The following is a 72,089-nucleotide window of genomic DNA, read 5'->3' on the forward strand; positions in this document are numbered from 1 at the left end:
TCCCGCATCTGTTTGAAACCTTCGTTAGGCCCAAGTACAATGAAGAAGAAGAAGATGAGGCCTTCATGACCGATGAAATAGAAGAAATATGTGAAGCTATAAGGCAGATGCTTTATGAAACCCACATGGTCCAACCAGGAGAAAGCTCGAGCACCACTGAGGTGCTGTATATGGGGAACGATGCCAAGTTGCAAAACTGGAAGGCTACTCTGTTCCCAATCAAGCGGAAATCCCGGTAGTCCAGTCTTGCCACCTTTTCTACGTCACGAGTTATTTCAGGGTATAACTCAGATGTTTCTTTTAGTTTATTGTCTTTAGTTTCCAATATAAACCTTGTTATCTTCAAAATTCAATAAAATTAAATCAATATTTCGTCATTCATATCTCTTTATTCTTTCTGATTTTTGTCACTTTTTCTTATTTCTCCTTTCAGTTCTAATAATGCGACTTTAAATAACATGACATGCTTACGAACTTCATGCCCAGATCCAAACATGCTCTCTAATTGTGAAATAATAAACCAAGAATTGGAATATGATGAAGAAGAGGCTTTTAGGGAAATAAATCTAGAATTGGAACAATTTGAGAATAAGCCTAAGCCAAATCTAAATGAAACTGAGCCGGTAAATTTGGGTAATTCAGAAGAGGTCCAAGAGACCATGATAAGCATTCACACAGATGAAAGAACTAGGGATGCCTTGATCCAACTTTTGTTTGAATTTAAAGAATTGTTTGCTTGGTACTACGATGACATGCCAGGATTAAGTGACGATTTGGTGGTCCATAAGTTGCCGACTTACCCCGATTATCCCACTGTCCAGCAAAAGCAAAGAAAGTTCAAAACTGATATTAGTGACAAGACAAAAGAAGAAGTCACCAAACAGTTGAAAGTGGGGGTGATCCGAGTGGTTCGATACACCACATAGCTGGCTAATGTAGTTCCCGTACCAAATAAAGATGGGAAAACTAGGGTGTGCGTTGACTACAGGGACCTGAACAAAGCAAGTCCCAAAGAAAATTTCCCTTTGCCAAACATTCACATGCTTTTGATAACTGTGTCAAACATGAGATACAGTCTTTTGTCGATTGTTATGCAGGATATCATCAGGTGTTGATGGATGAAGAGGATGCGGAAAAGACAGCATTTACAACACCTTGGGGGACCTATTGCTACAGGGTCATGCCTTTTGGTCTGAAGAATGTCGGGGCAACATATATAAGGGTTGTGACTACCATATTTCATAACATGATGCACCAAGAAATTGAGGTGTACGTGGACGATGTGATCATCAAATCTAGGACACAAGACGACCATGTTTGGGACCTGAGAAAGTTCTTTGAGCGGCTGCGCAAGTATGACCTGAAGCTAAATCCGGCTAAATGTGCATTTGGGGTTCTGTCTGGCAAACTCTTAGGATTTATAGTCAGTCGAAGGGGCATCGATCTAGATCCAATAAAGATAAAGTATATTTGGGATTTGCCTCCTCCGAGAACCAAGAAAGGGGTGATGAGCTTGTTGGGCAGGTTGAACTACATCAGTCAGTTCATTGCCCAGTGACATCCACATGTGAACCCATATTCAAGCTGTTGAAGAAAGATGCGGCAATTAAATGGACAGACGAGTGTCAATAAGCCTTTGACAAAATCAAAGAATATCTGTCGAACCCACCAGTCTTGGTCCCACCTGAACCGGGGAGGCTTTTGTTCTTGTACCTGACAGTCTTGGAGAATTCCTTCGGTTGTGTCCTTGGGCAACACGATATGACCGGCAAGAAAGAACAGGCAATCTACTATTTGAGCAAAAAGTTCACAAGTTATGAAGCCAAATATACCCTGTTGGAAAGGACTTGTTGCGCCCTAACTTGGGTCGCTCAGAAGCTTAGGCATTACCTGTTGGCCTATACCACTTACCTCATCACTAGGATGGATCATTTAAAGTACATATTCCAAAAGCCGATGCCCACATGGAGGTTAACAAAATGGCAAATCCTGCTCATTACATTTGATATAGTCTATGTCATCCGCACGACAATGAAAGCACAAGCTTTAGCAGATTACCTAGCTGAAAACCCTATTGATGATGAATACCAGCCCTTGAGTACCTACTTCCCGGATGAAGAGGTAAATTCAGTTGAGATAACATCAGAAGACACCAATGCTTGGAAAATGTTCTTCAATGGAGCTATAAACACAAAAGGCATTAGAATTGGGGCGATCTTGATCTCACCCACGGGTCAGCACTATCTAGCCACAGCCCGGCTTCAGTTTTTCTGCACGAACAACACTGCCGAGTATGAATCTTGCATTATGGGTATGAATATGGCAATCGACCAAGATGTCGAAGAACTTTTGATAATGGGAGAGTCAGACTTGATTATCCTACAAGCTCAGGGTGAATGGGAAACCCGGGATGTCAAGCTTATTCCCTATAGGCAACATGTGGAAGACCTTACCAAGCGGTTCAAATCAGTTGAGTTCAGATACATTCCTCATTTTCACAATGAGTTAGCCGATGCACTGACTACTTTGGCCTCGATGCTGCCATACACAGGCAATGCCCACATTAACCCGTTGGAAATCCAAATTCGAGAAAGACATGGTTAATGCAATATGGTTGAGGCAGAACCGGATGTTCGGCCATGGTACCATGATATCAAGAGGTTTCTGAAAACTAAAGAATATCCTAATCAAGCCAGTGGAGACCAAAGGAGAACTATTAGACGACTTGCAAGCAGTTTCTTCTTGAGCGGCGAGGTCTTGTACAAAAGGACTCCAGATCTCAACTTGTTAAGATGTGTTGACGCCAAAGAGGCCGGAAGAATCATGTATGAAGTACACACAGGAGTGTGCGGACCCCACATGAATGGGTATGTTTTGGCAAAGAAGATCCTTCGAGCAGGCTATTATTGGATGACTATGGAAAAAGATTGCTTCAGTTTTGTCCGAAAATGTCATCAGTGTCAGGTGCATGGTTATCTGATCCATGCACCACCTACAGAACTGCATCCTATGTCATCACCTTGGCCATTTGTTACATGGGGTATGGAAGTCATTGGGCCGATCGAGCCCAAAGCTTCAAATCGACATAGATTCATACTGGTCGCCATCGACTATTTCACGAAGTGGGTTGAAGTAATCACTCTCAAATCTGTCACCAAGAAAGCTGTGGTAGACTTCATGCACTCCAATCTCATCTGTCATTTCGGTATTCCTGCAACTATCATTACAGATAATGCTGCAAACTTGAATAGTCACTTGGTGAGGGAGATATGTGAGCAGTTTAAGATCACGCATCGAAATTCTACTCCTTATCAGCCCAAAGCCAATGGCATTGTCGAAGCAGCAAACAAAAACATCAAGAAGATTCTGAGAAAGATGATCCAAAGTTCCAAGCAATGGCATGAAAAGTTGTCGTTTGCATTGTTGGGATATCGCACTACTGTGCACACATCAGTCGGAGCAACCCCGTATCTTTTGGTTTATGGAACTGAAGCTGTAATACCCACAGAAATTGAAATCCTCTCTCTTTGGATCATTGTTGAAGCTGAGATTGAAGACAACAAGTGGGTCAAAACCTGTCTGGAACATTTAACCTTGATTGATGAAAAGCGAATGGCTGCAGTCTGCCATGGGCAGTTGTATCAATAGAGAATGGCCCGTGCCTACAACAAGAAAGTGCAGCCTAGAAACTTTGAAGTGGGCCAACTCGTTTTAAGGCGCATTCTCCCCCAACATCAGGAAGCGAAAGGAAAGTTTGCTCTTAACTGGAAAGGCCCATACATTATCAGAAAATTGTTGCCAAAAGGGGCATTATACCTAGGAGACATCGAAGGAAATGACCCCGAAACAGCTGTAAATGCAGATGCAGTCAAAATGTACTATGTCTAGCCCTTCTACAACAACAACATTATTCGATTGGGATGACGAAGGCTTTCATTCTCGCTACCCCAAATAGTCCAACCCTTTGCTAACCCTTTGAGCTGGCTACCCTTCTTTCATTGCCCTCTTTGGAACCTGAAGACGTTTTAAAAAAATCATCATTAAAACAAAATAAAAGAAAAGAAAAACAACAAAACAACAAAAAAAAAATATTTCCTGAACTATGTTTGACTTGATTCTGAAAGGATACGTAGGTAATCTCTCTCTGGGGTTCAGTCACACCAAAACAAAAATCCAATTTCCCCCAAAAGTGAAACTGGGGCAGATATTATAATGGTTTGGCGACGATACCGCCTGAACGGTTCCAAAGTTGTAGTTCAACCCATGTTCTTTTACCCAAACCTTGTTCAAGTCCTTCCGATCAACCATTGAAAGGTGGTCAAAATCGGAGAACACAGTTGTTTGGATCCGATGCAATCAAGTTGAGAGAAATAAAATGAAAGAGTCTTATTGGTGAAAACCTACGAGCACCATAAGACGACGAAAAGTAGAGAAATTGAAAATGAGAGAGTCTTGTTAGTGAAAACTCGTAAAGAGCACTATAAAGCGATGGTGAGAAGAGAAATGAGAGAGGTCAATTGGCGAAAACCCGATAAGGGCGTCGTTGATCGAAAAGAAGAAATCCCTTACCACCATTGGCATTGGAAGAATCCTAGCAAGGTTTCCCGGTTTTGAAACACGGTTCGTCATCGGTTTATGAGAAGATAGATGGTTGTATGGATTGGGTATGCAGTCCAAGAAGCATGTCATGTCTATTAAGGTCTGCATGTACCCCAGCCAAGTCCTTCTTTCTTCCCCAAAAGGGACATTTCTCTTTAAATTCACTTTCTTATCCTTCGTTCGCTTTTCTTTGAATCCCTTTCGGTTTAACTCTGTTCCGAAAACTAATACAAAGAAAAAGTGTCAAGATTGGTTTTATAGGGTTCTGCTTAATAAAAGCCAAATCCAAAGAGAAGCACCCAGCCTCGGCGGGTGCATCAAGTCAATCCCGACTGGCCGTGATGGTCGATGTTCCTAAATCAAAATCATGGAAAATGAAAGAAATCCAAAGTCAGGTGCCCATAAAGGTTGAATAATATGAAAGGGCCAAGGCCCCACATGGGTGAACCATCATGTGAAATGCTAGCAGAAGTCAAGATACCCGGTTTTAGAAGAAAAATCAATCTCCAGAAAGCCAACAAGCAGTAAAAGATTTCAGCGAAAGGGTTGGGCCAGGATCAAGTGACCAAAACAATCAAGGCCACAAAACAACCACCGTTTCAAACTGACAAATTGTTCTTTGATTTGAAAACAGGTGCAATCCAAGATAACCTCGCAAGGAGCAGGTGCAATAAAAGCAAGGCACACAGAGACCAGAATGGTCCTGTAGCAGAAATTAACCCAAAAAGGGAAGTCCCTTGCAAAACTCTCCATGCTTTCTCTTGAATAAAGCATTAAAAACCATGGTAGCATAGAGCCTCCAATCTCTAGCTATATCTCCCCAATATAGGGTCCCATTCCCTAGTTGCGTCTAGCATAACCTGTTAGTCTTTTTCAGTATAGGGTTCCAATCCCTAGTCAATCCCCGACATAACCCGAGGACCTTTTTTCATTTCCGTCATAACCCGAAGACCTTTTTTTTTCGGAATAACCCGATGACCTCCCCCGCATAACCCGATGACCTCCCCAGCATAACCCGAGAACCCTCTCTTTTCCGGCATAATCTAATGACTTCTCGGCATAACCCGAGGGCCCTTTCTTTTCCGGCATAACCCGATGACTTTTCTGGCATAACCTGAGGATATTTCTTTTTCGGCATAACCCGATGACCTCCCCGGCATAACTCGAGGACCCTTTTTTTCGGCATAACCCGATGACCTTCCCCAGCATAACCCATGGACCTCTTCGGCATAACCCGAGGACCTTTTTCTTTTCCGGCATAACTCGATGACCTCCCCGGCATAACCTGAGGACCTTTACCTTTCCGGCATAACCCGAGGACCCTCTCTTTTTCGGCATAACCCGATGACCTCCTCGGCATTACCCGAGAGCCTTTATTTTCCAGCATAACCCGATGTTTTTTCCGGCATAACCCGAGGACCTTTTCTTTTTCCGGCATAATCCGAGGACCTTTTCTTTTTCCAGTATAACACGATGATCTCCCCAGGTTAACTCGAGGACCTTTTTCTTTTCCGGCATAACCCGGTCATCTTTCCAGCACAAATTGGCAATCTTTCTAATTTAGGGCCCCAATCCCTAGTTGATTTCATTATAAAAATATATGGCTCTACTCCCTAATCTCTTTTCCAAAGTATACACAATCCTGATTTTAGTTACTTTCAATAAAAAAAATAGCTTAGATTGTTTTTACAATAACTCACGAAATTTTTCTAGTGAAAACTGGGGCAGAAAATTTCGTTCATTTGTTTGCTTTGGTGCATGAACAAGTTATCTACTGTGAGGCGCAAGGTTTGAGATTACCAAAAGATAAAATCTCAGCCCAAATAAAAGAAAATAAAGAACAAGAAAAGAAGTGGATTTCAAGTGTAGAAGCAGAGAAAAGATGCAGATTGTTTAAGGTAGGACTAACATCGCAAGTTTTGCATGTCCCGCTTCGATCCAGAAAGCTGAAGAAGAATAAACCAGCGGTTGCAGCTAACGAGCATCAAGATTCAGATCAAAGTCCGCAGGAAGAACCACCCAAGACTCAAGATCAAGCTTAGAAGGTTTATAGATAGGAATCCTGTAACTTGTAGTTGACAGGCTTAGCTAATTTAGCTTTTTATCTTGCATTTAGGTGTAATAAGGAGCTCGGCAAGCAGAAACAGTAGCAACAACAATGAAATCACAGTTTCTTGATAGTCCCAGCTACCAAAACTTCCAGAACAACACTGACCTGATTCCTTTATAGCTAAGGATATGTAGGCAACCTCTGAAGCAAGGTTCGGTCAGGCTCTTTTGAAAATGTTTCTCATGGAGTTTCAAATGGGCAAAAATTCCTCGTAACTGCTCATTTTGTCTTTGCCCGAAAACCCTTCGTATTTTCGAGCAAAGAGGGCAGCTGTGAGCATGTGATTTTTTCCCCATATGAAACACTCCTATAAAATCCCAAGAAAAATAGATTTTTTATTAATTATTGGCCATTTTAGGAATTTCTGTAGAATTTTCTGAATTATTTGCATTTTTCTGTACATGTTCAATTTATTTAAATCATGAAAAATACCAAAAAGGTCATGCATTGCATTTAGGATTTGTTTTTACATTTTTTAGAATTAATCAGTATTTATTTGCTTTATAAAAATTCGAAAATCCCAAAAAATAGCCCATTTTTACATTTTTTGTCTTTTAATTTTAGTTTTCTAATTAGCTTAATTTCACATTTTAGGTAATTTAAGATTTTTAATTATTAGGATTTTTAAATAAAAAAAAGAAAAAAAAGGGAAAAAGAAAGAAAAGAAAAGAATTTGAAAATGAAAAGAGGGTATTAATTATCGGAATTGGGTATTCAAACCAACCCAAATTTTGTCCCGAACCTGGCCAAATCCACCCTAAAACCCAAGGCCAACACCATTTAACCCGGTCCACCCCGTATAACTCCTAAACAACCCCGTTTTATTTCAACTTGATCTCAGTCGTTGGATCTCATCAATCTAACAGCCCAGAGCTGAAGGGTCTCTTACTATATAACTATCTGAACCAAGTCACACCCCCCCCCAAAACTAAAGACCCGTCTCATTTCTTTCTCTGTATCACCCTCACCTGTATAACCCTAGCCGCCCTCCTTTTCCACGCCGCCTCCACCGTGAACCACTACCGAAAATCGCCTCACGGCAGTTCTGGTGGTCAAATCAGTCCCAAAATGATACCACAAACTCCTCTGCATCTCCCCATTCCAAATCTTCACTCCCCTTCCTTCGAATCAAACCTGTTTTATTTGAATCCTAAATCAAAAAATCTAGCCAAAACTTGAACAGTTCCAAATCGTTTCAAATTCACACCCTATTATGCTTACCCCTATCTGAACCCCAAACCACCATTAGCCCCTTTCAAATTAGCCCCGAGTTACTCGAATTTCAAATCTCGTGACTCCGGAAGAACCCTAATTTTCTTTCTTCTCTTTTTTGAGTTGTATTTAGTCGAATGGACTTAAAACATCCATTAATTGATTGTTCTTGTTAAGAACAGTCGATTAATGTTAGTCAAAGTCCATATTATACTTCAAGAGGTTAGGACATGTTCGTGTTTTGATTCAATTTTGATTTCAATCGGGTAAATCCTTTTCTTTTTCTTTCTGATTGTTTAAATTTTGGTTTTGTCCTTCTATGCATGTTTGATTTTTCCTTTATTTTTAGCAGCATGTTTAGCTTTCTTCTGTTGTTTTCCCTCTTGTGACAGTTAGTTATTTTCTGACATCCGTTTTAATTAAACGCATGCTTATTTCGTTTAAGTTTAGGTTTGTTTAGGTTTTTGTTGAATTGATTGTTCATAGCTGCATTATTTTAGGCTAATAGTTATCCTTTTATGATTTCTTCTCCTGGCCACATGTTCATCTGATTGTATTTTTAGATCGATTGTTTACTTAGTAACTGTTCAAATTTCTATGCCAGAATTGCATTGATTCTATCTTGATTAAATGTTCTATTTTTCCAGCTTTAAGTTTAGATTTTTGTGCTTGAATGATATGCTGGATTAGTTTAGATTTTAGGTGTTCCTTACGATTGTTGTAGTTCATTAGGAAGAACAATTTTAGAAAATATAGACTGATTAAATTCAATTGACAGTAGTTTTTTCTAAAGTTCCACTGTTCTATTCATATTTGCTGCATCTTTTGATTTGTTTCAAGTTGTTGGCCATGATGTGAAAATCAGTAAAACTTTAGGGGCTCATTTGGACTAGAAAATTTTAGGTAAAACATGAAATAAGTGATAACCTAAAGGATAAAAAGGGGTTTTTACTTGTGCTAAAATCAAATATTTTTAGGAAAGTGTACAACTGTCCTAGCTGTTTAAAAATATGCTGAAAATTGGACAGTTGTACCAAGGGCTGTTAAAAAGGACTTACTATTATTCCTTAGGATAAGGAATATGCTAAAAGATGCTCCCCCTTAGGCAACCTATATATAGTCTCTATCCTTTTGAAAAAGACAGATTCTGATAGATATTTTAATAAGCAATATTTCTGAAAAAGATATATCTTCTTCTCAGAAATGTTCATACTAAAAACAGCCTGAAAACTCAAAAACATTTCTCAGTCCTCACAAGTTTTGAAACCTGGTTTGAAGATAGAAGGTCCTTGGTCCATTAGCTGGTCTCTCTGTTTTCAGCTGTTCATTTTTGGGGTCTGAAGTTCTGCTTTTCTGGGGTTTGTTGTGCTGTATCTACTACTGTTGTTCTGCTGTTCTCTTTTGGATCCTCATATATTTGCTCTTCTATTTTTCTTTGCTAAATCCTCACTATTCCAGGTACTACTTAGATCTCTATGTAGTTTCCTTGTACATGAGTTTATGAAAAAATATCAAAATTTTGCAAATGGACGTGCAATGAATAAGTGTTCTTTGGATACTGTTTGGATTAGTCTTTGACTTTGGATAGTATAATGGCAAGTATGTTAACATGAGCAATGTGTGCGTATTAAATGTCAAGCTTGTTTGGTATTTTGAATAGTATGAAAAAATGATATTAAAACTGAATATCAATAGCCTTGATTCATAGTAAAACACTCAGTCGAGAATGTTGTTCATGCTTCTTTAAGTAACATTTTTCTTTTCCTTCATCTGATTTCCTCCCTTAAAGACCTTTCTTTTTCTTTTTTTTATTTGGTCATGAGCTATAACATGTTGGTTCAGCCACCAGTTGGTTGGATCAATTAGCTTAGAAGCTTTAAGGTGGAATTTACATGTTAGCAAAAGAAGATGAGGCTGCTATGGACAAAGTCATGTTCAAAAAGGGGCAAGGATCTTCTACTAACATACAAGTTTGTAATAGTTTATTCCAAGATTTGGTTAGTGGATTAGAATTAGATTAGTTTATAATTTAGCATACTTGTTTCAAGAAAATAGTGGCATGAATTAACAACAATGCAAAGCTCGTTATTTTGTCGCTCAATACTAAGAGTTGTATAATAATATGACTGTCTAAGTGTCTGAATCTAAACTTACGTTTCACAGGCTGGGCTGCAATAAATGCGCCTAAGTGTGTGTTCTTGGTATGTTTAAGGTATATTCTGTGAACAACCTTCATTGAATTAAGATGTTTCTTGCTGTAATTTTAGAGATTTGAGTGTTTGGTTTGGACTTGGTTAAGGTTTAATCCAAAGCAGCCTGTTGAAAGTCGCGTTTGGGCTGCCCTTTTGTTTGAGTTCACTCTTTGCCTTTAGGGCCCAATTTCAGGCCCAAATGGCTTTTGAGTTCATGTCCCATTTCCTCAAGCTTGATAAATGTTCTTTTGTTTAGAGTTGGGCTGGATTTGGCCCTATTAAGCCGTGCCTTTGATTTCTTACTGTATGCTCTCATAAACAAGTAGTTATACATTTTGAGTCTAGCCATGAATAGTTTATGCTTGCAAACAGTTGTATCGTGACTAGCCTTCAATTTTGTGATTGTAAATTCGAATCTCTTAATCCGGAAAAGAAACTTTGTTGTAATTCATGATTTATGTATACCATGGCTAAAAAAATGCAAAGAGGTGGATAGGCCCAGCCGGTGCCAATGCACTGGGTCCGCCTAGAATTTAATCCCAACATGGGCTGTTTGTCTCAGAATCCGTGATTGCATCTTAGGCTTTTGATTTCTGGACCCTTCGTGAGCCCAATTTTCAGCTCTTAAAGCTAATTCGTAGCTGGATGTTTCTGGCCCATTCCCCTTGCCCCAAAAAATAATTTTAAAACCTTTCTCGTGATTAGTTAGCCTTTGTTAATTTAAGTCCTAAATAAGAATATCCTAGGTGCCTTTTTAAAAAAAAAAGTTTCTTCTAAAAAGAAAATCATTTGAGGTGTGCCATGTTTTAAAACCCATAGCATATGGCCCTCATTAACTTAATTAAAATTTGTGAATTTGAGGTGTGCCACGATAAATAAAATCCCCTAAGTCCATGGCCCTCGTATAATTAGTAATAACTCTTTAAGATCGAGGTGTGCCATTATTAAATTTTCCATGGCCCTCGCGAACCTCTTATTAATTTAAACAATAATAGTTTGCTTTAGGCCCGGTTTAGATTAGTGTTGCGATTATGTATACGTGGGCAGGGGAAACATGCTGCGGGGAGTAACACGTAACAATAGAATAACAGTAGAGAAATGTAAGGAATACCATAAATCAAATACCAGCAAAAGATAAAGAAATAAGAAACAAGTACACATGTAATACTGTTGCAGGCATGCAACCCGATACCATTTCATTTAGTACCGTTGCAGGCGTACAACCCGCTACCATTTCGATCATATAGTACTGTTGCAGGCGTGCAACCCGCTACCATTCATATATTACCGTTGCAGGCGTGCAACCCGCTCCCATTTCATGTATTACCGTTGCAGGCGTGCAACCCGCTCTCATTTTATTTATTACCGTTGCAGGCGTGCAACCCACTCCCATTTCATTTATCAACACCAATCATAAAAAAATTCCAGCAAGGGAACAATAGCATAATAATAACATCCCGGCAAGGGAACAATAATATTACAACAACATCCTGGCAAGGGAACAATAATATCACAACAACATCCCGGCAAGGGAACAATAATATAATTCTCATATGAAGCACGAATAAACCACAACGGAGTCATAAAAATTACAATACAAGACTCACAGGCATGCTTGACACCAACGTATAGATACTTGTTACCATGCCTATACGTCGTACCCCACATTTAACACGTAGAAAATAGGACACAACTCCTAATCCCTAAAGCTAAGGTTAAACCAAACACTTACCTCAAACCTCCACGGCCAACTCAAGCCTCAAACACCGCTTTTTTCCTTTAGAATTCGCCTCCAAATAACTCGTATCTAGTCCAAATTAATTTAATAATATCAATAAATGCTAAAGAATTCATACCTAGTGCTTAATTATAGGTTTTCTATCATTTTTCCCAAAAAGTCAAAAATCAACCCCGGGCCCGCTTGGTTAAAACTCGAGGTTCGGAATAAAACCCGATCACTCATTCACCCACGAGCCCGAATATGCAATTAGCTTCAAAATCTGACCCCAAAACGAGGTCTAAATCCCAATTATTCAAAAAGCTCTAACTCTACCCAAATTCCTAGTTTCTACCATGAAAACTCTTGATTTTTGATTAGAAAGTGATGAAAAACATGGGTAATTGAAAGAGTAAAGTTTAAAATTGATTACCAACACTTTGGAGATGAATTTGTGGGAAGAAAATCGCCTATAGGACTTGGGAGTTCGAAAATATGGAGTAAAATAGGTTATGCCCGGTTTTGGTTCTATTTTAAAATAACTGGGCAGGCCTTCATCGCATTCATGATAGGCCTGTCATGTTCGCGATGGGTCAGGCCCAAATGGTCATCGCATTCGCGTTCAAGGGCTTGCATTCGTGGAGTTTCAGCTCCTCGAACCTTCGCGTTCGTGGTCAGGTGGCCATGTTCGCGTAGAGTAAAATCCATCTCCCCCTGCCCAGGCCCAAAGGCCTTCGCGTTCGCGATAGCAGGTCCGCCTTTGCGAAGGGAAGCACCCCCAAAGCTTCGCTTCGTGACCTGTTTCTTGCGTTCACGTAGAAGAAAAATTTATTTAGCCTGACTTACCATTCGCGTTCGCGAGAGTCCTTCCGCGAACGCGAAGAACAAAACTCCAGAACACCAGAAACTGAAAACCTGTAACTTTTCTAAGTTTAAAAACCTTTCGAAACCTATTTGAAATTCACCCGAGCTCTCGGGGCTCCAAATCAGACATGCATACTAACTAAAAATATCATATGAACTTATCTGTGCGATCAAATCGCCGAAATAACATCTTAAACAACAAATTTAGTATAGAAATCTAAGAAAAATCTCAAAACTTTCAAAGTATCAAATTTCACAACTTCGGGTCTGAACCACATCAAACAACTTCGTTTCTTACCAAAATTCACAGACGCATCTTAAATGTCATATTGAACTTGTACCAAGCTCCGGAACCAAAATACGAGCCCGATACCATAAATTTCAAATATAATCAAATTTCCAAAAACTCTTATATTTTCAGTAAAATAATTTCTTTCAAAAATTCATATTTCGGGCTTGGGATCTCAGAATTCGATTTCGGGCATACGCCCGAGTCCCATATTTTTCTACGGACCCTCCGGGACAGTCAAATCATAGGTCCGTGTCCGTTTACTCAAAATGTTGACTGAAGTCAACTTAAATTCAATTTTAAAGGCCAAATTAACATTTTAATCATATTTTCACATAAAAGCGTTCCGGATATACGCCCGGACTGCGTACGCAAATCGAGGTAAGGAAAAAGGAAGCTTCTAAGGCTTCGGAACATAGAATTTATTCGCAATTCAAGTGATGACCTTTTGGGTCATCACATTATACAAGAGTCAAAAACTGAGTCTAAGCGTCACAACCAAAGTACTCACTATTCTCAAGGCATGGCAAAGTTAAAAGATATTGCTTCAATTCAATTCTTAGCACAAGTTTTCCTAGATTTTAAAAATAAAAACTAACTATACCCGGTTCAAAAGAAACCCTTGGAAAAGAACCGCGACACAAAGAAAAACCAAGGGGGATGCTACACTACCTACAAAGAAAATCTTTTTATCCTTTTTCTTTAGACTTTAGTCCCTCAAGAATACTGTCTAGGAGATCCATCGTCGGGAAAAGTCTAATTTTCTATTTTTTTTAATAAAAACTCTTACACTAAGAACGAGTACTACAACTAAGCTAAGATAGCACAGAAAATCACACAGACAATCTCTTCACCCCATACTTAAAATTGTGCAATGTCCTCAATGCACACTGAAAATAACAAGAGGGTAAAAGAGACTCCCTGGTAGGACAAAGGCCGAAGAATTAGCAGGTAATGGGATACTCAGATTTCTCCCAAGTATGATCTCTTGTGCGGGTACCTTACACTTAGTTTCAACTACCTGCTCGCTTTTGCACATCTCTATTGGCTTTGACTCCATGCTCCTGGTCCTACAAAACAAAAAAAATAATACTACAAAAAAATTAACATAATAAAAGAAAAAATAAGTAAAAGAAAAATAAAAAAATAGAATTGGGTTCCCTCCCAACAAGCGTTTGATTTAACGTCGCGGCACGACGCCATCACTTTCACCACTTTTTCCTTCCACTACTTTTTCCTTCCACTTTGAGGATATAAATTGCACCTCAATTTTACATCAATATTTCTGTCACGTTCTTGGGGCGGTGGTATGAAAATAAAGGAACCAAGCAAATAATATCGAATGTTGCACTTCTTGGCTTTTAAGTTAGGGATGTCGTTTTGTCTCCTCGACATCACAAATTTCAGATTATATACACTTTGTTCCCCATCCATTGACTCCTCCATATGCTGGAATGGATCAATTCTCATGTCACCAACCAAACACAATGTTGAAAAATGGTTTGAATGAGGCCCAATACGCTCTAACTCCAAAACTGCATTATTTTTGACATCCTCAATGTTGCACTCTTCGTCAACCTTGGTATCATGAATAATATTTTGGCCAAATAGTTGAAGTTCCTCTTTCCGCTCCACAAACTGGCCAGTATCCACAAAAATTGGTTGTAGGGCATCAGACGTCTCAAACTTTTTATTCAACTGATCATGCAGGTCATGGATATCTAAGCCAAATTGGTCTATCTCTTGCCTAAGCCCAGTTCTTCCTTCTGTCTGTTGTTTTGTCATATTTGAAAGACCATCACGGAGAAACTCATAAGATTTTATCAGTTGAGCTTGTTCCTCTAGCCAATATTGGCTCACTATATCTACTTCTTCTAAATTATTTTCTGGTGGGAACTCGCTCTCTTCAGCCACTTCATCTGCATCGGCCTTCATTCTCATGATTGTTGCACTAATTCTTTGTATAGCCTTCCGATTTCCATCTTGTTGCTCGGCTACTTTCCTCATCATGTCCATAATACGAGCCACACTTTCCATATACTCCACTTCATTGCTCCTATGAAACTCAAAAACATTATTAGAAACATTAAAATAAGAACTCTGAGAAGGATAATAAGAATTAGGACAGTCATCCCAATAGCTACCTTGACAACCACACACATTACACAAATTCCACTCATAAGATTGAGATGCACAATTTTGCCTTAAGTGTGGTCCTCCACAATATGGACAAGGATCACCATAATAAGAATAACCATTATTCGACCAATTATCATTCCAAGATGCCATGTCAATAAAGATAATAAAATATTAAACTAAGTTAAAAATAAAAAATAAAAACTTGAATAGGCAAAAAGTAAAAATCCAATCTAGTCGAATAGTTAATTTCTAAGTCCCCGACAACGGCGCCAAAAATTGTTGCTCCCAAATGCACACGCAAGTATACGTGGTCGACAAGTAATATAGAATTGTAAGTCTAGATATCATACCCACAGGGACTTGTGATTAACTATCAACTAAATTAAACTAAATAATTTATCTATTCAAGTGAATCCTAACGTGTGAACATTTAACTAAAATTACTCTGGAGTAATAAATTAAGATATAAAAGAAAACAAGTTGGCGAATTATAGAGACGAATTTAATGTGAGTAAATATTCTAGAGCTATGGGTTAGCTAACAATCCCATTGAGTTTTCCACTTAAATTGTCTAATTAATTTATCTGGTTTATTGATTGACAGGGTTAATATTGCTCGTAGCCTTCTCCCGAAGTACAACTCACCTATCCAAGCTAATCTAATGCCTATATTCCTATGGAATTAGAATTAACAAGAACGCATTAATAATTCCTGTATAATAACCAAGCAAGGTGATTAAGTATATTCATATCCTAACCGCAAATCCGTCCCCCTTAGAGTTAAGATCTTGCTCTACTCAATCTTATATGCATTTTAGAATTCCCTCTCCCCGAGTTTAATCCTAGATTCGTAGATAGTATTCAATTGGTGACCAAACAATCAATTAATTAAGCGTAAGATTGAATAAATAAACCAATATGATAAAATAATAAGAACAACTCAAGCTTCAAACTACAACGTTCATGTAGCACCCAAAAACTTTAGAACTAATAAACTATAAAACTAAAAGAAGAGAAGAAAAACTAGTTAGAAGCCTCCTCCAAGCATGGTGTGTGTTCCCCCACGTCTTCTTAGGTCTAAGATGTGTTAAAAGTCACCAAAATAACGTTTTTATATGTATTTATACCAAGTAGGGTTGGGCCCAGATGAAACACCCTTTCCTGCGCGAAATAGGACTCTAGCTCTGTAAAATTTGTACAGGCGCGCTGCACCCTGCGCCGCGCTAGTGGAGATTCTCAGCAGCCTTGCATTTTTCTTGTCAGGCCAATTTTTACATTGCGTGCCCCATGCAGTGCGGTAGTGAGAATTTGCGAAAATACAAATCATGAAAGTTATAGACCTTTTGAGCTTTCCAACGATATATTGTGGAGCCCAAACGAAGTTCTGAGCGAAAAGTTATGTGCATTTTACTAGACAATGCACCGTATGCCCGCTCGATTCTTCGTTTCGTTCTTAACTATCATCCATTGATCCCCGGACAGGATCCCGGCTTAATTCCTTGGGCTTTTACTCAGACTTCAAAGCTCCAAATCACTTGAATTCATTCCATAATGCCTACATAGATCAAAATCACTCCTACAAGGTATAGAACACATATTTAGTGCAAAACACTAGTGATTAAAGCTCAAACTCAATTAAAGTGCAGTAAATTAAAGCGTAATAAGCGACTAAAATATACAATTATAGCCTATCATCAACACCCTACACTTAAACCATTGTTCCTCCTTGAACAATCAAACTACACTTTATATAGACACGATCTTTTTAAATAGCTCTCCTAACTCATCATACCAAGAATATTTAAAATAGACTAAGCACAAGAGTGTAACATCTTCACCTCAAGATTTGACTCACAAGTACCACACATTATTCGTAACTTACCCACTTACTCTAGCATAGAGGTCACTGAAATTACTTTTCCTTCATGAATCAAGTGCCCTCACACAACAAAAGAGAGTAGTTCCACACAATAAAATTTAAGAATACTTAGGAACTCAATATAGAAAGAATTCACTCACTCTCAGAAATAATATTCGTATTCCACAAAAGATGCACCATAGGCTTGCCCGTAGTGTACTACTCTACTAATTGAGCTCATTCAGTCTAGGATCAAGTAGGACTTTATTTGGTTGTAATGTAGATTGTGGGTCAGGTAGGATACATTTAGATATAAGAGTAACTACAACTCCCTAAGCACTTTAATACATACACTTTAATATTGAAAACCTCACATTTATGTCAAACCATAACTCCACCTTCACATCAATATATATTAATTCCCCATTTCTTTAAGCACAATTACATCACCACTATCACAGAATATTTTCACAACAATACAAATATATTTTTTCTTTCTTTTTTTTTCTTTTCAAGTGGCTCATACTTTTTTTTCAAAACACTGAACCTTTCTCCTTATTTCATTAGTTCCACTCAAAAGACAACCCAACCACTCCACACTTTAACTTTTATAAAGTTTATAACAATTCAAGTACTCATGAGAGGTGAAAAGGTTTAAATAGATGGTTAATTCAAACAAATGGGCAAGACTTGTAATGTGGTTGCTAAAGAAACAAGATTACAGGCTCAAAGGTAGGGGTGGGCATTCGGTCGGTTCGGTTCGGTTTGAAGAAATTCGGTTTTCGATTTTGTAAAAGTAGTAACCGAACTGAAATAAGTTAGGTTCAGTTCGGTTATTTTAATTTCGGTTCGGTTATTTCGGTTCGGTTTTCGGTTTGAACATTATCATATTGGACTCCTTCTATGTAATAATACGACTGGCGAATTTGTTGATTTTTTCCAAAACTTCAAAATTGTTGGAAATATTGTGTTTATAGAAAAAAAATAGACTAAACTTTGCACACTTTATGGATCATAAAATTCAAACATATTGTAAATTATAACTCTGTGTGAAATTCTCCCGGTATCTATCACATATGCTATGGAAGTTTTAATAGACTGAAAGTCGTTAAGATTGGAAATTTGATGGACTTACTTAATTGGGTTGAGTCTTTGATAGATTGGACCTAATAGTATTAATTTATTACCTATGGGCTTAGCCTATATATAACTTAAAGAACATATATGTTAATAATTCGGTTTTTCGGTTAACTGAACTAAAAAAACTTAATAACCGAAAAACCGAAATTTTAAAATTTTAAACCAAAACCGACCGAACAAACCGAATAACCGAAACCGAAATTAAAAAAAATCGGTTCGGTCGGTTTATTCGGTTCCGACCGAAATATGCCCACCCCTATTCAAAGGAGTTAACTATGATACATAACAATTAGGCGGGTAAACTATATATATGTCTCAACAAACAGACACCTATATCACTTCCAAGACTGAACAAAACTACTATTTCGCTTTGCGAACACACGGGGCAAGTTCTAGACATCAAATGCATTGCACAGAATAACACAAAACGTTACACATACATGGCACATAACTCACTCAGGATTGGACTCATCAAGGCACTCTAGTCAAAGAAGTTAAGCAAAGTTAAGATCATACAATTTAAGTTACTTATACAAGAGTCAAAAACTGAGCCTAAGCGTCACAACCAAAGTACTCACTATTCTCAAGGCATGACAAAGTTAAAAGATATTGCTTCAATTCAATTCTCAGCAGAAGTTTTCCTAGTTCTTAAAAATAAAAACTAATTATACCCGGTTCAAAAGAAACCCTTGGAAAAGAACCGTGACACAAAGAAAAACCAAGGGGGATCTGCTACACTACCTACAAAGAAAATCTTTTTGTCCTTTTTCTTTAGACTTAAGTTCCTCGAGAAAACTGTCTAGGAGATCCATCGTCAGAAAAAGTCTAATTTTATATATATATTTTTATTAAAACTCCTACACTAAGAACGAGTACTACAACTAAGCTAGATAGCACAGAAAATCACACAGACAAGCTTCATGTTGTATTTTCTCAATATCTCGAATGTTTCCTGCAAAAATGTCAAATGGTCCTCTACGTGCAGGGGTTTAACTAGCATGTCATCGATATATACTTTCATTGACTTATCTATCTGTTCTTCGAACATTTTATTTACTAGGCGTTGTTAGGTAGCTCCTGCGTTTTTTTATCCCGAAGGCATTGCATTATAACAATATGTTCCATACTTGGTGGTAAATGAAGTCTTTTCTTGGTCTTCCAGGTTCATTTGAAATTGATTGTACCCGAAATAGGCATCGAGAAAACTAAGGACCTCGTGGCCAGCCGTGGTGTCAATCATGCGATTGATGTTAGGCAGTGGAAAAGAATCTTTGGGACATGCCTTGTTTAAATTCGTATAATCTACGCACATCATAAGTTTATTCCCTTTTTAGGAACTACGACTACATTGGCTAACCATTTGGGATATTTCACTTCCCGAATGGACCCTATTTTGAGAAGTTTAGTTACATCATCTTTTATGAATGTGTGCTTTACCTTGGAATGGGGCCTTCTCTTTTGTTTCACCGGCCTGAACTTTGGGTCCAGGCTTAGTCTATGTGTTGTTATCTTCGGCGGGATCCTTGTCATGTGGGATCAAGCAAAACAATATATGTTATCAATAAGAAATTGAATAGGCCGAGCTGCTCCACGACCCTTGATTGGATGATATTTTCCGAGCTACCTAGATCTACCAAAACACACTTAAGTTGAACTTTATTTAATAAGATAGAAATTACCAGGGCGTCTTTGTAAGGCTGAGAAATTTCTTCTGATTTCTCGTCGTTGAATGTACGGTGCCTTCTGGCCCATAGTCTCAGGTCCATTTCTCCATAGTAATTGATACCTTAGTGCGTTTGAACACGAGCCCTTATGGAATATCGACCCCTCCGACGATCATATGAATTACATGTTGCGGCTCCTCCTATTCATTTTTTCCTGTTGGCGTCCCTTTCCCTGAAATGATTCTTGGCCCGATCACTTAGGAATTATCGAAGGTGGCTCTCATTGAATAAACGTGCTACCTCCTCTCTTAATTGCATGTTATCCTCGGTCATGTGACCATGCGTGCCATGATATTTACACATCAGATTGGTGTTCCTTTGGGAAGGATCAAGCTGTATGGGCCTGGGACATCTAGTAGCTTTGATTCTTCCAATTGCTGATACAATGCCTGACACATCGACACTAAAATTATATTCCGACAATCGAGGAGCCTATATGGGATCGACATACTTATCGAAACCACTTTTGCTCATGAGTCCCCGAGAATTCTGCCTTCGATCGCTTCTTCTATCGTTCCGGGTGGAATTTTGTCCTGGATCACTGTTCCTTCAATCTGAGGTGTACGGATGATATTGGTCTTTGTTCTATCTTTGCTCCCTGTCGATGTCCCTCTGATTTTTGGCTGCTGACCTGTTTGGGTGCACTGAACCGAAATGAGCTCCTAATTGGTCATCCTCGACCCTAATCTTTGATTGGTACCGATTGTGTACATCTGCCCAAGTTACAGCCAGATACTTGATCAAATTTTGCTTCAGCTGACGTGATGCTATCGAACATCATTCATTCAATCCTTGAGTGAAAGCTTGAACGGCCCAATAATCTATGACCGGTGGCAACTCCATGCGTTCCTTTTGAAATCGGGATACAAACTCCCTCAACATTTCATTATCCCTCTATCTTACTTTGAAAAGGTTTGATTTCCTTGTCGCAACCTTTATGGCTCCAGCATGTGCCTTTACAAAAGAGTTTGCCAACATTGCAAACGAGTCAATAGAATTTGGTGGTAGATTGTGGTACCAAATCATTGCTCCCTTTGATAGGATTTCCCCAAACTTCTTCAATAAAACAGATTCGATCTCATCATCTTCCAAATCGTTACCCTTGATGGCTCATGTGTAGGAGGTGACATGCTCGTTGGGATCGGTGGTCCCATTGTATTTAGGTATGTACGACATAAGAAACTTCATTGGAATGGGTTTGGGAGCCGCACTCGAAGGGAATGACTTTTGTACAAATTTCCTTGAATCCATCCGTTTCAAGATTGGTGGTGCCCCCGGTATTTGATCAACTCGGGAGTTGTATGTTTCCACTTTTTTATCATTAGCTTCGTTCTTCTCTCCTGACTCAATTCTTTTGGTGAGCTCCTCCAGCAATTTTATTATTGCAAGATCGGTCCCCGGTTCGTTACCATTCGACCTTTCTGGCACTAGCTCGGTACGACGAGTGATTTCTTGCTCGATCCTACTCGAAGCTCTATGTTGATTTTCTAGCTGAGCAATTGTGGCTTGCTGAGCCTGTAGCATCTCGAATATCACTTGGAGACTGACTCCTCCGTCTCCTCTGCCTTGTGTGCCTTGGCCACCAGATCAACCTTCTCTGCGTACACTCCCTTCGGGATCCACACCTAGGTCCGCATTTAGAGCAACGTGCGAACTGACATCGACTGGATTGGCAACCGGTGCTCCCCCGAGATTAGCCTGTGGCACCTCGGCTCCTGGAGCAATTACATTGTCGTTTTCCCCGTGAAACTCGAGGCCATTGTCATCATGTGTGGGTGCGTTTTGTGAGTTTGACATCTTTTTACCTGAGAGCAAAGATACTTGACAAGAACAAGCGTAAAATAATGTGTGTTATTAGAATCAGCACCGAACAACCAGTATTATCCTTAGCCCCACGCTGGGTGCCAAACTTATATTGTGGTTTTAAGGATATGTGATTTCGTCCAATATCAATTGATAATCAAGAAAATAAATGATCAAATCAGAGAATAAAATAAATCAAACTAGTATGCTAGCCAGGTCTCGACCTCGACTCAGGATACTCCCGTGGTGGAATAGTAAGAACATGTGATAAAGCAACTGTGATGAACAATAAGTGAAATAGCAGGAAAGTAACGAGTGTATATATTCTTATAAGTCAACAATGATCATGACAAATGAATGAGATCTCTCTTTGTATAATAGAAGAGTCCTAAATAAAGTACACTTCTAATTATAGTAGGAAACCATATTCACATCTGATTAACCACCGTGGATTGAACCGTTCCGAGATTCACGTCACGATCCTCGACCAATCGGGGATATCTCGCTTTTTTCGTTATTAAGCTATACCGATGTCACTCGGAGTCTGTCTCTTTCTGGCCGCGATTGACGTCGACCTTGGTCCGAAAAGAGGATTTGATCCGGGCTCGACGTCCTAGCTCCTTGATGCGACATTCCCCTCTTGAGCAAAGGATGAAATCGGGTAGCCCCGATTTCGACCGTATACCCTTTCTATTCTCAAGCCAAACAAAATTTGAATTATTATAAATACTAGAGTTATACAACATATATACATACAACTTTTAATTTCTCCAAACGCGTCGCGTACTTACTTTTATACTCACGTGGACCAGACACTAACTAGGATCTGTGGGATTGGTCAAAAGTAAACTCTTATTAGGGGAATTAAAAAAAATCATTGTTAGTTTGCAAAATGTCTCTATTTTGATTAATTAAGAACAAATCCCGAGTTTACAAAAAGTGAACTCAGGATTTTGAAAACGAAATGCAATAAAAGTCAAAGACAAATTCTCTTCAACAGTTAACAGTAAATAATACGGAACAGGTCGAGAAGTCTTGTTTGCTACTTTTTTCTTTTTGTTGACACGCTACCTATATATTTAAAAATCTTTTAAGCAATTAAGAAAAAATTATGATTCCTATTTATTTATTTATTTTCAATTTGAGAGATTGCTATGCTTGTTTTTATAATAATTCGATGTTTAAAATATATTTGAAAAAAATACCCAATGAAGCATAAATCGTCTGATTCCACTAACAATATCAGCGTCATATGTAAAATAGAATATGAGAAAATATTCTATGACACATCAGACAATGACCCACCATACTTAAGGAAACTTCTGCGATATGCGTTGAGCCATTAAAAAAAAAATGCTTTTGCTTACAATTTGCTACAAGAAGTAAAAGTTCAAGTATTTCAATTGTTGTAATTTTTTACTTTTTTTCAACAGCAATAAAAATTTCTACAAGTATTATTGCACACTATACAAAAATTCTTGAATTTTTAATGATGGTGTCCGAATTAACTTGCACTCACCTTAACTATTCTATCAAATATTTAATTATTATCTTTCATCCCTACAAGTATGAGTTTATAAGAATTTCTATACAATATTTGTAAGGGGATATCAAGGGATGTCAAAGAATTCGAGGGATGGTGGGAAAGAAGGCCTAAACGGAGGGCATCATTGGGTAAACTTTTTGTCTTATTTAGTGTGTTCATTTGAGAGGAAACTCGAACAGAAGCTAGTTTTGATATTTTCGTTTGATTATTCAATTTTTTTCTAAAAAAAATCAGCAATTTTTATATTGTATTTAGCTGTTGTATAGAAATTCAATATTAAAAGAAAATAATTATTCATACTTACAAAAGTTGAGTGTTTACGTCACACAAAAAAAGAGCATAGTGACTTTAGTGCAATAAAATAAAAACTAAGCAACCGTGAAATTGTCCCGAAAAAGTTTATGCAAATAGGCGACCACTTCATCGCGACAAAGCACTAGTCAGCCAAAATACTCTCATGATATACTGATCGTGAAAGCGAAAAACACTAGAAGATCAGCTATGCAAAATTCAACTGAAATGGCCCGAAGCTCACTTGAGTCCCACCGGACCGCGTCCAATCATACCAACAAGTCCAAATACATCTTCCAATTAAATTAGAAGGAAAAAAGTTAGAAGAACTAGCCTAAATAGCCGCACACCCAACCACTTAACCTAAAACTAGCCAGCGAATATATAATATATGCATAATTCATGTATAATATGTGTATAACTATATATACTTTATGTATACCGATTAGAAAAAGTAAATAGTGAATCCAATTGGCTATTTGTGTAAAGATCCCAAAATTATTAGGTTAATCCAAAACTGATAAATATATTCACCAAAATATACTATAACAGGTCGATTTAAGTTAAAATAGCACGCGCTAGCCAGTTTTCGGATTGGTCATTCAAAAATAGCCAGCGTTTGCAAAGTTATTGAAAAATAGCCACTATTTTATTACAACAGGGACCGGTCCAACATAATATACTGGAGATCGGTGCACCTGTGTATGAAGTTCCACCATATTATGCTGGAACTCCAACACACGAAAAGTTCCAGCATAATATACTGGAGATTGGAGCACCTGTGTATGAATTTCCAGTATATTATACTGGAACTCCAGTATATTATGCTGGAGTTCTAGTATACTTATGCTGGAACTCCATTATAATATGCTGGAGTTCCAGTATATTATGCTGGAGTATTTTTCGGATTTAGAACAGTGTTTTTGTTCACATTTATCTTTACATAAAAAGTGGTTAAATTTCTATTATTTTTAAAATTGTGGCTATTTTTGAATGACCCCTTGTAAATCTAGCTATTTTTTAATTTCTCCCTAGATTTAACTTGCAAGTCCTTTTCTATGATGTTTTCCCCCGACGACCATTTGGAGATTGTGATAGTCAATAAGTACAACTTGACTCAACAATTAATAATTGAGAAATCATTGCTTATTCAAATTCCTGGCTTTAACTTAGCATTATCTACATCTGTTCAACACACAGTCGATTTCATAAAGTTTCAGTCACTATTATACTATCCGTTTTTATTCAGTATAAGTTAGTTTTCTTCTCCTCGATCGGTCACTTTCCTCGAATTCTAGATCAATGTTTTGGCTTTGACCAAGTAAAGTTTTAATTGATGATATTTGTTAAAAGAAGGAGATAAGGAGAAAGCCTTAGGTCACTTTCCGTTTAATGAGTTTAAGTTTTATATATTATTCGCATGATCAGATTACTAATTAAGTAATTACATCAAAAAAATTTATGAAAAGGTTTAATGAGTAACCTAATAAAAATGATAAGGTTTGTGTTTTATTTCTATGATGTTATCAGAAATTTAATAGCTCCAATCATGGCTCTAGTCATCTTTGATTATGGGTTGGATCAATTGAGTAAATTCATGGGATGATTATTCGACTTATGAAAATATCATATCAAAGTCATTTTTATTTTTCTTAGGACAATAAAGTCACTCAACTATTATTTGTTAACTCAGAAAATAAATATAACACATTTGACATGCCATGTCATATTAAAATTTAAATTTTTAATGATAAAACTCATTTAACCCATGACCCTTATACCCATCTAACCCATCCAATATAAAAAAAATCTACTTTAAAAGACCCTCAACAATAATCCTTGCTCCAGTATTAACATCTATCTCTCTACTATTAACAACCCTAACAGTAATACATATAAGCATTGCTACATTTGGATATTCCTACAATAAATAGTGATATCGACAAAAAATATATATAAGCATGTAATCCTCGAGACCAAATCCACACGTATCGGCATTCTTTTCTTTTTATTTTTTCATAGTAGTCTTATAATCCAAAAGAAATTCTAAGAAAGTACTCAGAAAAAAGGTATTCAAGAGACCCTTTTTTCCCACGAAGTTTGTACTGAAATTTCTTTGAATAAAAGAATTACAATGATGAATATATAACACATGAAGAGATTATGTTATTAACACAATTTCACAAACCATAGACACAAACAGAAAAATCCGATTAAAAAAAAAAACAGAAAAACCCATATGCGAATATACTAAGGAACTTTTATAGTAGACATATGTTTTTATTGGTTGGCTTAGATGGTTATAATTAAGGGTCGTTGGTTAAATGAGTTTTGTTATTAAAAAAAATTAATATGACATAGTATATATGATTTTTGAGTCAAAAGATAACATTTGGTGACTTTATTGTTGTAATAGAAATAAAAGTGACTTTGATAGAATATTTCCTATGACCTTCAAAGAAATTTACTCAAAAAATTCACTTCGTAAATCGTAGTACTATTAGCAAGTACAAAAGTCACCCAAATCTTGCTAATTACAGTAGTGACACAATTATACATATGAAAGCTAGCTACATATGCACAAAAAGAATTTAAAAGATTTGTCTAGTACCAACACTGATTTCAGATAACCCAAACAGTTATTCCTAAACTTTGTAGGTCAACTAATTATTAAAAATTACCATTATAATAAATAGTCAAATTTCTCTCTATATATAAAACACAAAATACCGTCCAAAACTCCAAATAATGAGTCTCAAAGGCATCTTTTGTCAAGAAGAGAAAGAAAATAGGCAGTCATTTTCTCAGTCTCTTCTTCTTGTGTTTAAGGATGTTTTTCTCTATAGAAATGGCCTTGCCTGTAAACAGAACAGTTTTTCGTTTTGTGATTTATTTTAAGTTATAAGTTTTAAAAAAATTTATTTCTTAAACTTTGCGTCAAATCTGCTTTGAGATATACTACACATCTGAAATCTACAACAACAACAACAACGACGACGACCCAGTATAATCCCACAAGTGGGGTCTGGGGAGTGTAATATGTACGCAGACCTTACCCCTACCCCGAAGGGTAGAGAGGCTGTTTCCAGGAGACCCTCGGCTCAAAAAGCAATAGGAGATGATATATTAGTACCATAAAAATGCGTATTTAAAATAACAACAATATATAAGAGATATGAAATATGAAATACAGAATACGAAATACGAAATACGAAATAGATGGCTGGTATAATACAACTAGAAGGTAAAGCCCTGCGTCAATAGACGACCAATGACATTCCTAGTCTAACTCCTAACTGGATAGTCTCACTCTATTGTGCTGTAGAAATATTCACACTCTCCCCTAACCTACAACCTTAATGCTCGACCTCCATAATTCCCTATCAAGGGTCATGTCCTCAGTAATCCTAAGTCGCGTCATGTCCTGTCTGATCACCTCTCCCCAATACTTCTTAGGTCTTCCTCTACCTCTCCGCATGCCCACTACAGCCAGTCGCTCACACCTCCTCACCGGTGCATCAGTGCTCCTCCTCTGAATGTGCCCGAACCATCTGAGTCTTACTTCCCGCATCTTGTCCTCCATGGGGGCCACACCCACCTTCTCTCGAATATCTTCATTCCTAATCTTATCCATCCTTGTATGCCCGCACATCCACCTCAACATCCTCATCTCTGCTACTTTCATCTTCTGGATGTGTGAGTTCTTTACCGGCCAACATTCAGTTCCATATAACATGGCAGGCCTAACCACTGCTCTATAAAACTTACCTTTTAGTAACGGTGGCACTTTCTTGTCACACAAGACTCCCGACGCTAACCTCCACTTCATCCACCCCACCCCTATACGGTGTGTGACATCCTCGTCAATCTCCCCGATCACCTGAATAACCGATCCAAGGTACTTGAAACTACCTCTCTTGGGAATGACTTGAGAGTCAAGCCTCACTTCAACTCCCGCTTCCGTCGGCTCAACTCCAAATTTGCACTCGAGGTATTCCGTCTTCGTCCTACTCAACTTGAAACCTTTAGACTCAAGAGCATGTCTCCAAATCTCTAGCCTCTCGTTGACGCCGCCTCTTGTCTCGTCAATTAGAATAATGTCATCAGCAAATAGCATGCACCATGGAACCTCCCCTTGAATATGATGAGTCAGTGCATCCATCACCAGGGCAAATAGGAATGGGCTGAGCGCAGACCCTTGGTGCAACCCCGTAATAACTGGAAAGTGTTCAGAGTCGCCTCCTACTGTCCTAACCCGAGTCTTAGCTCCATCATACATGTCTTTAATCACCCTAATATAGTTACTCGGGACCCCTTTATCCTCTAAGCAGCTCCATAAGACCTTCCTAGGAACCTTATCGTACGCTTTCTCCAGATCAATAAACACCATGTGGAGATCCTTCTTCTTATCTCTGTACTGTTCCACCATCCTCCTAATAAGGTGGATAGCTTCTATGGTAGATCGTCCCGGCATGAACCCGAACTGGTTGTCTGAAATAGACACCGTCCTTCGCACTCTCATTTCTACCACTCTCTCCCAAACTTTCATGGTATGACTTAATAATTTGATGCCCCTATAGTTGTTACAGCTCTGGACATCACCTTTGTTCTTATACAACGGGACCATTGTACTCCACCTCCACTCTTCATGCATTCTATTAATCTTGAATATAACACTAAATAATGCAATAAGCCATTCCAAGCCTGCTCTACCCACACACCTCCACAGTTCAACCGGAATTTCGTCTGGCCCGGTAGCTCTGCCCCTTCTCATCTTACGCATTGCCTCCATGACTTCATCGATCTCAATGTCCCTACAATTACTTAATTCATGGTGACTGTCGGCATTCCTCGATTCCCCAAGTATAATATCCTGCTCCCCTTCTTCACTTAGAAGTTTATGAAAGTAGGTCTGCCACCTCCTCTTAATCTAGTCATCTCCCATCAAAACTTTGTCGTCATCATCTTTTATGCACCTCACTTGGTCCAGATCCCGAGTTGTCCTCTCTCTCGCCTTAGCGAGTCGGAATAACTTCTTCTCCCCACCTTTGTTCCTTAGTTCCTCATACAGACGAGCAAAAGCTGTCGTCTTAGCCTCCGTCACTGCCATCTTCGCCTCCTTCCTAGCTACCTTATACCTTTGACTGTTCTCTCTCTTCTCCTCCTCGTCAGTGCTCCCTACTAACCTTAGGTAAGCCGCCTTCTTTGCTTCCACTTTACCTTGGACAACTGCATTCCACCACCAATCTACTTTGTGTCCACCATAGTGGCCCGTAGATATCCCTAACACCTCTCTCGCTGCCTTTCTTATACAGTCCGCCATCGTCGACCACATTGTGTTTGCGTCCCCACTACTTCTTCAAGCTCTCATTGCCGATAACCTTCCTTCCAACTATTTAGCTTTATCTTTAGTTAAGGCGCCCCACCTAATCCTGGGGCGTCCTTGTACTGACCTCTGCTTCCTCCTTATCCTAATACAAATGTCCATCACCAAAAGCCTATGCTGCGTTGAGAGGGTCTCACCTGGGATAACCTTGCAGTCCTCGCACAACCTTCTGTCGCCTCTTCTGAGGAGGAGATAGTCAATCTGAGTCTTCGCCACCGAACTTTGGTAAGTAACTAAATGTTCATCCCGCTTCGTAAAACTCGAGTTTGCAATGACTAGATCGAAAGCCTTGGCAAAGTCCAATAGCGCAATGCCCCCTCCGTTCCGCTCTCCGAAACCAAATCCGCCATGCACCTCAGTGTACCCACCTGCAGATAACCCAATATGACCATTGAAATCTCCTCCTATGAATAACATCTCAGAAGGCGGTATACTACGAACAATCTCATCCAACCCCTCCCAAAATTGCCTTTTAATATCCTCATCCAAGCCTGCTTGTGGTGCATACGCGCTAACGACATTTAAAGTACCCTCACCCACCACCAACTTAATAGTCATTAGCCTATCATTCACCCGCCTGACCTCTACCACGGACTCCCTAAGATGGCTATCTACCAGGATACCCACTCCATTCTTACCCCTCAGGACACCAGAGTACCACAACTTATACTCATCCACGTTTTTCGCCCTCGATCCGACCCACCTAGTCTCCTGGACACACGCTATATTAATCTTCCTCTTCTGCAGGATTTTCGCCAACTCTATGGATTTACTCGTTAGTGAACCTATGTTCCATGACCCGATTCTCAACCTATAGGCTCCCTTGCCCCCTCTACCTCCCCTGCTACCTGACCCACCCCCTGAACCCCACCCCACCCTCTGCCCCACCCGAGGACATGCCCTTATTCTATCATCCGAGACTGCAGCCACTACACCTACAACAATCTAGAGAAGACTAGCTAGTGCACAACGTACACAAATCAAACTAGAAGGAAACACGTGGTAAGTAGTATCCTAGTTGAAAGGTTTAACTATTGCGAAGTAAAGTAACAGTAATTTAGCTAACACCAAAAGGGAAACAGTAAAACAGGAGGTACCAACTCCCGATAACAAAACTTGTGGCTGATTTGCTGTGCTCGTTGTAGTTGTACGCTCCCGCCCACTTCCTACTACCCTTGCTGACACTCGCCTAGGTTGCTCTCCTTTGCCAGTGCTCGTGCGCCCAACTTGTCTCCAATACTCCGAGAATTCCTGAAAACACAGAAAATACCACGACCCAAAAATCAGAAGGAGTTATCACCGCTACCACTGGTAAGCAAAGAAGCAGAGCAAAACGATTGCTCTTTTCAATTGAAACAGATGCACCACCTGCAATATGAACAACGACAACCCAGCGAAGCAGCCGCAGACTCAGCAATCAACTATCAGTAAGCAATCGTTGATTGGGAAAGACAGAACACAATGAAATCTCCAACACTCGGAAATGCTTTGAGGTTACAGATCAAAATGGGCATACAAAATTATAAAAAGTCACTGAATTTGTAATAAACCCAACAATTAATAATACTAGATTAGGTGAGTAAGCAACATTAAGGATTTTCAATAGGGAATTAAAAAAGAAAAAGAAAAAACGTGTAAAGAGAAATATGACTGACTGTTTGGAGCTATGTGTGTTAATGGCGGTTTAGAGAATCCATATTTGTAAATCCCAGATCCATTTATAAAAAAGAACAAAAATCCAAATCCAAAAAATTGAGACCAATCCAGAGAGCATAACCAGATCAAATCAATAGAAATACGAAGAACGAGAGAAGGTACTGTCGACTGATATTATGTGCTTACACCCAACTCCTAACACCCAATCGATTCTGAAGCTGTACACAAACTCCACCGGCACGCAGCTCCAACGAGTTGAACACAGTCAACTCCACTGCATCCTCCAGACGCCGAGGAATATTAACACCAACACTTTCAATGTAATCACCGAAAAAAGGAAGTGAAGGGTCGAAAGAAGTGAAGGATTGGAACTTCAGAGATCTCAGAAAGCTTCTATATACAATTACTCCACAATCATGATATTGGCAGAAAAGGTATTGTGTCCAAATGGCCATTTAAAACTAAGTCTTAGTACTGACACTGATTTAAGATAACCCCAAGAGTTATTATTAAAATGCCATAATGAATAGTAGTACTCAAATCTATCTTATATATTAAACACAAAACTGTCCAAATAATCAGACTCAAACGCATCTTTTGTCAAGATGAGCGAGAAAACCTGCAAAGTCTTTTTCTCATTCTCCTCGTTCTCTTTCTTTTTCCTATGTTTAGGGATACTTTTCTCCATGAAAATGGCCATGGCACAGAAACGAAAAATAGTCCCCATAAATATGGGAGTTGTGTTAGATATGGATACCTGGACTGGGAAAATGGGGTTGAGCTGTATTTCTATGGCTTTATCTGATTTTTATAGCTCTGATCATGGATCTGATTATAAGACCAGACTGGTTCTTCATACCCGTAACTCGAAGAGTGACGTTGTTGCTGCTGCAGCAGCAGGTAAGTTTTTTTATATATATACACTGTTGAGTTTTAATTGTTGATTTTTTGTTTAAGATGAAATAGTCTTAAAATTAGAGTGAATGGGAAATGGGATTTGGATTCGGATTTGGTCAAATGATCGATCGATTGATTAATTTTTTGGACCAAATTTATTTGTTAATAGTGAATATTAACGTGATATAATCCGTGTTTGTAACGGATGTTTTCCAATCCGTGTATTGTGTTGCAACACTAAGCAACAATGCAGCCTAGTGCACCTCCCACAATGGTGCAAGTGTTCCTCCCACCAAGCAAGTGTATATACCACCATGTAAGTGCTTTCTCCATGATCTAGTGCTTGTTGCACCATGTAAGGGGCGGATTTCTCTCAAATAACTGCTATAAATAGAGCATAAGTTGGAGAGAAAGAAGAACACATCGAAAAAAACACTTGAAACACTCTGTATACACTTAATATACACTCTGTATACACTGGATATACACTCTGCATATACTGGATATACACTCTGTATACACTGCGTATACACTGGAAAAACGAATTGCAATTTGATATTCTCTTCAGTAAGAATTCAACATTGGTTATACTTTGCATTCCTTCCTCTCAGAATTTCCATTCGACTTCTGAGTTGTCCTCCTTATTCTGCATTGTTTTTAACTACAAACAAAGCATCCATAAGTGTGATTTGTTGCCGAACTTTGTGTTCGTTGAAACACTGGGGTTTGAAGTACCGCTACACCAGTGTGTAATTCGTTCTATCCTGGGAGGAAATAATCTATAACCTTGGGTACTAGGAGGGGATTAAATTCCTTAAGGAAACACTGTGAATTCAGTGGGCTCGAATTAATTTCTGTTTTTTATTTATATTTACGTTTATAAGCTAACGTTCTAATTTCCAGAATCATTATTTACAAGTACAGAGGAACAACAATCTTAAGGAATTTAATAATTTAATAATTTAATTTCTGTATTTGTGTTACTTTTATTATTCTGGAAACTATAACCTTGTTTCCAACCTTTGTGGTTTTTTGTGTACTCCCGTTTGGAGAGTTAAGCCTTCGTTGCGGTTTGTTGGAGATTAAAATCTAAGTGATTTTTACTCCAGTTTTAAAACCTTCGTGGCATTTTGTTGGAGATTAAAATCTACGTGATTTTTCACTCCAGTTTTAAACGTTTATTAAACGTTTGATTGTGTCATTTTTACAGTAAAAATGGCGAATGACGGAAATCAAGCTGTTCCGATGATGACTGCCAACGCATCGACAAGTCGAACTCCGGCGTTGGCACCGGCAGAGAAACCCGGAAAATTTTCCGGGATGGATTTCAAGCGCTGGCAGCAAAAGATGTTCTTCTACTTGACTACGTTATGTCTACAGAAGTTCATCAAGGAAGATGTTCCTGATCTTCCAGATGAAACTCCAGAGAATGATAGCTTTCTCGTGATTGAGGCATGGAAGCATTCTGACTTCTTGTGCAGGAATTATATTCTTAGCGGGCTGGAGGATAATCTGTATAATGTATACAGTGGCGTGGAGACGTCAAAAGAATTGTGGAATGCACTTGAAAAGAAGTACAAAACTGAAGATGCCGGGATGAAGAAATTCGTCGCCGCAAAATTTTTGGACTACAAAATGGTAGATAGCAAGTCTGTTATTACCCAAGTCCAGGAATTGCAAGTGATTATTCATGATCTACTTGCTGAAGGTATGTTTCAAATAAATACTGATATTGAAAGTAAATTTTTTAGTAATTTTACTAACGGAATTTTCATTGAAGGTCTTGTCATCAATGAAGCATTCCAAGTAGCAGCAATAATTGAGAAGTTGCCTCCATTGTGGAAGGACTTCAAAAATTATTTGAAACACAAACGAAAGGAGATGTCCCTTGAAGATCTCATTGTTCGATTGAGAATCGAAGAGGACAACAAAGCTGCTGAGAGAAGAGGCCGTGGAAATTCAACAATAATGGGAGCAAATATTGTTGAAGATAACAAAAGAGAAAGAAGGCTTCTGGTCCGAAATACAACCCAAGCAAGAAGCGGTTCAGTGGAAACTGCTACAACTGTGGGAAAACCGGACACAAATCTACGGAGTGTCGTGCTCGGAAGAAAGACAAGCAAAGGGGTCAAGCAAACATGGTAGAAAAGCATGATGATGTTGATGACTTGTGCGCCATGCTTTCTGAATGCAACCTGGTAGGAAACCCAAAGGAGTGGTGGATTGATTCTGGAGCCACTCGCCATGTTTGTGCTGTGAGGGAAGCATTTTCTACATATGCTTCTGCTGGACCCGAAGAGACGCTCTCTATGGGAAATGCTGCTACAGCAAAAATTGAAGGATACGGTAAGATATTTCTCAAGATGACTTCTGGCAAGGTCATGACTTTGAACAACGTCCTTCATGTTCCCGAGATTAGGAAGAACTTAGTCTCTACTGGACTTCTTGTAAAGCACGGTTTCAAGTGCGTTTTTGTATCTGACAAGGTAGTGATTAGTAAGAATGAAATGTTTGTATGAAAAGGTTACCTTACTGAGGGCCTTTTCAAGCTGAATGTAATAGTTGTTGAAACTAATAATAAAACTTCAGCTTCTTCTTACTTACTTGAGTCAAATGATTTATGGCATGTACGTTTAGATCATGTCAATTATAAAACCTTGCGAAAAATGATAAACTTGGAAGTATTGCCTAAGTTTGAATGCGAAAAATCAAAATGTCAAATATGTGTGGAATCTAAGTATGTTAAACATCCTTATAAGTCGGTTGAAAGGAATTCAAATCCTTTAGACTTAATTCACACAGATATTTGTGACATGAAGTCAATACCATCTCGCGGTGGAAAGAAGTATTTCATAACTTTTATTGACGATAGTACTCGATATTGCTATGTTTACTTACTTAATAGTAAAGATGAAGCAATAGACGCATTCAAGCAATACAAAAATGAAGTTGAAACGCAACTTAACAAGAAAATCAAAATGATAAGAAGTGATAGGGGTGGTGAATATGAATCTCCTTTTGAACAAATATGTTTAGAATATGGAATTATTCATCAAACAACAGCCCCTTACACTCCCCAATCCAATGGGATTGCGGAAAGAAAGAATCGTTCATTAAAGGAGATGATGAACGCATTGTTGATAAGTTCTGGTTTGCCACAGAACTTGTGGGGGGAAGCCATTCTTACGGCCAGCCGAATACTAAATCGAGTACCCCATAGTAAAACACAATCCATTCCATATGAAAAATGGAAAAGAAGGAAGCCCAACTTGAATTATTTTAAAGTGTTGGGGTGTTTGGCAAAGGTGCAAGTTCCTAAACCCAAAAGGGTAAAAATAGGACCGAAAACAGTTGATTGTGTTTTCATAGGATATGCAACTAATAGTAAAGCATATCGATTTCTGGTTCATAAATCAGAAAATCCCGACATTCATAATAATACGGTTATAGAATCAGATAATGCTGAGTTCTTTGAAAATATATATCCGTATAAAAAGGAATGCGAGTCGATTGGTGAAGTATCTAAACGACCTCGGGAAGAAACAAAAGAAAGTACATTTAATCAGGGGGATCCAAGACGTAGTAAACGTCAAAGAACGTCTACTTCGTTTGGACCAGATTTTGTGACTTTCTTATTGGAAAATGAGCCTCGAACATTTAAAGAAGCTATGTCTTCTTCGGAATCATTGTTCTGGAAAGAGGCAGTCAATAGTGAAATAGAATCCATATTGAACAACCATACATGGGAATTGGTTGATCTTCCTCCTGGAAATAAACCTTTGGGTTCTAAATGGATTTTTAAGAGAAAAATGAAAGATGATGGCACTATTGATAAATTCAAGGCAAGACTTGTTGTCAAAGGGTATAGACAACGAGAAGGTCTTGACTACTTTGATACATACTCCCCAGTTACAAGGATTACGTCCATACGGATGTTAGTAGCATTAGCTGCAGTGTATGGTCTTGAAATTCATCAAATGGATGTTAAAACGGCCTTCTTAAATGGAGAGTTGGAGGAAGAAATTTACATGGAACAACCTGAAGGGTTTGTGGTTCCAGGTAAAGAAAATAAGGTATGTAGACTTGTTAAGTCCCTTTACGGACTAAAACAAGCACCCAAACAATGGCATGCGAAATTTGACCAAACAATGTTGTCAAATGGTTTTAAGATAAATGAATGTGATAAATGTGTGTACATTAAAAATGTTCCAAATCACATAGTCATTGTTTGCCTATATGTGGATGATATGCTGATAATGAGTAATAACATTGCCAACATAAATGCTACTAAGCGTATGCTAACTAGCAAGTTTGATATGAAGGACTTGGGAATTGCAGATTTAATTCTGGGGATTAAGATCCAAAAGACTCCTCAAGGCCTGGCATTGTCACAATCTCATTATATTAAGACAGTACTTGAAAAATTCAAGCACTTGGGCTTTAAAGTTGCAAAGACTCCAATTGACGTGAATCTTGCACTAGCAAAGAACAAAGGCCAAAGCATATCACAATTGGATTATGCTCGTGTGTTGGGATGCTTAATGTACATCATGAATTGTACACGACCAGATATAGCTTGTGCTATAAGTAAACTAAGTCGATACACGAGCAATCCAGGCCAATCTCACTGGATGGCAATGAAACGAGTTTTGGGATACTTAGAACATACCCAAAACTTTGATTTGCACTACAGTAAATATCCTGCGGTGATTGAAGGATATTGTGATGCAAATTGGATCACCGGTTCAACTGATTCGAAGTCCACAAGTGGATATGTATTCACTATTGGTGGAGGAGCGGTATCTTGGAAGTCATCCAAACAAACATGTATTGCCCGCTCTACAATGGAGGCTGAGTTCATAGCCTTAGATAAAGCCGGTGAAGAAGCTGAATGGCTCCGGAATTTCTTGGAAGATATTCCATTTTGGCCCAAACCGTTGGCACCAATATGCATACACTGTGATAGCCAAGCGACAATTGGAAGGGCTGGGAGTGTTATGTATAACGGTAAATCTCGTCATATACGACGAAGACATAAAACCGTTAGGCAACTTCTCTCTAGAGGAATTATCACGATTGACTATGTAAAGTCAAGTGATAATGTGTCAGATCCACTTACAAAAGGCCTAACTAGAGAGGTAGTTGAGAAATCATCGAGGGGAATGGGACTATGGCCAAGAACAAGTCATTGTGGCGGTAACTCTACCTAGAAGACTGGAGATCCCAAGATCTAGGTTCAAGGAGATCAAACAAAGTCATTAATGACGGTTCAACATTGTCAACAAAATTTGTTTTAGTCCATTCTCGTGATGAGACAATGTTCAGTACCAAGGATAAAGCATTAAGGTTTTTTAATGATTTCTAAATTTGATACAGGGTATATCAAATAGTGTATCTATGAGATGACACGTTTAGGAATCACCTATGTATGTGTGAAGTGTTAGCCGCTTCAAGGAGAATTTTGCAAGGCCAATTCTCTACGCACTTATGAAACCAGGCAGTGTTCATGGCTGAAACGAACACAACAATGAGAACCAAAGACGGTTAAGGGATTGATTGTGTGACTTATGGTTGTCTAGGTATACACTAAAGTTCGACGGTTCAAAGATATCAAATCTACCGATTGACCGAGTATATCCGACATAAGTTCACTACGGAAAGTTCAAAGAGAAACCTACTTATCCAGATGCAATTAATTCTTGTTTGCAAATCACACAAGTTTTTCATGCATACTTCCATGATATAGCCATTCCCCATTCATGTGGGGGATTGTTGAGTTTTAATTGTTGAGTTTTTGTTTAAGATGAAATAGTCTTAAAATTAGAGTGAATGGGAAATGGGATTTGGATTCGGATTTGGTCAAATGATCGATCGATTGATAAATTTTTTGGACCAAATTTATTTGTTAATAGTGAATATTAACGTGATATAATCCGTGTTTGTAACGGATGTTTTCCAATCCGTGTATTGTATTGCAACACTAAGCAACAATGCAGCCTAGTGCACCTCCCACAATGGTGCAAGTGTTCCTCCCACCAAGCAAGTGTATATACCACCATGTAAGTGCTTTCTCCATGATCTAGTGCTTGTTGCACCATGTAAGGGGCGGATTTCTCTCAAATAACTGCTATAAATAGAGCATAAGTTGGAGAGAAAGAAGAACACATCGAAAAAAACACTTGAAACACTCTGTATACACTTAATATACACTCTGTATACACTGGATATACACTCTGCATATACTGGATATACACTCTGTATACACTGCGTATACACTGGAAAAACGAATTGCAATTTGATATTCTCTTCAGTAAGAATTCAACATTGGTTATACTTTGCATTCCTTCCTCTCAGAATTTCCATTCGACTTCTGAGTTGTCCTCCTTATTCTGCATTGTTTTTAACTACAAACAAAGCATCCATAAGTGTGATTTGTTGCCGAACTTTGTGTTCGTTGAAACACTGGGGTTTGAAGTACCGCTACACCAGTGTGTAATTCGTTCTATCCTGGGAGGAAATAATCTATAACCTTGGGTACTAGGAGGGGATTAAATTCCTTAAGGAAACACTGTGAATTCAGTGGGCTCGAATTAATTTCTGTTTTTTATTTATATTTACGTTTATAAGCTAACGTTCTAATTTCCAGAATCATTATTTACAAGTACAGAGGAACAACATATGGAGCACTGGAAGCTCCACCAGGATTTGAAATTTGTAGTTTAGGCTTGTTGCACTCTTAGTGCATAGAACTTGAATTTAGAGAGAAGTTGTTGTTGTTGCATGCTTATGTTGATTCTTGCATTCTTTGTAAATGCAGCAGTTGACCTATTGAAGAATGTTGAAGTGGAAGCCATAATGGGACCCACATCATCAATGCAAGCTGATTTCATAATTGGTTTAGGAAAGAAATCTCAAGTTCCCATCATCTCATTTTCAGCTACAAGTCCCGATCTCTCATCATTTCATAATCCATATTTCATTCGTGCCACTCAAAATGATTCCTATCAAGTAAAAACCATTCGTTCCATTATCCAATCTTTTGGATGGAGAGAAGTTGTCCCTATATACATTGATAATCATTTTGGAGAAGGAATCATACCATTCTTGGCGGATGCATTAGAAGATATTAATGCACGTATCCTTATCGAAGTGTTATTCCTGAATTCGCCACTGGTGATCATATAAAATATGAACTTTCCAAATTAATGAGTATGCAAACTCGAGTTTTTGTTGTGCATATGACAACTTCACTAGGTACCAAAATTTTTACTAATGCCAAATAACTTGGAATGATGAGTGAAGAGTATGTTTGGATTATTACAGATGCTATGGCAAATCAACTTAACTCTATGGATTCTTCAGCTATTGAATCCATGCAAGGAGTTATTGGAGTGAAACCTTATGTCCCGAGAACTAAACAGCTTGAGAATTTCACTACTAGATGGAAACTAAAGTTTCAACAAGAAAATCCAACAATTCAAAATACAGCATTGGATGTGTTTGGACTATGGGCATATGATTCAGCTACTGCAATAGCCATGGCGGTGGAGAAATCAAGAATCACCGGTGCCTCTTTTCAAAAGCAAAATGCTTCAGGTAAGTAAAAGACAGCCTGGTGCACTAAGCTCCCACTATGCACGAAATTTGGAAAAGGGCCGGATCACAAGGGTTTATTCTATGCAGACTTACCCGCATTTTTGCAAGAGGTTGTTTCCACGAAAATGCTTGGAAAATGAACGAGTTGGGTCAAACCTTTTTGGGTGACAAGGGGTTGGGTCAAACCTTCTAAAGTTAGCTTGGACCAAAATGGATTTCATTAAGATGGACAAATAATGAGGTCTAACTCAATCTACCCAACATGACCTAGCCTCCCTTCTCTGGGTTTTTTTTTAATAGTTTTTTGAACAAAAAATTGTGAAAAGTTAATGTATTTTATCTTAAATTATTTGCTTAAGTTCTTTTAAATTTACATACTTCTCAATGTCCAAATATGATTTTGTGTAATAGGATTTGAGTTTGTTGAGCTAAACAAAGCTCAAAAAGCCTTTAAAATGGTGTAATACTGTCTGTTTTTGCTAGAAAAATTTTCACACTCCCAATCTTTTGAGCTATAATGTACGACTTTGTTTGCGCTCCCAATAATCTTTTCCTTGAACTAAATTTCACATGGCACACTATCATGATCCACAAGTATCCCCTCAAACTAAGTCCTACGTGGCCCACTACTACAATCCGTGTGTTAATTTTTAAAATTCACTGTGTGCCACCCACATCGACATTATTTATTTATGGCAAACCGAAGCCCACTACTAATATTTTTCTTGTAACTCGTATGGGAAAGTAAATTGAGCCCCAAGACATGACTCTGTCATCGCTGAACCTGGGTTCTGGTAATAGTTGTTAGGCTAAACTAGCCTAAAGATACTCTTAACATATGGGGGCTAAACCAGCCCAAAGATACTCTTAACATGGTGTGATACTATCTACTTTGGGGCAAGACCGTACGATTTTCCTTAAAAAGCCTCACAGCAGTAAAAAATTTCTACACTTTATATGTAATTTCCCAATCTTTCTGACTGCCAATGTAAAACTTTGTTCGAACGCCAGAATTATATTTTAAACAGTCGATTACCCTATTTAACCCGTTTGACCCAATAATTTGATGGGTTATTTGGCTTCAACCCATTGAGACAAATCAGCAAATGGATCATAATCCAACCCATTTAAATTTGGACGGATTGGGCAGGTTACAAAAATGATTGATTTTGACACCTAAAACTTTCAGGAAATGCAACAGATCTTGAAGCTATTGGAGTTTCCAAGGATGGTCCAAAACTTCTTCAAGCTATACTAAATACTACTTTCAAAGGCCTTAGCGGAGACTTTCAAATTGTTGATGGGCAATTGCAGTCACCAGCTTATGAGATTATTAATGTGATTGGTAATGGGGCAAAAATATTTGGTTTGTGGACAAAGGAAAATGGAATTGCTAAAGAACTGAATTTAAGAAGCACAAACAATGGATATTCAATTTCTAAGGATAATTTTGGCTCCATTATATGGCCTGGTGACACTACTTCTGTTCCTAAAGGTTGGGTGATTCCAACAAATGGGAAGAAATTGAGTATTGGAGTTCCAGTGAAAGATGGTTTCAGTGAATTTGTGAAAGTTACAACAGATTTTACTACTAACACAACAACATTTAGTGGTTACTGCATTGATGTTTTTGATGCAGTGATGAAAGAATTAAATTATTCTGTTCCTTATGAATTTGTTTCCTATGCACCTCCTGGTGCAAAGACTACTGAAAGTTACGATGATCTTGTTCGTCAAGTATTTCTTGGGGTAAATCTCTTAATTTTTGTTTTATCATACATTTTGGACCCAACCTTACCCTGCATTTTTACAAGAGGTTGTTTCTACGGCTTGAACTCATGACCTCTTGGTCATATGGCAGGAACTTTACCAGTTACGCCTAAGGTGTTCCCCTTCGAGTTTAATTTACTAAGTCCATTGAAAATACCAATGGAGTTATACGGGAACGTCGGTTGGAAAAACGTCTTGTTTCTAGAAGCGAAATACATTTCTCGCATATATATGTGTGTACTTTTATATGCTTCTAACATTAACCAATGAACAGAACTTTGATGCTGTTGTTGGGGACGCTACCATTAGATCAAATAGGTTGCAATATGTTGATTTCACATTACCATACACAGAATCTGGAGTGACAATGATGGTGCCAATGGAAGACAACAACAGAAACAAAGCATGGGTATTCGTGAAGCCATTGACTTGGGAGTTGTGGTTAACAAGCTTCTGTTTTTTTTGTTTTCATTGGTTTTGTCATTTGGGTACTTGAACATAGAGTTAATGAAGATTTCAGAGGACCCCCTTCTCACCAAGTTGGCCTGATCTTTTGGTTCGCCTTTGCAACTATGGTCTTTGCACAGAGTACTTACTATTTCCTCCTCCTTAATTTCATTTTATATGTTACTCTTTCTTTTTTAGTCTACTCCAAAAAGAATAGCACATTTGTAGAATTTTAAACTTCCATTTACCTTTAATGACATGATCGTATAGCCATAGAAATGCTATTATGCATTTAAGATCACATGTTCTAAGAGTACTTTTGGTATGTGCCGGAAGAATTTTTCTTTCATATATATATATATATATTCTGAATTTTCTTCCGTTTGATTCTTGATACTGCAGAGGAGAAGATAGTAAGCAATCTGGATAGGTTTGTGTTGATCATCTGGCTACTAGTAGTACTTATATTGACTTCAAGCTACACAGCAAGTCTTTCATCGACGTTAACAGTTGAAAACCTCCAGCCAACTGTTACAGATATAAGAGAACTTCAGAAGAACAAGGATTATGTGGGATTCCAAGAGGGTTCTTTCGTTAAAGAACTTCTAATAAAGAATAACTTTGATGAGGACAGGCTAAAACAATATAACTCCTCAGAGGAATGTATTGATTTGATCTCTAAAGGAAGTGCGAATGGTGGTATTGCTGCTGCTTTTGATGAGATTCCTTATGTGAAACTTCTGCAAGCAATTAATTGCTCGAAATATACCGTGGTTGGACCTATGTATAAGAGCGATGGCTTTGGCTTTGTAAGTAACTCTTTTTTGTCTTGACAGTCATTTTCTTTTGATCCCTAATATTATGAATTATGATTTTCATACAGGCATTCCCAATAGGATCTCCTCTATTACATGATGTTTCAAAAGCAGTCTTGAGTGTAACAGAAGGTGAAAAGTTGGTACAAATAGAAAAAATATGGTTTGGACAACCGGTTTGTTCAGATTCTAGCACGTCATACTCCTCCAATGGTCTTAGCCTTGATAGCTTCTGGGGACTCTTTGTCATAGCTGCAGTTGCTGCAATTTTGGCTCTCCTCGTCTTTCTAACAACGTTCATGCGTGATCATTGGCACATCATAAGACAATCTGATCCTTCGTTCCACGAAAGAATCAAAATCTTGGCTAGAAAATTTGACAGAAAAGACTATAGTAGCCATACATTCAAGGACATTGAACAGAGAGACGCAGTTGTAGTTTCAGGACATATGGATTGTCCACAAAGTCCACATGATAATTCGTCAACGCTTCCTTCTCCAAGAAGGAATGGACCGCCAAGTCCAAGTATTTCTAGCCATACAGAGCAGAGTAATATTCATTTTCCAGGGGAGGAAGAAACTCTACCTTTACATGAAGAGATTATAGCACTTAGTACTCAGGAGAGTGTCATTGAGTCAGCTATTGATCTAAACGCAAACCGTTGATGTTTTCTCTTATCTATCTTAAATTGCTATCTTTCATTTGTATATTGGTGTGAAAGGGATTATGTTTGTTTTTTTAATAAGCCTTTAATGTAGTATTAAGTTCATGTTTACTTCTTCCATTGTGCAACAGATAGTATTAGTATTGAATGAATTTGAAAAAAATGTTATATTCGAATCCTGGAACTCCAATGGGATTGTTTCCCATTAACTTTAATCTCCACATAGAAATCAGCATTAATTAATATAGCATTTGGTTACTTCTTTTTTGTTTTTTATTCATAAATAATGACCGTACAAGTTATGAGAGAATCTATGTATGCGGGGATAGAATATGAAACAATCCATGGATTCAAAATGCTAAATGACCAGACTAATACTCATACTAGTATTTGTTTATGTGCTCCTATTTGTTGAGTACTATGTGTAATTGACTACTTGTACATGAGATTTTATGTGAAGTACTCGTTCTTACTTGTGACCTGTTGTGAATTACGTTGTAATCATTGTAGCCTGAGACACTTCATAGATGATTGCTATGTATGACGAAATAAGTATTGGAAAGTATTAGATTCTATATATGGCTAAGGTCTTGAGCCTGTAGTTGTAGTTCAAGGAGAGTGTGTAATTGAACTAAAACACAGAAATATTGAAGTTAAAGGAAAACATGTCCATTGCAGTTCCAAGATTCAACAGAACACCTGATCAAAGTCATTGAATATTCTCTTCTATCTGATTTGTTCTTTTGCACAATGGAAGAATTAAAATTGAACTTAATACTATGCAAGAGTGAAGTTAGTTAGAGGCTTACATACTAAAAACCTTCATAATCTCTTTCTACATCCATATACAAATCAAAGATGGCACATGCCATCTTAAAGCTAGAAAAGAGAAAACATCAACGGCCTGCACTTAGATCAACAGCCAACTCCAGGGGTGGAGGTAGAGTTTGGCCGCCGGGTTCATTTGAACCTAGTACTTTCGACGTAGAACATAAATTTATGTGTAAAAATTTATTAAAATTACAACAAATAGTAGGTCCGAACCCATAACTTTAAAAAAATAACAGGTTCAATGCTAAAAATCTTAAAAGTTGAACCTATAAAATCTTAATCCTAGATCCGACTCAATGACACTCTCCTGAGTAGTAACTGCTATAATCTCTTCATGCAAAGGTGGAGTCGCTTCCTCCCCCGGAAAATGACAGCTCTGCTATATAACTAGAAATGCTTGGACTTGGCGGTCCCTTCGTTCATGGGAAGATTGTTGATATTTTGTTTGAACGTTTCAGAAAGGTGGTCCTTTAATGGACTAATTGAAACTCCTTTCTTTAATTCCACTTCTTGAATTTCTGTAACTGCTCATATCCAAGAAACTGATACTCGTTTATTTGATCTAGTAACTGTTTTTGATGGAAGAACAATATAAATATTGCTAAATATGGTTGAGGTCCCTAAGCATATAAAACACCTTAAATTACTAGTCCATATAGTGAGAATTTCTATGTGCTTAAATGACTCGTCAGAAAAGACACCAGAATTTGAGAACCTATCCGACGACGACACCGTAACAATGGTTGGAGGTATGTTCGATCTTTATTTCCACTAAGCACTGCTCTAACATTTGGCATCAGAGCAGTTGATTAGCCTCTACCTTGTTAATTTCAGAATTTGCAAGTTATTCAAAAATGACATCTTGATTTTAGATGAACTCCTGAACAAACTAATGGTAAAAATCATACGAAAACTGATTTTATAGCATCTCTGTGATTCTGAATGTGATTTTTGGTGTTGATTTATGGTATTGCATTGGATATGTAGTGGTTTTGAAATTGGGTCGAATATGACCAGGTTAGAGATAGAAGATGACCTTGTTCATATAAGTGCTTCTGTGCAAATAAATGTTTCGTTTTCTTTTAAATCGGTCAACCACTAGATGGAGACAAGCTATTTAATGCTTTGATATACAATTGTTATTTTTTCTCAATTGAAAATAGATGTGTTAAAGTGGCAGGGTTTTGGAGTCTCGTCTTTGTACTACAATTTTTATCTCTCTCTCTCTTCTCCTCTTTCTCTCTCTTTATGCTCTCTCTCTCTCTTTCTCTATACTCTATCTCTCTCTCCCAACTACTACTACACCTACCGGCGAGCCCGCCGGTACTGGCAACCTCAGGCAGGTAAGGTCGCCCCTCTCTCTCTCCCCCATCCCTTCCTCATCCCTCATTCTTCTCTCTTCCCCACCCTCTCTCTTTCTTCTCTCCCCCTATTTTTTTTGTTTTTCTATGCGTTTCCCCACGTCAGTCGCACTAGTATCTTCCGACCAGTAACCACTCTCATCTCTATTCTCCCCCACACTTCTTCCTCCTTCTTCTGCTCTCTTCCATTTCATTCTTGTGGTTGAATTTCAGCCCCAGAAACCCTAACAAAGTTGTCCATGCCGGCGTCACTCTTTCCCTTGTGGGTCTGAGTTTGCCTCGTCGTTTAGTTGGGCAGCTCGGGCTACCATCGTGCAACAGTGATAGGTTGTCAACCCCCTTCCCAATTGGTTTCGTGGTGGTTGTGTGTATTATATTTCAGGGAATTAGCCATGGTAGTTGGAGAGGAGCATGAGGCCTACGAGCAAGCAACGCAGAGCATCCTCGGTTGGTGTTTGCAAAGGCCGGTGGCAGTTGGAAGGTTGCACGTCAGATTGTGCGACCTCGGGTGTGCACAAAGTCAAATTTTTAGGTTCTTCCCTTTGGAGTTGGTACCTCTTGCTTTCCTGTTTCTCTTTTTGTGTTAGGTAAATTGTTGCCATTTTTTTAGCATTAGTTTAATTATATTATTAGTGTGCTTGTAGTTGCTACTTGTTATCTTCTAGTTGGATTCGTTGCCTATTTTGTGTTATTGATTGTCTGTAGTCTGTCGTAGGTATAGTGGTTGTGGTCTTGGATGGTAGAGTAAGGTCATGTCTTAGGGGGGTACGGGGGCAGGGTAGGGCAGGGGGTGGGACAAGGGTCAATGGGTGGGACGAGAGGTACGGGAAAGGGGAACAAGGGAGCTTGTATCTCGATGAATGGGTCATGGAACATAGATACATTGATAGGTAAGTCTAAAGATTTTCAAGAAGAGGAAGGTCAATATAACTTGTGTCCACGAGACTAGGTTGGTAGGGCCGAAGGTGAGAGATGTGGACGTGTATAAGTTGTGGTACTCTATAGCCGTGAAGGGTAGGAATATAGTGGGTATTTTAGTGGATAGGGATCTTAGAGAGTCATTGGTAGAGGTTAGGCAGGTGAATGTTAGATTAATGTCTATTAAGTTAGTGGTTGGAGAGTGCACTCTTAATGTCATTAGCGCTTACGCACCGCAAGCGGGCTTGGATGAGGGGGTCAACAAGACGCTTCTAGGAGGAGTTGGATGAGATTATGCGTAGTATTCCACCTAATGATAGGTTATTTTTAGGAGGGGATTTCAATGGCCATATTGTATCGACTGTTGGTGGCTATGGCGAGGTGCATGTCAGCTTTGGCTTTGGGGTTAGGAATTGAGGAGGTACTTCACCGTTGGATTTCGCTAAGGCTTTTGAGCTGGTGATTGCAAGCTCTAGTCTTCGAAGAGGGAGGAGTATCTGATAACTTTCTAAAGTATGGTGGTGAAGACTCAGTTTGATTATCTCCTCATCAGGAGGAGTGATAAAGGGTTGTGCAAGGATTGCAAGGTTATCCTCGGTGAGACCCTCGCGGCTCAACATAGGCTCTTAGTAATAGACGTCGGTATCATGATAGGTAGGACGAAAAGGTATGCTCTAGGTCGATCGAGGATCAGGTTGGGAGACTTAACTAAGGATAATGCTCAGGAGCTGGAAGGGAGGTTATCGACTCTAGGAGCCTGGAGAAGTAGTGGGGGCGCAAGCACTATGTGGACGATGACATCAAACTGTGTAAGGGAGGTAGTGAGAGAGGTGCTAGGGGTCTCGAAGGGTTACTTTGACAGGCACAAATGCGACTGGTGGTGGAATGACGTGGTCCAAGGCAAAGTGGAAGCAAAGAAGGTAGCGTATATGATGTTAGCAGGGAGCACATGCGAGGAGGAAATGAGAGCAAACCGAGAGAGTGGTATAAGGTAGCAAGGAATGAGGCAAAGTTTGAGGTCACGAAGGCTAAGACTACATCATTTGATCGTCTATATGAGGAATTGGGGGAAAAAGGCAGGGATAAAAAGTTATTTTGGCTGGCTAAAGCGAGAAAAAGGAAGGCTAGGGACCTGGATCAAGTAAGGTGCATCAATGACGAGGACGGTAGAGTATTGATGGGGGAGTCTCATACTAAGTAGAGATGACAGACTTACTTTCATGTACTTCTAAATGAAGAGGGGGACCAACATATTGTGCTAGGCGATTTGGGGAATTTGGAGTCTCTGAGACTTTAGGTATTATAGGCGTATTAAGGTTGAGGAGGTCATAGGGCAATGCGTAAGATGAGTAAGGGCAGAGCGATCGGGCCAAATGAAATTCTGGTTGAACTTTGGAGGTATGTGGGTAGGGCAGACTTCAAGTGGTTGACTATGATGTTTAATGTTATTTTCGGGATGAAGAAGATGCTGAATACGTGGAGGTGGAGTACGGTGGTGGTACAAGAACAAAAGTGATATCCAGTATTGAAACAAATATAGGGGTATCAAGCTATTAAGTCATAAGGGGGTGGAAGTAAGGGTGATGAGGATGTTAGTTATGAGTTTCAATGATGAAAAATAATATATCACACTTGGTGCAAGATCACAAGGAATAAAACGAAGGAATCAAGACGCAATACCATTCAAGAATAGATTAAAAAAATAATTTATTAACGGGATCTCTAAAAGCAACGCAAGGTAAAGAATCAATGATTAGCGATTAAAAATGAAGAAGCAGCAGAGAACCAGAAGAAGAATCAATCAATGATTCTATAAATGATTGATGAACGCTATTATGGAAGGTCCCAAATCAAAGGGAAACGATATCGCAAAGGGTTATATTGGAGATGTTGAAGCCACAAATCAAGGGATCTATCACAAATCACTCAAGTAATGAAAATATATGCCTAGTAGATGAAAAGCTCGTCAAGACCACAAATCAAGGAAGATCAACGAAAACTTGACTTTATTCTTAGAAAGAATCAATCTATGATTACTTTCAAGGATCAAATCCCTTGGGTTTGCAATCTCTCAAGATTCATGTCATTCAATAGTCAAGAAGGCCTCATAAAGTATATATATACATATGTTCCAGACTTGAAGAAGACATACTTTGAACGAACCATTTTCACTCTTTTTGTTCTACTCCAAACAAACATTGTAGTTCTTATAGATCTGCTGTGTAATTAGTGAGAGAAGAAAAAGAGATAACACTGGTGAGACATTGTATCAAGAAGAGAAAAGTGACATAAAGATCAAATTGTTGGTGTAGAGCTACATCAACTACTTTGTACTCAAGAAACTTCGATCATTGAAAGAGAACACCCTGCAACCCAAGGGGACTTGAGTAAGATTCACATTAAATCCGAACCAGTATAAAATTCCGGTGTCTTTAATTCCTGCATTTTGTTTCTGCATTGCTATTATCTTGTTTTTATCTCTAGTCGACTAATACTAAACTAGTCAACTACTTATAATACAATTTTTAAATAGGCAATTCATCCCCCCCTCTTGTACTTTCAATTGGTATCAGAGCTAGTATCACACTTTTTTCTTAACAGCTTGTGAGAAAAGATCATGGCAAATCAAGTAATTGTTGGAGCACTCATTCAAGAAGGAACATCGCAACTTAGACCATCATATTTCAATGGACAACACTTTTCTCACTGGAAGGTGAGTATGGAAATATATACAAAATCCTATGATATCAAAGTATGGCCTGTTATCAAAAAAGGGAACAATCTACTATCAGCAACAACTCAACCACCTACTGATCCAGAAGATATAGATGAGTACACAGACGAGCAAATGACAGTTGTTCAGGTCAATGCTAAAGTAGACCTCTCGAGTTCTCTAGAATCCGACCTCAATTTTTGGGATACCCCAAATAGGGATTTCTTTGTTGCTCTGAAAGGAAAGCCCATTGCTCATGGCAGAGTAATCGATCTTGACGATATGTAGGTCCTCAATTGTAAGTTAAAGGATCTGTTTGTTTTTCAATGGTGGTCTAAATCTCTGTACCCTCTCCCTAAGTCTATGAACTTTTAGTGAGAATGTTTTATGCCAATCTTTGCTCTAGCAAGTCTGATAAGTTGGAATCCCTAATTTTAGGAAAACGCATTGTTCTTGATTGTCCCATATTTGACTCAATTTTTTAGTGTAAGTGCTCCGATTTTCCTATGCTTTTCAAGAATACTTGGACTGATGATTTTGAAATTTCTTTTGATCAAGCAAAATGTTGTATTGCTGAGTGTCCATCTAATTTCCTTCCTAACTAGTTAGATCCCAGTGATGTTAGTTTTGAAACCCAAGTTTTGGCACACATTGTTGCAACTAAACTTCTTCCTCGTACTGGATCATTCTCCACCTTCTCTCAACGAGATGCCTTTCTTGTCGATTGTCTTGTGATCAAACTTAAGGTTAAACTGTCCTCATGGGTCATAAACTTCATGATTGAGAGTGTTGATGATCCCACCGATTTGTCCAATGGTATGGCTATCACCCACATTTTGGAAGCCCACAATATCTCTATCTCAGAATACCCTTTTGTCTATGTTTCAAAATCCTACAACTCTAGAGCTTTCGCCAGTATGGGGTATGTGTGTGCTTAGGGTTCATGGGTGTAGAAATAGGAAGGTGAAGTCAAGAACGTTCAGTCTGATTCCAAGATCAAAGCCTATGTTTCTCATCATTGTGTAAGTGATCATGACCTTATGAAGAAACTGACTGCTATTGACAACAAGTTGACCATCATCAAGGAGCTTCTTGCTGCAACTCAATCCATTGTTAGGGACATCCATGCGATCTCCAAAGAGACTGGGTTCGATGCTCCAAAGATGAGGGTCAGAATTCTCAAACTTGGAGAAAATACAGTCAAAGCCTTCAAGGAATTACATGACAGGATTGATGGAGTGACAGTTTCAGCCAATGCCAACTTTGAACGTCTGAAGGAAGCGATTTGCAACACTCTTACTTATTTCTTGCATCGATAGTTGTGGAAGTTTAAAACAATCTCTTTTTGCTATTTTTCTATTTTAGATAACCAGTCGCTGGATATTTTTCTTTATTTTTGCTAAACTCTGCATGCTTATAATTTTCAAATATTTGCCTATGATGTGTCTTCTTCTACTTTATTTGCCTATAATTTATATATATACATATCCCCTCTTTGTTGATGTCAAAAAGGGGGGGGGGAGAGAAGTTGTACTTTGCAAGACAGATAGTAACACGTCGACTGAAGTATATGCAACATCTGTTGAGCACCCGATGAGGGGGAGTCGGCTGAAGTATAAGCAACACCTATTGAGGGGGAGTCGACTACAGGGAAGCAAACTGTTGTTTATATATTTTTTTTTGTCATCATCAAAAAGGGGGAGATTGTTAATTATGAGTTTCAATGATGAAAAATAATATATCACACTTAGTGCAGGATCACAAGGAATAAAAACAAAGGAATTAGGACGCAATACCATTCAAGAATAGATTAAGGAAATAATCTGTTAATGGGAGCTCTAAAAGCAATATAAGGAAAATAATCAATGATTAGTGATGAAAAATGAAGAAGCAGCGGATAGTCGGAAGAAGAATCAATCAATGATTCTATAAATGATTGATGGACGCTATTACTGGAAGGTCCCAAATCAAAGGGAAACGAGATCGCAAAGGGATGCACTGGAGATTGTTGAATCCAGAAATCAAAGGATCTATCTCAAATCACTCAAGTGAAAAGATATGCCTAGTGGATGAAAAGCTCATCAAGACCACGAATCAATAAAGATCAACGGAAACTTGACTTTATTCTTGGAAAGAATCAATCAATGATTACTTTCAAGGATCAACTCCATTGGATTTGCAATATCTCAAGATTCACGTCATTCAAGAGTCAAGAAGGCCTCACGAAGTATATATGTAGATATGTTCCAGACTTGAAGAGAATATACTTTGAACAGACCATTATTACTCCTTTTGTTCTACTCCAAACAAGAATTGTAGTTCTTTTAGATCTACTGTGTAATTAGTGAGAGAAGAAAAAGAGATAAAAACTGGTGATGCATTGTATCAAGAAAAGAAAAGTGACATAGAGATCAAACTGTTGATGTAAAGCTAAATCAACCATTCTGTACTCAAGAAACTTCAATCATTGAAAGAGAACACCCTTGCAACCCAAGTGGCCTGGAGTAGGATTCACATTGAATCCGAACAAGTATAAAATTTTGGTGGCTTTATTTCCTGCATTTTGTTTATGTATTACTATTATCCTATTCTTATATCTAGTTGACTAATTAGTAAACTAGTCAACTACTTACAATACAATTTTTAAATAGGCAATTCACCCCCTCTTGTACTTTCAGAGGACGGTGTCTATATCCGACAACTATTTCGGGTTCATGCCAGGTCTTTAGACTATAAAAGCTATCCACCTTATTAGTATGTTGGTAGACCAGTACATGGATAGAAAGAAGGATCTGCACATGGTATTTATTGACCTGGAGAAAGCGTATGACAAGGTCCCTAGGGAGGTTCTCTGGAGATGTCTGAAAGCGGTAGCTTACATTAGAGTGATCAAGGACATGTATGATGGAGCTAATAATCGGGTTAGGACTGTGGGAGGTAACTAAGATAATTTCTCGGTTATTATGGGGTTACACCAAGGATCGGCTCTTAGCTCGTTCTTATTTGCCCTGGTGATGGATTCATTGACACACCATATTCAAAGGGAGGTGCCATGGTGTATGTTATTCGCTGATGACATTGTTCTGATTGATGAGATGCGAGGTGGTGTTAACGAGAGATTGGAGGTTTGGAGGCAGTCCCTTGAGTCTAAGGATTTCAAGTTGAGCAGACTAGGGCAAAATATCTGGAGTGTCAGTTCAGCGCCGAGTCGGGGGAAGTGGGCATGGACGTGAGGCTTGGATCATAGGTCATCCCCAAGAGAGGCCGTTTCAGGAAACTTGGGTCGGTTATCCAGGGGGACGGAGAGATCGATGGGGACATCACACACCGTATAGAGGTAGTGTGGATGAAATAGAGGCTAGCATCTAGAGTCCTGTATGACAAGAAAGTGCCACCGATAAGGTAAGTTTTATAGAACAGTGGTATGACCAACCATGTTATATGGGGTAGAGTGATGGTCGGTTAAGAACTCTCATATCTAGAAGATGAAATTAGTAGAAATGATGATGTTGAGGTAGATGTGAAAGCACGCTAGGATGAATAAAATTAGGAATGAAGATATTCAGAATAAGGTGGACGTGGCTCCTGTGGATGACAAGATGCGAGAGGCGAGACTTAGATGGTTCAGGTACGTACGAAGGAGAAGACCTGATTCTACGGTGAGGAAGTGTGAACGATTGACTTTGGCGCGCACGAGAAGGGGTGGAGGACGGCCTAAGAAGTATTAGGAAAAGGTGATCAGGCAGGATATTACACGGCTACAGATTTCGAGGACATGCCCCTTGATAAGAAGGTGTGCAGGTCGAGCATTAAGATTGTAGGTTAGGAGGTAGTCGAGCATTTTTCTTTTCCGAACTAGGGGTGAGATTGATAGGGTTGATCTTAAACCGCTAGTGGTTAATGTTGTGTTCACCCTATCCTTCCGCTTTCCATAGCACCGAGCCCTATTTACTGGTTATTCCTACTGTATGTCATTTACTTTCTGGTTCTTGTGTTGCTATTATTTCTATGGTTTATGTTAACGGTACTGATATATTGTCTTTTGTCTTTTCGGTCTTCTTGAGCAGAGGGTCTACGAAAATAACATCTCTGCCCCATTAAAGTAGGGGTAAGGTCTGCATACACACTACCCTGCCCAGACCCCACTTTTGGAATTATTGGGTCGTTATTGTTGTTGAAAATAGAAGTGTTGACTACTTCATGCTACCGTCTGTCTCCTTAATTTTTAACTCTATATATGATCTTTCAATATGTGTCTTTTACCAGTACTATTTTATATTGTAATTGGATAGTTTCAGCAAGTTTTCTTTGTGATTGTTACATTCAAATGCTGAAATTATGAATTGGAATGAATTCTATTAATTTAGTTTGAACGTTTATGTGGCTAGATTATTAAATAAAATATGTATATATTTATTGTCTTTTACATAGAAATACTGAAAAATCATTTAAGTATATAAAACTCAACTCTATTGCATAATGTATTAAGCAATAAACCGTGGAAACTTTACATTTAATGTCCAGTGATCCTTTTAATTAATTAAGATTTGTCTGCAACAACTTTGATTAAACAAAATTATATATTACGTTTAGGATCACATAAGGAAATTATAAACATTAAATTATTTCAAATTTTTTCCTTTTGACCAATTTTTAGGTGATCTAAAATTTATTTGATTGGAGATTTGCGACAACATTTTTAGTCAAATAAAATTTAAGGTTAAGGATCACATAAAGAAAATCTATACATTAAATTTATAATTAGTTATGCAAAATATAATAACTTAAGAACCTTTATTATATTTTGTATAATTAATTAGGATAAAACTTAAATGTCTTTTTTATAATTGCCTACAGGGATTATGAATTAGAATTTAATTGTTTTATCATAAAGATAGAATATCATTTTAGTAACAAATTGATAATTCTATCATAAATAATGAATCTAATTGAATTCAGATTTTAGCCTATAGGTAAATTTTATGTCGGTAGATTCATTTACATGGTTTACATTGACGAATCATGATATCTGTTTATTTGCCTCAAGTTTATGTTAAGTATGTATATTTTTTTGCAGTTATGCAACCTACGAATTTTTCTGATATATGTGATATTCTTGAAATTAATGATGAGAATTATAAGATTTGGAAGGGGAAAATTCTTCTTCACTTAGGGCGCATGGACATTGATCATGCTATAAGAAAAGACGAACCATATATTACTGAAACCAACACTCCAGCTGAAATTGCTCTTCATGAACAATGGGAGTGGTCTAACCGCTTGAGTACCATGTTCATCAGGACTAAAATTGCTGCTGGTATTCGTGGTTCTGTCGAATAGTATACCAATGTCAAGGAATTATTGAAGGCTATTAATGAACAATTTGAGACTTCAGGTTAGGCACTTGCCAACACCTTAATTATGAAAGTCTCATCAATGAAGCTCACTAGTGTGAGAGGTGTGCATGAGCACATAATGAAAATGCGAGACTTAGCGGCTCAATTAAAAACTCTTGAGGTTGAAATGTCTGAAACTTTCCTTGTGCACTATATATTGAACTCTCTTTTACAACAATATACTCCCTTTAAGATTTTTTATAACACGCATAAGGATAAATGATCTATTAATGAACTTCTGACCATGTGTGTTCAAGAGGAGGACCGATTGCTGATGGAAATAAGAGAAAGTGCATTCAAGGATACTCAAACAAAGAGGACATATCAAGCGAAGAAGAAGGGAAAAGGAAAGTTACCCCTTAAAACTGACATCAATAAAGAATCTTTGCGTTTCTTTTGTAGAAAGAAGAGCCACATGAAAAAAGATTGCGTCAAGTTTCAAAAATTTCTTCACAAGAAAGGTAATTCAATTTCTGTTGTAACTTACGAAGCTAATATGGTTGATGTTAATCTTAACATATGGTGGATTGATTTTGGTTCTACAATCCATATTATAAATTCCTTGCAGGGATTAAGAAATATGCGAAAGCCAGTACGAGCTGAGTGAAACATCTATTCTGGAAACAAGATGCAGTCGCATATGGAGGCCATTGGGACATGTGTTTTAGTTCTTAGTAATGGTTTCATTTTGAAATTAGAAAATCCGTTTTATATTCCTAGTTTTTTTAGGAATTTAATTTCAGTTTGAATACTTGTACCCTTTGTTTATTCCTTCAACTTTTCATAAAGTTATATCCATCTACTTTAGAAATCTAAAGTTGTTGGTACTAAGCGATGTATTATTGATAAGTTATGCGTCTTTGTTTTTATGATTTAACAAACTTTATGAGAGAACCAGATAAGGAACCTGATACAATTAGTTCCCTTGCGTTCAGAGTAACTAGTCGGATATCTGGTTTAATTCTCAATGAAATCAGATAAGGGAACATCCAAGAGAATAAATAAGGATCAGTTTTCTTGGTCGTCGTGCAGTCAATTCTACAACTGTAAAAGCTGCTGCACTGTACCGTCTAGCAGCAGTACAACATCACAATTGTAGCTTGCTACGGCCAAACTAAAGGATACTTTATTACATAATCTTTGATGACCTTGCACACATATATTATCAACATGAGGCAAGGTATTTTATTTTCCTAACACTTGTAAAGCCAAAAAATCATATTCTCTCAAGTGCTAGCCACCACTTCTCTCAAGAACAAAGCTACTGCAACTTCAAGGACAAGATCCAAATATTGAAGATATTTTAAGTCCTTAGATTTATTGAGTCTTTGTTATGTTTTTCTTCATTTGTAATCCTACACTACTTTCAAGAACAGTTTTTGTAGGACAAATTTAAACCACTGTTTGGTTTAGTTTCTTGACTAGAGTTAGTCAACATTCGTTGCTTTGTAATAGAGTTATTGCAAAGGGCTTACAATAGAGTTATTGTAAGGGGTGAGGAATTAAGAGTTTGATTCCTAGATTGCAATAGGTTGTAATATGAAGTTTGCTCGATTTAGTGGAGTTGAAATCCTACTAGGGTAGGTCGCGGTCTTTAATCCCTTAAGAAAGGAGTTTTACACGTAAATATTACGTGTTCTTTATTTACTATCGATTTATTGTTGGAACAGATAGAGAACCTGGTTCCCTATGCTATTTGGTTTTACAGTATGTTACTTACCGTGGGAACTGATAGAGAACCTGATTCTCTATATAATTTGGTGGACTCTTAATTTCTATCAATTGGTATCTGAGCGGGTTCTTTCTAAAATGTTAACACCTAGAAATATCTTCGTCATGGATGCTCCACCAAAATTCGAGGAAGGACAATCAACCTATAGACCCCCAAAATTCAAGGCCAATACTATGGTTGGTGGAAAACAAGAATGTATGACTTCATTATGGCTAATTACTCTGAGATTTGGGATGTGATTTTTTTATGGTCCCCTTGTCTCTATGAAGGCTATTAGAGAGGGAACAAGGACTTTTCCAAAGACAAGAAGAGAACACAATGGTGCTGACCGAATAGCTGTTGAGAAGAACTTCAAGGCGAAGAAGATTCTTATGTGTGGTATTGGACCAGATAAGTATAATTGTGTCTCGCCATGTTAATTTATCAAGGAAATCTTGGAAGCTCTTCAAACGGCTCACGAAGGAACTACTCAGGTAAAGCATTCCAAAATAGATATGCTTACAACTAAGTATGAACTCTTTAAAATGAAAGAGGATGGGTCAATTCAAGAGATTCATACCTGTTTCACCTCCATAATCAATGAGCTTCATTCACTTGGGGAAATTATTTCAACAAACAAGTTGGTCCAGAAGATACTCAGTGTTCTACTAGGTTCCTGGGAGAGCAAGGTTAAAGTCATCACTGAAGCCAAAGACCCGCAGAAGCTGACTATTGACGAGCTTGTTGGAAATCTCAAAACATATGAGATGAAGAGAAAGAAGGATCTTGAAAGAAGAGAGCCCGAGAAGAAGAAGAACCTAGTTCTCAAAACTGCCCATAGTGACTCAAGCAGTGATGAATATGACATAATGTATCTCCCTTGAAAATTTCAAAAGATGGTTCGTAGAAATAGTGGGATCCCAAAGAAAGGAAGTTCCAGCTGAAATTTCAAAGAAAATAATTACTGTTATCAGTGTTGAAAGCCTAGACACTTTAGTAGAGATTATCCTCTTCATAAGTAAGATCATCACAAAACTAACACTGATAAGGCAACTAAGAGGAACCAGGTCCCTGACCGAAAGTTCAAAAGAAGAGATGTTACTGACAATGTTGTGAAGTAAGCCCTTGCTGCATGGGGAGAATCTGAAAGTGAAGATGACCAAGGAGATACATCAATGATGGTTATTTACAATGGATCTTCAGAATATGAGTCAATCTTTTCACTCATGGCCAAATGTGATGATGATAAGAAAAATGAGGAAGATAAAGTAAGTTTTCTTGATGTTCAAAGAAATTTGAAAATTTACTCTAAGAAAAAATTGATGTCCCTAGCAAATGTGTTGATTGATGCTTATCATAATGAGAAAAATGCTTTAATTGAAGAAATTAGTGACATAGAACAAGAGAGAGATGATATTATAGTTTCCATTGTAGACTTAAAAGAACAAGTGAAAGAAGTAACTAGAAAAAATACCTTGTTGAAAAACTAAATGAAAAAATGTATGGACATCCCTAAAGGAAAAGAAGTGGATAGTGAAGCTCAACTTGAGCTTAAGAGTGATCTTAAGAAAGTTAAAACAAATCTTGTTATTGAGCTTGAAAAAAATAGATAACTTCAGGAGGATCTGAAAAGGATTAAAATGATCTTGATAAGTCACTAAAATGGGCCCGGTCCTCTGATGTAATAACGTCTAGGTACAAGAGTAATGGTAGAAACATGCAAGCAATTTGGTTCCAAAAGGTTAAAACCTCCTATAATCCCCATAGCAAGTATGTAATTGTGGATGATAATTGGATGTGTACACATTGTGGTCAAACTGATCATTACAAGAACTCTTGTAAAGCTAAACTTCAGTGTCTACAGAAAATAAAGTTTTGGTTGAAAAGGAGCATACTGTTGAGAACATAGTCCTGTAAGAGGAAAATATATGTTGTCTACATGGGCAAAAAGAAGTTTTATCTTCACCTGTTCTATCATTATAAGGAACCCAAGTTGGCTTGGGTTCCTAAGTCTAATAAGTGATTTCATGTGCAGGCTGGAGTGAGAGGTAGCAGTCAAAAATATGGTACATGCATAGCGGTTGCTCTAAGAATATGAGTGAAAGAATGGATGATTTCCTCTCACTCTAGGCCTTCCAAAATGGGAGTTTGTCCTTTAAAAACGACAAGAAGGGTTATCTTCTTGGTGTTGTCAAAATTGGCGAAACACTCTCTCATGCAATTAAAAATGTGTACTATGTGAATGGCGTGAAATATAGCTTGTTGAGTGTATCTCAAATTTGTGACAAGGGAAATGAATTGAAGTCTTGTCCAAATATTGCACTGTCTCCAATCTCAAAATTGGTGAAGTGGTGTTGATAGCCAAAAGGTTCAAGAACATCTATGTTATAGACCTTGGCTCACTGGATGGTAGTGATCTAACATGCCTTAGTGCCAATGATGTTGATGCTGAGTTATGGCACATATTATTGGGGCATGCGAGTCTTTCTTTGCTGAGCAAGTTGGTCATGGAGGACCTCGTTGTGGGTTGAAGCAGTCAACACCGCCTGTTACTTGATTAACAGGTGCATGATTAGGTCTCTTCTTGAGAAGACTCTCTATGAACTGCTCCATGGGAGAAAACCCTAGCTGACTTACTTGAGAGCCATTGGATGGAAATGTCTTGTTCTAAACAATGGTGGCAACATGTTACATAACAAAGAAGATGAAGATGGAGATTTCTCAAAGGTTCCTGGAGAAGCCATATATATTGCCAATGGAAAGACTGATTTGATGACTTAAGTCAAGAAGAGTGATGAAGAAGATGTAGCAGAATCTCCAAAGGGCACAAAGGAACCTGGTCCCTATATCAACTTGACTGAAGTTGAACATAAGGTTGTTGATGCTACATTAGGTACTCCTGATGCAGAACAAAGGAGTGAAAGTCATAATTCTGTTGATGTCAACGATGCTTCAAAGAGGAACCTGGTCCTTCAAATTCGGAAGTAAAAGTATCCAACTTGAAGCAAAAAAGTTCACATACTCTTCAAAATGTAATCACACCCTTAGACTCTGGTATTCAACCTAGATCTAAGCAAGAAACGTGTTTGCCCTCTCAGCTTTCTTGTCTCAAATCGAGCCTAAGAACATCAAAGAAGTATTGAAAAATGCTAACTAGATAGCTACTATGCAAGATAAACTCCATCAGTTTGAGAGGAACAAAGTGTGGCACCTAGTCCCTAAGCCTTCAGGCAGAACGGTAATTGGAACCTGGCCCAAAAGAATCTCATTTGAGGGCTGCCAAATGAATTTTGAGGTATCCTAAAGGAACGCAGGACTTAGTCCTTGTCTATTTTTTAGGACATAATTTTTACTTGGTTGGATATGCTGATGGTGATTATGTTGGATACCTGGTGGATGGAAAGAGCACATCTGGAATGGGACATTTTCTGGGGTCATGCTTGATCTCATGGGGTACAAAGAAACAAACTTTGTGGCTCTTTCTACTGTTGAAGCTGAATACATGGTTGTTGCTTCTTTTTGTGCTCAACTACTATAGATCAAGCAACAACTTGAAGACTTTGGTGTATTTATAGCTTGAACCCGATACAACACAAGAGGACAAAACACATTGATGTGCGACATCACTTTTTGAGGGATAATGTTGAAATGGGTCTGATCTGTATGAAGTTCTGGAAGACGGAGGACTAGGTAGCAGACATCTTCACCAAAGCTCCGAGCAGGGAACATTTTGAAAGAAATTATTTGGAGTTGGGGTTGATCAAGCTCAACTAAGGACCTGGTCCCTTGATAGTTGGCTATGTTAATAAGGAAAGGTACAATGATAAAAAGAGTTTTTCGGTGACATCTAACTCGAATATATACTATTACAGGTATACACACATGGCAGTTTCAGGACAAAACAAGTAAGAGTGACATTGCACTTCTAGGAGTTTTTGCTCATATTTTCAAAAACAATCAAGGAACTGGTTCCTACGACCCAAGTCAGTAGTCTCTTCAATACTTATATGCCTTTTTAAACGGCTAAAGTGACATGTCATTAATTTATTCCATCCTCTCTCCTAAATTTTGAAGTTCAAAATGTTAAACCTTTTCTGAACTAACCTGTTGCCCCAAAAAAAGTCTTTCCTTCCCTCACACCCAGTCAAAACAGATTATTTTCTTCAAAACCAAAATCAAGCTTATCTCAAAAAGAATCCTTCTCTCCAAATATGCCAAAAGTGAACTAACTTTGTCATCTTGCAAAATCTAACTCCATTTGAATTAAAACCCTAAGAAGTCTTTGGTAGATTTTGATGTGACTTTAACTGAAAGGGAACAAGGCAGATCTAATATTCTAGAGAGTGAGGCTAAAATTGTTGATGAGTTTGTAGAAGCCTTGAAGGATGGAGGAATTGGTGAATGTGTTTAAAAAAGGGAAATTGAATGAGGGACCTAATCCCTCTCGTCCGTCTCAGGATATTAATTCTGATGATGGCTTCTTTTTTAGCTTTGTGTTTAAATGAACTTCTAATCCAATAAAAAGGATTGGTAAAAAGTAAGATGATTGATGATGAAGTAACGTCACTTGCTGATGTGGTGTATGAGGAGAATGAAGTGGAAAAATCTCCACTTGTGAGAAAGAACTCAAAGAAGAGCAAACTAGAGAAAAGAAAGTCAGCTGAGAAAGATGCAACAAATGATAAGGGTAAACATATTGAGAAAGAGAAGAGGAAGACCTGACCGCTCTGGAAAAGAAAGGGTAGTGTGAGTGAGGAGCTTGGTTCCTTACAGAAGCAAAAGGTTGAGTTATCATAGTTGGAGAGGAAGAAGAATCTGAAGACCCAAAAAGTGGTATTAGGTAGATGTTTGAATTTGATATTGCTGAAAAATGTAGGAACTTCTTGATATTGTTGAGTTCCTCCAAGTCCAAACATTTATGAATAGAAGTAAAAACTTCTATGTTATATGTGTTACTCTAATACTATATGTGCATGAGACTGAGTTTGTTCTCGATGAGGAGAAGCTTGGGGAGATTCTTGGTATTCTGATTGATGGTTAAGCCTGCTCAGATAGGTAGAGAACCAAGTCCCCATGGACCCTTAGCAGAATTGAATGCTAAGTTGACGGGTGAGAATGAAAGATTGAGGAAATAGGTGAAGAACCTGAGAGGCCTTAGCCCCTTACTTTTCTTCCTTCCTAGTGATCCATGTCTTTCACTCCTTTAAAATTCCCTCGAATTCCTATCTTCTTTTGATCCCTATATTTGATGACATTCGTACTTTAGTTGTTTAAATTGTCATATTTTGTACTGATTGAAACTGTTGTGCTTTTGTTATAATTACTCTACTATGTGCAATCACTCTATTTTCTGCAAAGATATTCACTTGTTGTTCCTGTTACTGTTTATGTTGTGTAGCCCAAGTGGCATGAGTTAATGTTGTTGAACTTCTATTTGGTTGTGCCTCTTCTGTTATTCTTTTCAATGATGCCAAAAGGGTAAAAGTTACATATGTGTTAACATGTCACGACCCAAAACTCGACCTGTCGTGATGGCGCCTATCATAATACTACGCAAGCCGACATCTCACACATACCGACATTTTTAAAACTCAAATATGCGGAAGTAAGTTTAAAATATTAAGAATTTCACAAAATATGGGATATGGACCTCGAAACTCAATACAAAAATCCTCCCAAAAGATCTGGGTGTCACGGAGTACATGAGCATCTAAATATCAACACAGTCTAACCAATAGGACACTGTCTAGGAAAGTAAGACAGTAAAAACAAGACTAAAAGAAATAAGAGGATAGTCAACGTCTGCGGACGCCAAGGTCACTACATCTATGATCATCGAATTGATGGAATGTCAGGAGTCAGCAACCACCATGCCCGGAACCACCTGGATCTGCACATGAAGTGCATGGTGTAGCGTGAATACAACCAACTCAAAAATTAACAAGTCTAACCTGTGGTCTGAAAGCAGTGGCGAGCTCTAATAATACAATAAAGATACAAAATTTAGCAATGTAGAAAAATAGACATGCTTCCAAGTTCAACAGTTAAGTTTAGCACAGGTAAAGATTATCCAAGTGTGACTAATAATATGAAAATGACATCTCTATATCTACATGCCAAGGTGAATACCGTATGTGATGCAACACAGTGTAATCCCAAGTACTCTCTCTCTCAGAGCGCTCAATCTGCCCGTCTCAATCCTCGCTAGCCATCATTCAGCACTATATATAGAATCATAAGGCTCGTTGTGGCGTGCAAACTGATCCCCCGATATATATATATATATATATATATATATATATATATATATATGCCCAGTCACAGCCATAAGGCTCGTTGCGGCGTGCAACCCGATCCACATATATATAGCCATAAGGCTCGTTGCGGCATGCAACCCGATCCACATATATACATATATTACTCACAGCTCAGGCCCTCGACCTCATTTAGTTATCAATCTTTCCAGTCTCTCGGAATCACAATGCTCATGCTAAGCAGCCCAAATTAATGGTAGAAAATGTGACGATATACAATAACAGAGACTGAGATATGATATGCAATGATGAATGCGACTGAGTACATAACTGCAATTAAGCAAGTAACTCAACAACAAAGAACGACCACTGTGGGTCCAGATAGTACCATCACATAGCCTAAACCTGATTTCTAGCATAAATCACAGCTCAAGTGCTCTAACACAAAGAATACAGTAATAATATTCAAAATGACTACGCAGTTCCAGGGAAGTGACTAAATGACAATTACTATGGTGCATGCCCACACACCCGTTACCTAGCTTGTGCGCCAACTCAACACCAATCACATACATGTAACTCGGGGTTTCATACCCTTAGAACCAAGTTTAGAAGTGTTACTTACCTCAAACCATGCAAATCTCTACTCCAATAAGCCCTTGCCTCGCGAATCGGCCTCTGAATGCCTCGAATCTAGACACAAACAATTCGATACAATGAACACGAGCTAAAGGAATCAATTTTATATGAAAATACTAAGATCTTAATCAAAAGTCAAAAAGTCAACTCAAAAGTGGACCCCCGGGCCCATGTCTCAGAATCCAATAATTGTCAATAAATCCAAACACCCAATCAACTACGAGTCTAGCCATACCAAATTTACCAAAGTCCGACATCAAATCGCCACTCAAATCCCCAAATTAAACTCTGCAAATCCCTAGCCTCCAACTCCCACCACCTCAAAAACATACAAACTAGGTGGGAAATTCAATGGGGAAACATAATTATTGAATAAATTAAACCACAAGTTACTTACTTAATGAATCTCTTCGAAATCCCTCTCAAAATCGCCTAATCCCGAGCTTGGAATGTTAAAAATGATGAAAATCACGGAACCCTCGTTTTAAAAACACTGCCCAGTCCTCTTCGCACCTGCGACAACTTATCTACTTCTATTGCGTCGTGGAAGCGATCCTTCCCCCGCTTCTGTGGTTCCCTCCACTCCTGCAGTCCATAACAGCGCACCTGCAGACTCGCTTCTGCGAGCCACACTACTGCTTTTGCGGACCCAGCCCCTATCTCCATTTATGCTTCTGCACTCAATTCTTCTTACCTGCGACCTCGCAGGTCTGGGAAGCTCTTCGCACCTACGAGCAGTACCCAGCTCCATTCTTGGCCGCTTCGGTGAAACACACCTCGCACATGTGAGCTTGCACCTGCGATTAAAGCTCCGCATGTGCGATTACACCAGCGGACTCTCAGCTTCAACAATCACCCAAACTCCAAATTCGATCCATTTCCCATTCGAAATCCACCCGAGGCCCCCGAGACCTCCATCAATTATACCAACAAGTCCTAAAACACGATAAGAACTTAGTCGAGCCCTCAAATCACATCAAACAACGTAAAAACACGAATCACACTCCAATTTAAGCCTATTGAAACTAAGGAATTCCAACTTCTACAAACGATGCTGGAACCTATCAAATAACATCCGATTGACCCCAAATTTTGCACACAAGTCACAAATAACACCACAGACCTACTCCAAATCTCGGAACTCCAATCCGATCCCGATAACCACAAAGTCCACTCTCGACCAAACTTCTAAATTTCCAACTTTCGCCATTTCAAGCCTAATTCAACTACGGATCTCCAAATCACAATCCGGGCATGCTCCTAAGTCCAAAATCACCCAACGGAGCTAACAAAACCATCAAAACTCCAATCTCGAGTCGTTTACACATAAGTTAATATCTGATCAACCTTTTCAATTTAAGCTTCCAACCTTGAGACTAAGTATTTCAATTTATTCTGAAACCTCTCTGAACCCGAACCACCTACCCCAGCAAGTCACATAATAGCTATAAAGCACAAAATGAGTAGTAAATAGGGAAGAGGGCTACAACTCTCAAAATGACCGGTCGGGCCGTTACATCATCCCCCTCTTAAATAAACGTTCATCCTCGAACGGGTCTAGAAACATACCCGGAGTCTCAAATAGATGTGATATATGCTCCACATCTCCCGCCCGGTCTCCCAAGTGGCCTCCTCAACTGGTTAACCTCTCTACTGCACCTTCACTGAAGCCATATCCTTTGACCTCAACTTTCGAACTTGCCGACCCAATATGGCCACCGGCTCCACATCATAGGTCAAATCACAATCCATCTAAACCGTGCTGAAATCTAAAAGATGAGACGGATCACCGACATGCTTTCAGAGCATAGAAACATGAAATACATGATGCACACTCGATAAACTAGGTGTCAAGGAAAGCTTATAAGCCACCTCTCCGATCCTCTAAAGCACCTCAAACGGCCCAATATACCGAGGGCTCAACTTTCCCTTCTTCTCGAACCTCGTAACACCCTTTATGGGTGAAAAATTGAGTAGTACCTTCTCCCCAACCATGTAAGCAACATCATAGATCTTTCGATCAGCATAACTCTTCTGTCTAGACTGTGTTATGCGAAGCTGATCCTGGATCAATTTAACCTTGTCCAAAGCATCCTGAACCAAGTCAGTACCCAATAGCGTAGCCTCATCCAGCTCAAACCAGCCCATCGTAGATCGGCACGGTATCCCATACAAAGTCTCATATGAAGCCATCTAAATGTTTGACTGGTAGCTATTGTTGTAAGCAAATTCCGCGAGCGGCAAAAAATGATCCGAAGAACCCCTCGAAATCTATGACACAAGCACGTAGCATATCCTCCAATATCTGAATAGTGCGCTCGGACTGTCCATCCATCTGAGGATGAAATGTTGTACTCAACTCAACCTGGGTGCCCAACTCTCGTTGTACTGCTCTCCAAAACTACGATGTAAACTCTGTGCCCCGATCTGAAATGATATACTATGACACGCCGTGAAGGCGAACAATCTCTCGGATTTAAATCTTAGCCAATCGCTCTGAAGAATAAGTAGTCCTAACTAGAATAAAGTGCGCGGACTTGGTCAGCCGATCCACAATCATCCAAATAGCATCAAACTTATTTGAAGTCCGTGGGAGCCCTACTACAAAATCCATGGTGATACGCTCCCATTTCCATTCCAGAATATCAAGAACAATCAACCCGGTTTTTGATGCTCATACTTCACATGTTGATAGCTTAGGCACCGAGCTACAAACCCCACTATATCCTTTTTCATTCTCCTCCACCAATAATGCTGCTTCAAGTCCTGATACATCTTCACGACACTTGGATGGATTGAATATTGAAAACTATGGGCCTCCTCAAGAATCAACTCATGTAGCCCATCTACATTAGGCACACAAATCCGACCTTGCATCCTTAACACCCCATCATCCCCGATAGTAACATCATTGGCGTCACCGTGTTGAACCGTGTTCTTAAGGACAAGCAAATGAGGATCAGTATACTGGCGCTCTCTGATGTGATAATATAAGGAAGATCGAAAAACCACACAAGCTAGAACCCGGTGGACTCCAAAAACTCTAATCTCACGAACTGGTTGGCCAAGGCCTGAACATCAACTGCAAGAGATCTCTCACCAACAAGAATAAATGCAAGGCTACCCATACTCACCATCTTGCTACTCAAGGCATCAATTTAGATCCTTTTGTTTGAATGCAAGGCAGAATAGTAATATCATAGTCCTTTAGCGGCTCCAACCATCTTCGCTGCCTCAAATTTAGATCTTTTTGTTTGAACAAGTGCTGGAGTCTCCAATGATCTGTAAATACCTCACAAGACACACCGTAGAGATAATGCCTACAAATCTTTAATGTATGAACGATGGCAACCAACTCTAAATCATGAACATGGTAGTTCTTCTAATGAGGCTTCAATTGACATAAAGCATAAGCAATCACTCTACCCTCTTGCATCAAAACACACCCAATACCGATCCGAGATGCATCACAATACACTATATAAGAACATGAAGATAAAGGCAAAACTAGAATTAGAACCGTGGTCAAGACAGTCTTGAGCTTTTGAAAGCTCTCTTCACACTCATCCGACCACCTGAAAGTGATGCAATAGATGAGAAACCCTCGATGAAGCAACGATAATATCTGGTCAAGCCGAGAAAGCTCAGAATCTCCGTAGCTGAGGACAGTCGGGGCCAACTCTGAACCGCTTTTATCTTCTTTGGATCCACCTGAATCCCTTAACTAGACACAACGTGCCCCATGAATGACATCGAATTAAACCAATCACACTAGGAGAACTTGGCATAAAGAATATCCTCCCTCAGCTGCTACAACACACTCCTCAAATGTAGGGCATGCTCATCCTAGCTACGTGAGTACACTAGTATATCATTAATGAATACTAAGACAAATAAGTCGAGATAAGGCTGAAATACATTGTTCATCAGATGCATGAATGTTCCTGGGGCGTTGGTCATCCCCAAAGACATCACTAGGAACGCATAATGACTGTAACAGGTCTTGAATACTGTCTTTAGAATATTCGAGTCCCGAATCTTCAACTGGTGATACCCAGACCTCAAATCAATTTTAGAGAACACCTTCACTCCCTAAAGCTGGTCGAATAGATCATCACTGCTTGGCAAAGGATACTTGTTCTTGATTGTAACTTTGTTCAACTGCCTATAATCAATGCACGTCCGCATAGTACCATCCTTCTTCTTCACAAACAGAACCGGTGCACCCCAAGGAGACACACTAGGCCTAATAAACCCCTTATCAAGGAGTTCCTGAAGATGCTCCTTCAATTACTTCAACTCAGTCGGTGCCATTTGATACAGTGAAATAGAAATGGGCTGAGTTCCCGGCACCAAGTCAATCCACATATATATAGCCCTAAGGCTCATTGTGGCGTGCAACCCGTCCACATATATATATCCATAAGGATCGTTGTGGCGCACAACCCGATCTATATATATTTATATATCATTCACAGCACGACACTCAGGCCCCAACTTAGTCACCAATCTTTCCAGTCTCACGGGCTCACAACGCTCATATTAAACAGCTCTAGACAATTATGCGAGATGTGGCAATATACAATAACAAAGACTGAGATATGATATGAAATGAGGGAAGCGACTGAGTACATAACTGCAATTAAGCAAATAACTCAACATCACAGAACGACCACTGTAGGTCCTAATAGTGGCAGCATATAGCCTAAACATGATTTCCCAGCATGATTCACAACTCAGGTGCTCTAACACATAGAGTACAATAAGAATGTTCAGATAAAATGACTACGTAATTCTAGGGAAGTGACAAATTTGCAATTTTTATGGTGCACGCCTACACGCCCGTCACCTAGCATGCGCTTCACCTTAACATCGATCACATAGCACGTAATTTGGGTTTCATGCCCTCATAACCAAGTTTATAAGTATTACTTACCTCAAACCGTGCAAATCTCTGCTCCAATATGCCCTTGCCTCGCAAAACAGCCTCCGAATGCCCCGAATCTTGACACAAATAGTTCGATAAAATCAACACAAGCAAAAGGAATCAATTCTATAAGAAAACACTTATTGCTAAATCAAATTTAAAAAGACGACTCAAAAACAGGCCCTGGGGCCCACATCTCGAAATCTAATAAAAGTCACAAAATCCAAACACCCATACAACCACGAGTCTAGCCATACCAAATTTACTAAAATCTGACATCGAATCACCACTCAAATCCCCAAATTAAACTCTACAAATCCCTAGCCTCCAACTGCCAAATTTCATATAAAAAACACACAAACTAGGTGGGAAATTCAATAGGGAAACATAATTACTGAATAAATTAAACCACAAGTGACTTACCTAAAGAATCCCTTCGAAATCCCTCCAAACAATTGCCTAATCCCGAGCTTGAAATGTTGAAAATCACGGAACCCTCTTTTTTAAAACATTGCCCAGGTCTCCTCGCACATGCGACAACTTATCCGCTTCTGCGGTGTCGCGAAAGCGATCTTTCCCCCGCTTCTATAGTTCCCTTCGCTCTTGCGGACCATAACAATGCACCCCGCGGACTCGCTTCTACAAGCCACACTACCACTTTTGCGAACCCAGCCCCATCTCCATTTCTGCTTCTATGCTCAATTCTTCGCACATGCGACCTCGCAGGTGCGGGCAAGCTCTTCGTACCTGCGAGGACTACCAACTCCACTGTTGACTTCTTTTGTGCAAAATAGCTCATACCTACGAGCTTGCACCTATGATCAAAGCACCGCAAGAAAGATTATACTTGCAGACTCCTAGTTTCAGCAATAACCCAAACTCCAAATTCGATCCCTTAACCATCCGAACTCCACCCGAAGCCCTCGGGACCTCAACCAATTATACCAACAAGTCCTAAAATATGATACGAACTTAGTTGAGCAATCAAATCATATCAAACGACATCAAAAATATGAATCATACCCCAATTCAAGCCTATTGAAAATAAGGAATTCCAACATCCACAAACGACACTGAAACCTATGAAATCACATCCGATTGACCCCAAATTTTGCACATAAGTCACAAATGACACCGTAGACCTACTCCAACTCTCGAAACTCCAATCCAAGACCGGTAACCACAAAGTCCACTCTCGGCCAAACTTCTAAATTTCTAACTTTTACCATTTCAAGCCTAATTCAACTACAGACCTTCAAATCACAATCCGAACACGCTCCTAAGTCTAAAATCACGGAGCTAATAGAACCATCAAAACTCCAATTCGGAGTCATTCACACATAAGTCAACATCTGGTCAATATTTTCAACTTAAGATTCCAACCTTGAGACTAAGTGTCTCAACTCATTCTGAAACATCCCCGGAACCAAACCAACTACTCTGGTAAGTCACATAACGGCAATTGAGCAAAGAATAAGCAATAAATGAGGGAACGGAGCTATAACACTCAAAACGACCGGTCAGGTCGTTACAACTACCCTCCCAGACCCCGCGATGTGAATTGATATGATGTGTTGTGCATGAAAGATAGGTCTGCTTCGCAGGGGCAATGTTGTTGTTAACATGTTGCTTATAGGTCTGATCCTTAGGGGGAACTTGTAAGAAATCTGGTTCTCAGGGGGAATATCAATTCTGGGGTTGCCATCATCAGGGGGAAATTGATAAGTTATGTTATTTCTTATTTTGATGATTTGCCAAATGTTCTCGAGGAACCATATGGGGACTAGATGTGATCAGTTCCCTTGGTCGCCATACAGTCAACTCTACAGTTGTAAAAGTTGTTGCACTATACCAACTAACAGCAGATATGTTACTTCAAAATTGAAAGGGAGGAAACATGTTCTTAAGGGGAATATGGCTGATTCACAATTATGCATCTTTTTTTAATGATTTGACAAATTTCATGAGAGAACCAGATAAGGAACCTGATACAATTAGTTCCTTTGCGTTTAAAGTAACTAGTCAGATGTTTGGTTCAATTCTCAATGAAATCAGATAAGGGAACATCAGATGGAGAAAATAAGGATCAGTTCCCCTGGTCATTGTGCAGTCAACTCTATAGCAGTAAAAGCTGCTGCACTATACCGTCTAGCAACAGTACATCAGCACAATTGTAGCTTTCTAAGGCCAAACTAATGGTACTTTATTGCATCATCTTTGATGACCTCACACACACATATAATCAATTTGAGGCAAGGGATTTCATTTTCCTAACACTTGCAAATCCAAAAAAATAATATTCTCTCAAGTGCTAGCCACCACCTTTCTCAAGAACGAAGCTGCTGCAACCTCAAGGACTAGATCCAAAAATTGAAGATATCGCAAGTCCTTACATTTGTTGAGTCTTTGTTATTTTGTTCTTCATTTATAATCCTACACTACTTTCAAGACGTGTCTTTGTAGAACATATTTAAACTACTGTTTGGTTTAGTTTCTTGACTATAGTTAGTCAAGGTTTGTTGCTTTGTAATAGATTTATTGCAAAAGGCTTACAATAGAGTTATTGTAAGGGGTAAGGGATTAAGAGTTTAATTCCTAAATTGCAATAAGTTTAATCTGAAGTTTGCTAGTCTTAGTGGAGTTGAAATCCTACTAGGGTAGGTCGTGATTTTTAATCTCTTGAGTAAGGAGTTTTCTACTTAAATAATGAGTGTTCTTTATTTACTGCCTTTTTACTGTTGGAACAGATAGAGTACCTGTTTCCCTATACTATTTAGTTTTACAGTCTGTTGCTTACCTTGGGAACTGATAGAGAACCTGGTTCTCTATATAGTTTGGCGAACTCTTAGTTTCTATCACTTATGAATGAAGATTCCTCTACTTTGTAGACTAGAGATTAGGACATATCTCCATAGATAGTACTTAGAGATTAGTAAATGATGGAGTACTTAGTGCTCTAGATTTTACTAATTTTGATACTTGTGTGGACTACATTAAAGGCAAGCAGACCAATATGTCAAAGAAAGGTACCAAAAGGAGTTCAAACATATTAGAAATCATACGTACTGACATTTTCCAGCCATAGATGCATATGGTCAAAAATATTTTATCACTATAGATGATTACTCACGATACATGTATCTCTACATGCTTCATAATAAGTATGAAGCATTAGAAGCCTTTAAGGTTTCAAGGCTGAAGTAGAGAAACAATGCGGAAAGCATATTAAGATTGTGAGATCTGATAGAGTTGGTGAGTATTATGGTAAATACACGGAGAATGGAGAAGCACAAGGTCCATTTGCTAAGTTTCTTCCAGAAAATGGGATTGTTCCCCAATATATTATACTAGGTTCTCCATACCAAATTGGTGTAGCGAAAAAAAGAAATTGAACTTTAATGTACATGGTGTGAAGTATGTTGAGTAGCTCTAAGCTACCTAAGTCCTTGTGTATTGAAGCTCTTAAAACAATAGTGGTATATATTAAATCGAGTTCCAACCAAGTCTGTCCAAAATATACCTTTTGAGTTATTTAGAGTTTGGAAACAGAGTTTGCGACATATACGCATATGGGGATGATCGTCTGAAGATAGAGTATATAACCTACAAGAAACTGGATCCGAGAACCATTAGTGGGTATTTCATTAGATATGCCAAAAGGTTTAAAGGATAAAATTTTTATTGTCCATCTCATACCACTAGAATTGTTGAATTAAGAAATGCAATTTTTTTTAGAATGACTTGTTTAGTGAGAGTGATCAATTTTAGAACATAGTTATTGTAAGCGATCAACCTTCAACTTCAAGTGAAAGACTGGTTATTACGCACGCTCCTCAAATTCAATTAGGTGTTGAGCAACCAGTCATCGAGGTTCCACAAACTGATGAGAATATTCTTGTAGATGAGGTTGTTCAAGTAATTCCTGAAACTATTGAGCAACCAATTGATCAACACGATCCTCAGGAAAATGTTGATACAACATTAAGAAGATATACTAGAGAAAGAAAATCAGCAATTCTATTGACTACGTGTATCTACAAGAATTTGACATTGGAGCCAAAAATGATCCTAAGTTTTTCACAAGCTATAAGTTGTAAAGAATCAGAATTGTGGTACAATGCCATGAAATAAGAGATAAACTCCAAGAAAAATAACGAGGTATGGGATCTTGTCAAGTTTCCTGATGGTGTAAAAGTCATTGGATGTAAATGGGTCTTCAAAACTAAAAGAGATTCATTGGAAAATAGAAAAAGATATAAGGCAAGACTCATTGCTAAAGGATTCACTCAAAAAGAAGGAATTGATTATAGAGAGACTTTTTCTCCTGTATCTAAGAAAGATTCCTTGCGCATTATGATGGTATTAGTAGCCCATTTTGACTTAGAATTATAACAAATAAATGTGAAATTACATTTCTCAATGGAGATCTAGAAAAAGTGGTTTGTATGAAACAACATGAAGGATTCTCTTCTAGTAATAGTGATCACTTGGTGTGCAAGCTAAATAAATCCATATATGGATTAAAATAAGCCTCCCATCAATGGCATTTAAAATTTTATGATGTTATCTGTTCATTTGGCTTTGTTTAGAATATTATAGATCAACATACATACCAGAAGATCAGC

General features: G+C 38.5%; 1 protein-coding gene and 1 pseudogene across 1 annotated transcript; both read left to right on the plus strand.

The window, feature by feature from the left end:
* The first annotated feature begins 32,560 nt into the window (after positions 1-32,560).
* Positions 32,561-34,021, plus strand: LOC142180588 (uncharacterized). The gene is made up of 2 exons (XM_075252653.1): positions 32,561-33,130; positions 33,203-34,021. Exons 1-2 carry the CDS (start codon positions 32,638-32,640, stop codon positions 33,565-33,567), a joined length of 858 nt encoding a protein of 285 aa, XP_075108754.1. The 5' UTR covers positions 32,561-32,637; the 3' UTR covers positions 33,568-34,021.
* Positions 34,022-38,208: 4,187 nt separating this feature from the next.
* Positions 38,209-42,791, plus strand: LOC107808161 (glutamate receptor 2.8-like; annotated as a pseudogene).
* The last annotated feature ends 29,298 nt before the right edge of the window (positions 42,792-72,089 follow it).

Source organism: Nicotiana tabacum, chromosome 5 (assembly GCF_000715075.1).
Source record: "Nicotiana tabacum cultivar K326 chromosome 5, ASM71507v2, whole genome shotgun sequence".
In the NCBI taxonomy this organism is placed as follows: Eukaryota; Viridiplantae; Streptophyta; class Magnoliopsida; order Solanales; family Solanaceae; genus Nicotiana; species Nicotiana tabacum.

Coding starts and splice junctions, on each gene's coding strand:
- LOC142180588 (XM_075252653.1), top strand. CDS start 32,638: ATGGCGAATGACGGAAATCAAGCTGTTCCGATGATGACTGCCAACGCA. Junction 33,131..33,202: donor TCATGATCTACTTGCTGAAG/GTATGTTTCAAA, acceptor TTTTCATTGAAG/GTCTTGTCATCAATGAAGCA.